This window comes from Azolla caroliniana, unplaced genomic scaffold, assembly GCF_043228905.1.
Source record: "Azolla caroliniana isolate FFs.n. ecotype wild unplaced genomic scaffold, voAzoCaro1.0.p SCAF_1, whole genome shotgun sequence".
Classification (NCBI taxonomy): domain Eukaryota; kingdom Viridiplantae; phylum Streptophyta; class Polypodiopsida; order Salviniales; family Salviniaceae; genus Azolla; species Azolla caroliniana.
Genome location: NW_028230436.1, coordinates 23,525,143 through 23,597,231, shown reverse-complemented (window position 1 = coordinate 23,597,231; position 72,089 = coordinate 23,525,143). Strand labels below are relative to the sequence as shown.

General features: G+C 42.6%; 2 protein-coding genes across 3 annotated transcripts in view; both read left to right on the top strand.

The window, feature by feature from the left end:
• LOC147869193 (vacuolar protein sorting-associated protein 26B-like) overlaps positions 1–5,416 on the top strand; it is an 8,313-nt gene extending 2,897 nt beyond the window's left edge. For both annotated transcript variants that reach the window (XM_087327215.1, XM_087327207.1), the window contains exons 6-12: positions 595–639; positions 1,680–1,791; positions 2,377–2,443; positions 2,521–2,565; positions 4,367–4,422; positions 4,510–4,685; positions 5,144–5,416. In XM_087327215.1, the coding sequence (XP_087183341.1) occupies positions 595–639; positions 1,680–1,791; positions 2,377–2,443; positions 2,521–2,565; positions 4,367–4,422; positions 4,510–4,685; positions 5,144–5,313 (671 nt within the window). In that variant the 3' untranslated portion in view covers positions 5,314–5,416. The remainder of the gene's footprint in view (positions 1–594; positions 640–1,679; positions 1,792–2,376; positions 2,444–2,520; positions 2,566–4,366; positions 4,423–4,509; positions 4,686–5,143) is intronic.
• A 29,917-nt stretch (positions 5,417–35,333) lies between these two features.
• LOC147869192 (RNA helicase family protein) lies at positions 35,334–61,533 on the top strand. The gene is made up of 23 exons (XM_087327197.1): positions 35,334–35,515; positions 35,801–35,948; positions 49,318–49,392; positions 49,475–49,564; positions 52,010–52,089; positions 52,591–52,660; positions 52,740–52,825; positions 53,852–53,921; positions 54,007–54,102; positions 57,381–57,477; positions 57,557–57,603; positions 57,683–57,766; positions 57,846–57,899; positions 57,986–58,086; positions 58,399–58,489; positions 58,565–58,729; positions 59,767–59,856; positions 59,921–59,992; positions 60,384–60,482; positions 60,560–60,646; positions 60,729–60,782; positions 60,866–60,948; positions 61,028–61,533. The coding sequence occupies exons 1-23, from the start codon at positions 35,421–35,423 to the stop codon at positions 61,167–61,169; spliced, it is 2,076 nt and encodes a 691-aa protein (XP_087183323.1). The 5' UTR covers positions 35,334–35,420; the 3' UTR covers positions 61,170–61,533.
• Positions 61,534–72,089: the final 10,556 nt, after the last annotated feature.

Here is a 72,089-nt window from a genome sequence, read left to right as displayed (position 1 = left end):
ATGTCTTTCTACCATGGTTTTTGGAAATGTGGATATATACAATCGGTTCAGATTGAGTGAATGAGAGTATCATCTCTAGGCACTCTAGATATCTTCCCACAGTTGTTTTCCATTGATTAAAAGATACAGTATCGTTAATGAGAAAAATATTAAGAACAAAACATCTGAAAATACACAAGTCATGTATATTATATGATAGATGGAAAACATGAATGACGGATCCTTAATTTTGATCATGCAAGATATAGCAACATGCAAGGATAATGGTATATTGTTCAGAAGATGCTGAACAAGTAAAGCTGTTGTGATTTGCCGCTTGTTGTATTGATTTCAGTTTCTTTTTTGTGAAAAGGTGTCCTTTACTTGGATGCTTAACTTTGAACTTGCTGCATTAAATTGATGTTATGAAATTTCATCATTTTGATAACTGTTGTTATAATATAGAGTACTGTGGTGCTGTATCCTTTTTGAGATTTCACTAGATCATATGAGGCATTATGGAGGAGAGAATGTCTATATGCGGATAGATTAAATTAATTCTAAACATCATAGAACTTTGTAAAAATATTAATTTACTTCATTTTTTTCCCACAGAGTTTCCTCTGGATAAAAGCCATGCCTATGATTTTACATCTCTTGGTAAGTAGTTCAAACAATCCATGAGATTTCTGGTCATGTTATTTGATGTGAAATTATGTACAGGTTCATGGAGTTACAGCAATTCCGTAGATGCTATATTTCTAGTGTGAAGTTCATTTGAGTTGACTTCCAAATATCCCATATGCACTGCCTGCAGTTTTTTTAGATTTTTAAATTTGGCTATTCTGCAGCCTTTCATGATGTAAGGGTTATACGTTTTGATATAGATGGGAAAACATTAAGTCATCGAACAGAAGAGAATATTCAAGTGTCTAAATGTTTTCTCACCAGTCTGTAATGCTAATATGCAAACATTCCTTCACATATAGATTGGATAACCATATGTAGTTTGCATGATTTCAAAATAATTGGATTATGAAGAAAGTCCAGAATATATTGAATCATGTTAAAGTTTCTTTATAGAATTACAGTTGGATTGCTCAAAATCATAGATAAGTTCTATAAGAGTAGGGAGTACTGTTTTGATTAATTTGATTTAGAATTTTTAAAATTATTCACACACTTACAAATACAACGTTCAGGCTTAGTCTGTAAGCCCATGTAATTCCAATTGTATATATATTTATGCATGAGTAAAATAAATATACATGATTCTCCTGGAAAGAATATCACATGGTACAATATTCTTAACCATAAGGTAGAAGCTGGTTTGCTGGTTCCAAGTTACATGCAGCAGCTAGCTATCATGAACCTCTTCAAATTGCAGCCCTCTAGATGACTAATATGAATTTCCCTCGATTAATTAACAATTGCTTGTGGTTTTAATGAATCAATATGACTAGCAGTGTTGTAGCCTAAAGGTCAAATGCATTTCAGAGAGTGCAAGAACAAAGAAAATAGACCTTCAATAGGGAATGCCAAATAATTATAGGCTGAATCCCTACTTTCATGATCTGAATGACAAGTAACTATGCAAACCATTGGTAAAGATCTATTTGAAATTTTGAATTGACAGAAGGGTGTTCACCCTATGGTTATGTTGGCTTCATACATCGTGAAGTTTTTCATGTTGGCTGTAGTCAGAGAACTGGACGTTCCTGGAGAAATTGTCGAACGTAGACTCTACCCTTTTGAGTTCCAAGCTGTTGAAATGCCGTACGAATCGTATTATGGAGCTCATGTCAAATTAAGGTATGAATTAACAACCTGAAATCATTGCTTGTTCTGTTTTTTTTATACTTCAGATTAAGTCAGATGAGCTTTCAGTAGCAGCATTATCTTTATTGCAGCCAGGTTGTAGATAGAATTATAAATGTGAATGTATTTTTAGCATCCATAGAGACGCCAATATTGACCAATGGAACAAGTTTCCTTGATCTGCGTTTCCTCCCTAAGAAGGGATATTCATACTTCGAAGCACAAAGTCTCTGTGCGAATAAGGCATACACATATGAGGTCAACCTTGTAGGTGGTGTCTCAAGTATGCCACTCAAGTTATCATCCCTTCATAATATAGCACCATAGCTTTCATAAATTGCACTATATGCTGAGCATGCAAAAAGAAAGCGATTTCATCCTCTACAAGGTCTTCATCACATACCTTACATACCTTTATATTTGACGCATTTGATGCCATAATGTTATTGGTGGTGGGGTTCATAAAAATAATCTGGTATAACATGGGTATAAAAATGAGCCACACTATAACTGACACTAATCATTTATAGCATTTTATTTGAAATACTTTTATTGCAATACTTTTCAATGTTTTGATAGGTATATATTAAGGGTAACTGTGGGCCGCAACTTTCCAGCCAACGTGGTAGTTATCAATGATTTTTTGGTAAGTTATTCACGTTTTTATGGGTGCCCTTGGTCAATCTATGATAATAAACTCTTATTCTTCCTTCATGAATTCAGGTGCGGAACATTTCACCACCTCCAGAATTTAGCAACAACATTAAGGCAAGCATTACTTTTTTACATGTATTGTTAACACCTAAACAGATAAGGCCAATTATAACCCTTCATGCAAAGAATGATACAGCCCTCAAGCTGAAATCAGAGGGGATAAAGTACAACTTGTGGAATCAAGAGAATGAAAACCCATATCCAAAAGTTGTACTGAATATTGTCTGGGCGAAATTTGGTTTCTTTGTGTAATCAAAAGTTGGGACCTTCTCCTTATTAGAATGTATTGAGAAGGCTGTTTGAGAAGGCTGCCACCCATTTTGTACCTTCAGGCAGTATTTTAGCAGTTCCATATTATTTTCCAAGTTTCACACATTTGACCATCCACTAAGTTAACCTGCGTTGGTAGTGTATACACAGAAACCTCCATTTCCTTGATACTCATGTCCTCTGTCCTTTGTTGTATAAAATAAGTTGATTTTTTCCACTCTATTTCAAGTGGAGAAATGCAATAATACGTTATATTAATGCAAAAGTTGTTCCTTGAGGTGCTGGTGGGTAGAAGAGGGCATCTCAAACGGCACGGAGTAGGACAGCGCTGTCTAATAAATTAGTACATATCTAGGTGGTATAACTTCAGCGGATCAACCCATGAACGCTTTCAGAGGATGGTGCTGTATGATGTCAATGTCCTTTGCAGTGAGCCACCTGTGGGGATCATGTTCAATCTCACACAATGATATTACATAAAAAGGAAGTATAACTTCAGTGGATCAACCCATGAACCATTTCAGAGGATGGTGCTGTATGGTGTCAATATACTTTGCAGTCATATACAGCATTCTGTAGAAGTCATAACATCAACTTATCTGCAGGCCCTGCTGGCTGTCTACTCCTTTGTAAAGACTCTAAATCTACAGATATCTAGTAGGAACAGCCCCAAACATCTCTGATCATAGACGCTCATGCCCCAAATCTCTCAGTAAAGAGGCAGTGGACACTTCCTCAGATCTCATTGTGCCCCTCGGATCATGCTCTGTATACAGACATGTCCTCTGATTGGGAAATACACCCCAATATGTACCTATCTCATCTCTATGATGTAATGAGGTGCACATCTGTCCAATAGTGCATCTCTATCCATGAACGATGGGTATACATACTCTTAGTGCAAATATGTGATCCAAAGTAGAGAATCTCCTTCACATTTGTCCCCGTCCCCATTCCCTGACTCTAAAGCCCTCATACTCTGCCCATCTGCTCAGCTCATGATCAAATATGAATGCATACAACTTGGCTATAGAGTGATCAATCATGGATAGTGCGGTAGCAAGTAATGAAGGCAGTGTTTCCTGACAAGTCACAATTGCAGTGATACTTCCAAGTCTCAGGAAAGCCCTCACACGTTGCTCTATTGAACATCGAGGCCAATAGCTCTACAATTATGTCTCTGTCATGTAAATAAATTTCTACATCTAGACCATCATGATCTTATATATTTCTTAGTGTACAATATGTCAGTAGCTTCCTTCTATACCGACAGTGAAGAAAGTAGAAATGGAAGGGAGCGACACTAATGGATTTGGTAGAGATTTCTACTCTGTACATCCTTCAAAGTTGTTCACTCCGCAGAGTGGCTTATTCTGGATGGCTTGCATAAGTATTGACTGATGAAGATACTCTAGTGTTATATATTTGTCTGTACTATTGTGAAATCCTTATAATCAGGTTCCTTGGAATTCTGATGATTTTTTCCGCACAATTATTATACAGCCATGTTTTTCTAAAATGAAAAAATGAAAAAATGAAAAAATGAAAAAAGAAAAAAGGAGAGAGAAAGAGAGTTTAACGACAGATGGAAGTTGGCATTGAAGATTGCTTACACATCGAGTTCGAATACAGCAAGAACAAGTATGGTAAAGAATTTTTTATGTCAATTTTCTGTGGATATATTACTATGCACTTTGTTATAGTCTTTGCCTCATTTTAATTTTTTAGGTACCACCTCAGTGACGTGGTCATTGGAAAGATTTATTTCATGCTGGTTCGTATAAAGATTAAGCACATGGAGCTTGAGATTAGACGTCGTGAATCTACTGGTTCAGGTTCGAATACAGTTGTTGAGACAGAGACGCTAGTGAAATATGAGTTAATGGATGGTGCACCTGTTCGAGGTGAGTACATGAAACTAAGTAATAAATGTGCATGCATTACATTTTTATATACATATACAGATACAGATACAGATACAGATACATACAAGTACAGGTACAGGTACAGATGCACATCCACCTTCACCTGCATCTCCAGCTCCACATGCACGTGCATCATGTACATGTCCATTTCCACGTCCATATCCATCCATATCGATATCCGCATCTGTATCCCTATATCTAGATCCGGATCCATACACACATATAGATACATTGTTTTATTGTGGCAACTGAGGGTGGGCAGGAGTTCAATTCTTGAATAAGCCTTTGGCCAACCCCCTCACCCCAATGTATATAGAAAGAATATATATCTATATATACGTGCATGTATATATGTATATAAATATTACATTCTTAGTATTGTATTTTGGTTTTTGATATCAAAAACTATTAACACCGAACACCTTTTTATGAAACAGGGGAAGCAATACCTATCAGATTGTTCTTGAATGAATATGATCTGACACCTACATATAATAACGTGAACAACAAATTCAGTGTAAAATATTTTTTCAATCTTGTGCTAGTTGACGAAGAGGATAGGAGGTACTTCAAGCAGCAAGAGATTACATTGTACCGGTTGGATTGAACATGGCACCTGAATAGGGGCATATCACTAGTGTTGAAACAAATGCTTGGAAATATGCTACGTCTATTTTGAACAATAAAATTGTAGCTTCTCCTCTCTTCTACCCACGCTCTAACTATGATTCTGCCCAATGCACTATGATTCCTGCTTAGATGGATGGATGATGATTTTTAGATGTAAGGCGCTACTTCATTGCATCTAGATTGAGAAAGCAAATGAATAGCCCAATGTACTATGATTCCACTTGCATGGATGATAGCTTTTAGAACCTATGCGCTATATGATAGTATATTCTGCTTGCATGGATGATAGCTTTTAGAACCTAGGCACTATATGATAGCATATACATTGGAAAAACTTTCCATAATGATAGTTTTTAGTTGTAAGGCAGTGTAATTATAGCTTTAGTTGTAAGACAGCATAATTGTAGCTTTTAGAAGAAAGCGTAAGTATAGCTTTTAGAAGCAAGATACCACATAGTAACATATACATCCATAAATCATTGTGTAATGATCGGTATTAGTAGTCAAGCAGTGTAATGATGGTTTTTGATGTAAGGTGCTATGTCATAGCATAAATGTCAAGAAAGCAAATAAACAGCTCAATGTTCTATGATTCTGCTTGTTTGGATGATAGTTTTTAGAAGCGAGGCATGTACATCAAGAAAACATTGGGTAATGATGATTTCTAGAAGCAAGGTACTACTCTCTAGATCATAGTATATGCATCAAGAAATAATAGCTTTTGGCTGCAAAGCGTTGCATTATAGCATGTCAATCGAGAAAACGAATAAGTGCCCCGATATGCTATGATTGCTTGAGTAATAGTTTTTTGAAATAAGGCATTACATCTTAGTATATTGAGCAGCTTGGAGTTGAGTTTTATAATATGAAATCTCAAGGTTTCAGATGAAATACTAAAGATAAATCTTCCTATGCCGAAGGAAGTGAACCGGGCATGTGTGCCCACCTTTTGTAGTTCATGAAAAGTTTGTGGAGGTGGGGAAGGTGCTCATCTTTTAAGTTTATGAATTGGTGGTATTGCCTCTTCCAAAAGGGATACATCTAAATGATGATAACATTAATTTCCCATCAGTTTTTCATGTTTCTATCGGACGTTGGCTATAGAATCTGATTTATTTCCCGTTATAGATGCCTATTTTTAGAAGTTTACATACAAACCAGCGGGTAACTTTCTTTCTGTCTTTGAAACAGAATTACCATGGGTTATGTGTTGTTGCAAATTGTCACAAGGCCTCAAATGCTAATCTAGTTTAGGTCAGCCTTGTGGCACAGGATATTTGAGAAATTGAATAAATTAGTACTCATGTTGCTTAGGGAGGGTTAAAGAGAGGAAAAGTCATATTTATAACAAATTGGCTTGAAGACACTATGGACCAAATGTTTGTAGTATTTGTAACACTATAGCACCTTGTTCCTTACAAGAAAGAAGATATATGTAGGTATTGAAACAAAAATAAAAGGTTCGGGTTCCCTAAATATCTGTGTTAAGGATTTTAGCTCATGGGCTATAATGATTTTGGAGATGCATTACAAACATGAAGTGCATGACTATTATATATCCCAGTGCAATGGGGGTATGTAGACATCCATGTTATCAACACATGTTCTTCATACAATATCAAAAGTGTGGCAATTTCTCCATGTTGAGGCCATTGTTGTTGAACCACTTCATCGCTTGTGAGTATGATGATCCTCTATATTCTTGTTGTAATTTCTTTCACACCTACTTCAAACTCCATACGTGATGACATTGTTTGAATTTGGTTGATCTTGTTGGGGATCAAACCATCGAGGACATTGAAAAGGTAAATGGGTCAAATACTCAAATTGATGATGACTTGATTGATTTTGACCAATTCCTACAACCACATATGCTACACATGGAGATGCTTCCCAACAAGACTAAGAAAGTGAGGATGTTGACGAGCCGTGTATTATGGATCACAGTACGTAAAATTTGTGTTCGTCTAGTATAACATTCATTTTCCTACGTTGAAAAACGAATGCGAATGTTATCCAAACATTCTTGTGTTTTTTTTTGTTTTTTCCCCATTTTTTAATGTTTTTTTTTGTTTTGTTTTCATTTTTAGGCTTATCTACCTCATAATAAATAGTTAATCCAAAAGTATGGTATTTATCATTCTTTGAGGGTGTTTTTCTTTCGCGAATGATTGAACCATTCGCAAATGTGAATGCACGTATGGTACATATGGTTTATACTATGTTATGGATTATTGAGTTGAAGCTAAACATGATGCTATTTACCACAAACAAGCATTGAGCAAGGGGAGCACACTTCCTATGAGAGGCGGATAATCAAAAAACTAGAAGGTCTATTAGAGAATAACAATAGTCTATGACGTATCCTAGCTCAAATTATGTCTTGATCTCTGAAGAGGGGAAGCCAAAGAGTTTTTATGATTATTACCGGTCATTACTGGTCAATACCGCATTAACTTCTAACAAACTTCTAGCTAAATTAACAAGAGCTTCAGCTCTACTACACAAGATTATCAAGACCAGAAGCGATGAAGCTCACGAAAAGCGACAGAGAACAAAACGAGGACTAATAGCCTTACAACGACTCCAACAGAGATGCCCGGCATGTAGTTGGATTGCGGGACAAGTTGTCATGGCCAAACATGAACTCATCATGGGGGAAAAGACAATCTATGACATGGAGTTTCATGGAAACATGGCTCGATGGATTCGAGTAGGGGACAAATCCATGAGGGATTTCTTCCGATCCAAGGGACTGAGGCACGCTAGAACAATGATGCATAGCCTCAACCGAGAGGATGGAAGGATCACTGAGGATGGCGACGAAATGAGGATTATTGCCACAAGTTACTACAAGCGACTACTTACCAAAGATCATATGGCCACAGGGGACAACACACGAGAAGATATTATCCTCCAGAGCATACTCGCGAAAGTCACGATGGAAATGAATACATGGCTCGTGCACCCCTTATCAACCATCGAGATATGGGAGGCCCTCTCCGATTTGGATGCAGATAGTTGCCCCGGAATCGATGGCCTCACTCCTCACTTTTTCACGTGCCTTTGGGACACTATTAAAGAAGACCTCCGCAAGGCATATGAGGAGATCATCACCTCTGGAAACATGCCAGAGGAATTTGGACAGGGGATGATACATCTCATTCCTAAAAGTGGTGGGAGTGCCAACTACATTAGTAAGTGGCGACCCATAACTCTTCTCAATATTGTCTATAAGTTGCTTGCAATAACCGTGGCACGCCGTGTAGCACCACTTCTCCCTCAACTCATTCACCCGTCCCAGACATGTTTCGTTAGAAATTGGAGCATCCTAGACAACGTTTTCTCGTTTTGGGAAGCAGTAGCCCTTGCCAAGCATACCAACAACAAGGTGGTTGTGGTGCTCCTAGATTTTGAGAAAGCATATGACAGGGTGTGTTAGAACTTTCTAGAAAGTGTGATGGGGAAACTTGGCTTTCAAGAGTCATGGATTCAAGGCATTGCAGGACTTTATAGGAACGCCAACAGTTGTGTTTCATTACTAGGTGAAAGGGGCCCCTTCTTCCGACTATCACGGTCTGTACGACAGGGATGCCCACTGGCTCCATCCTTATTTTTATTATATGCCGAAGAACTCTCTAGCTTTCTCAACTCGCGACAACTAAACCTATGTGGTCTTTGTGTGCCGCATTCTCACCAAAGCCTCCTGGATATAGAATTTGCAAATGACACCGCAGTATACCTACAAGGGGACTTGGAAAATCTACAAATGCTAGAAAGTGGTTTAGACGTATTTTGCAAGAGATCCAATGCCATGATCAATTGGCACAAATCTTGTGCAATATGGCTCTCTCATGAAGCACATACTGTGTGGCACCCTCATCCCGCTTTCAACTGGATCAATCAAGGAGCGAGCACCAAATATTTGGATTTCCAAATTGGGTTCTACATACGTCCGGAGACTATGATTGCACCAATTATTCACTCCATTCAACAAAAGTTGATACATTGGAGTTAGAAGAAACTCTCGCTAGCGGGGCATATCATAGTGGCAAATCAGGTATTACTCGCAACAATGTGGTACAACCTATCATGTTGGACAATCTCCAAGGAAAGTATACACCATATTCAACGATTGGTACGCAACTACATTTGGTCTGGTAAGGAAGATCATGCAATTCGGGCCAAGGTGGTGTGGCCTATACTCACTACACCTAAGTCGAGAGGAGGATTGGGTCTTATTGATCCCCTCTCACAATCAAAAGCCCTACTCACCAAATTTGTGGTGCGAGGACTCCAACCAGGGAATGATTGCTGGAAAATGTTGTTGCTGTTACAATTTGCGTACTTTAAGCCAAAAAACGGGGCCAATTGGGACCCCCAAACTGGACAGATTCTAAACATGGAGCTCAAACCTAGTTTCACTCGCCAATTGGAGGATAGATTCAGTGCATCCATGTGGAAAGCGTGGTGTGACATTAGACGAGGGCTCAAGTGCGCTCAACCTAATTCTGAACCTGCTTGGCTTAGTCAACGTATCCTATGGAACCCATGTATCAAAGATGAATCTAATCAATTAATTGGGTCAAGTAAGGGGATGTCATGGTGATACATTACAAATGGTCCAGAAAAAAGTATAGAATGTTGGCCACAGTTTATGTCATTGCCAATACAAGACCAAGCCAACATACTCCATGGAAGGGTTATGAGATCTAAAATCATCAATGCTTTACTGATTAGGGAAGCTACCCATGAAAGGACGACAACAGAGAAATGGATAGGCTATGAGGAGGAGGGTTCATTGATCCCAAGAGGTAGGGAAACACTAGACAGGATTGTAAGCTCTGAATTGCAAGACAATGAGACACCAACACAGAATAAGGCAATTCAAGTACTCACGTATACTGGGCATAAATGGATTGTGGATCCTGATCCTATCAAAGTACAACTAGATTGGCACATATGTACTCACGAAAACACATGGCTACGTAAGGTTAGTTGGGACCCTTTGCAATGGACATGGCATGATCCTTACGCGGGGCAAGGAAGCAAACCCATCCCTTTCTTTCAATTCACAACTAGATTGGGTCGCCATATTCTAGTTGCTCAAACCGCCCGAGACCAGGCTGTTGCAAAGGTTTGGCACACATATCAGGTTCCTCACACAATTATCACCAAGTTTTGCAAAAAAACTGGAAACAACATGCATGGAAAATCACCACTTTCCAATGGTTGTTAATACATAGGTCACTACCGGTTTGTGCATGGCAACGTGGGAACCTTAGCTCTCCTAATTGTGTAGTGTGCCCCAATGTAATAGAATCAAGCCGACACACTTTGTGGGATTGCCCAGAGACTCATCGAATATGGCAAGGGGTTGGCCAATTATTGCAATTATGCCAGGTGCAAGGCTCAATCATGTGGGGAAATGTATGTTGGCTATCATGGCAAGCCCCAATTGACAGATACAAGCATCAGGAGGGGATGACTTTCGTGATAAAAGCACAAGAGGTTTTTTTTCTCCACCATCGACAATGTCCACTCAACTCCTATCAACGTCAAATCTCAAGTTGTGTTGGAATTGGTCAGCCCAATAACTTTTTGGACTCTATGGAAACAACAATGTCGACGAGTCTTCTCCAACCAAACTGATGTTGTGAAGAAAACCGGCCCTAAGAGGAATCAAGGAATTAAAGGCGTGAACCCGCCCTTGCACGAGTGTGCACGAATTGATACATTGTACATAACTAGGAATAGGACGACTGATGTAAATATGCTAGGTATGGGATATTTATTAGTTAGGAAATTGATGCGTATCTCTGTCCAAAGGGATAGAGAATAAAGTTGACGTGTTTTGATGTAAGGGTCTCCTCAATGACCTATAAAAGGGAGGGGAGAAGAAGAAGAAGGTATCACGTTTAGGGTTTCGAGCTCTGTCCTCCTCTATTGTTGCTCTCCACTCTGTTTGAGGGTCGGTTGCCTCTGTTGCGTGTAAGCCCGCGTGCTTCCAGTAGAGGCTCCATCGTGCGTTCTCTCTGTCGCGCGCGTGTGTGTGGGTTCTCTGTGTTGGGTCTGTTGTCGGCTTGCCGGTTGTAATCTTGCATACATTGTAACCTTGCTAGTTATTGAGTTCAAACTTCTGTTTTCTCTCTCTTGTGTTCTCGTGAGTTCCCTCTTCCGTGTCCGGTGAGCGTGTATCAGGTCCGAAGACTATACGTGTTCAGGTCTTATTCGGCCAGTAACACTGTCGGCAATGAGCAGGCCTAGCCGGCGATACGCTCACGTATCTCTCTCTCTCTCTCTCTCTCTCTCTCTCTCTCTCTCTCTCTCTCTCTCTCTCTCTCTCTCTCTCTCTTGATCTCTTAAACCCCTCAGTCCAAGACCATCGTGGTCTCGCCTTAGTTTCTCCCGTGTGAACGGAACTGCACGACATTAATTTGGTGAACCCGACGTGAAGCAAGGCGGCAGAGGAGTGAAGATGAGGGGATCAGAGCTTGTCGAAGCCATGGCGGCAGCAGTTGATCGAATAGTAAGCGCTCGAGAGGGCACTTGCGCCCTTGACAGGGCCATTGAAGCGATTGTCGCGCGATAGGCCGGTTCAATGGTAAGAACGCCACGAGTCATCTGGAGCCCTACCGGGCCGAAATGGTGATGAGGGACATTCTGGAAGATAGGCGCCGGTTTCCCTCGAGTGGCGACGCCAGGCATTCATGCAGAGGTGCTCGAGGTACAAGCTGGATGTTGGACCTGGGGAGAGTTTCAAGGTCAGATCCTCGAGAAATACGGGCTCGATGACTACTCACTTCGGCTTTCAAAGCGAGAGTTCATGGAGTGGGTGGAGACCCCCGGAAAGGTGAGGAACACGTCTGCGCTCCTCTAGGAATTTGAAAAACGGTTCGCTTGGTTGTCGTCGCTGGACCAGATTGTGCTCGACACAAGGCGGGTCCTGTTGTTCGTCAAAGCGGTGGACGCGTTGGACCGGGAGAAAGTGGGTCTCCTATTGGAGACGGACGAAGGGCTCATGATAGACTGGGCTGTGGTAAAACAAGTCTGTAGTCGTTTCGACAAACGGCGTGAATGGAGCGACGAGGGATCGCCAGCAGCAAGGCCGGTCCCGACAAGGGAGTTCGAGGAGTCGACATCAGTAAGGAAAGACGAGACTCGGACTTGGCTGGAGTTGGGTGCAGGTCCGTCCGACGCAGTCAAGGGTCTCTCCGGGGGATCAGCTTTAGAAGAGTTGACACAAATGGTGCGGGATCTCCAGATCGCGTAGGCCCGGAGAGACAACGGCGAATAGCCTCGTGACCGGAGGCTGCCGGCAGGGCAACGATGCATGTAGTGGGATGCGGTCGGTCACATCCAGAAGGAGTGCGCGGATTTTGCAGAAGCACTCAGGACTAACGCAGTGTACCTCTGGAATGGGCGGGTACATGCGAGCGAGACTTAGAAAGCCCTGGTGTTGAATATCGGGTGCGGCAAAATGAAGCGGTTGATGGAGGAAGCCGCGACACGACACGTAGAGGTCATCCACTACTTTGCGTTGCCGGGTATTCGGGTCGGGGGTGACGAGGGCCGGAAGGCGAAAGACTCCGGATTCTGGCCGTTAGTGCTAGAAGGCCTCTCAGGGGTTCGGCTGAGGAAATAGGAAGCGGACCGCGTGGAACAAAGGATTCGGGAGGTCACCGGATGGGACGATCCGGTTGAAGAAAAGACCGGCTTCGTGGAAGCCGCATGCCAGAACTACGAGGTTCTGGTAGAAGACAAGCGCGCGGGGAAGGCTGGAGGGGCCGATCCCTCACAACGGTACGAGACCCGGTTCAGACCGAAGCCGAACGATGCCGCCAACACCGGCGCGCCAAATAGAAAGAAGTAGGCCGGTTTCCGACTAAACACCGAAATAGAGCGAACGACGAACCTATGAAAGGTCGTTGAGGAATGGATCCTCGATAGCAAGGTAGAGTTGTCGTTACGGGAGGTACTCGGGATTGCCAAGAAGGAGTTCCACGACTCCATTGTAGACTTGGTAAAGCATAAGCGGCTAGTCGGAGCCGGAGAAGCCTGTGGAGGTGCGGACGACACGCCTAGAAGACACGACCCTAGAAGACGAGTTGGCGGACAATCACTATTCGAAGTTGCATTGGGCCAAAGCCACTACGGAGACCCCTTTTCGGATCGGGGACGTTCCAGAGCCGGTGGTAGCATTGATAGACCATGGATCCGAAATCAACCTGATGTCCATGGACTTCTATAAAAAAGGGAAATGGCCGATCAACACCAAGCACGGGTGGAAGATACGCGCTACGGAGGAGCTGCATAGTGCGTGCCCGAATGTACGCATAAAGGTTGGCGACGTCTAGTTAGATCAACATTTTTTGTGCATGAGACATCCTTGCACCCGGTGATACTCAGCGAACCGTACATTACGGCGGCACGCATGGAAACGAAGGTGCTTGACAACGGTTCGGTATACGCGCGCGTGAAGAGCCAGGACGGGCAGCACTCCGTTCAATTTCTGACGGCAAGGCCGAATCATGAGCGTAACCGCGAGACCCTCGGCGGTGATAGCCGAGGGGATTTTTAGAGAGGGCTATCAAGGCGTGGGGCCGCGGTAGTCCGGACACCCCGGGGAAACCCCACACATGTACCATAGATAGGAAATTCTGGTTCTCCGATAACGGAGGTTGTACTATAGCCGGCATCAACGGCCGGGAAAAGAAGCGGGCGGAGGAAAGATTAAGGGTGTGCAGTGTCCTCGGCCCTGGCGAAGAGATTGGCGGCGACATGGACCATGGAGGCGGTCTCCTTCGATGACACCTTGGGGGGATTACGCGGTGTGGTGGAAGAAGGGCTTAGTGAAGACCAGACGATTTCGGTTAGCTCGGTGGAGATGTATGAAGTCATTGCTAACTTCGGAGAAAGGGTTGAGTCGGACCGAACGGCTCGCGTGGATACAAGGTACAAGACTGTGGACCGGAAGGTGAGGCCAGTCGCGGCTCCCTTGTCGGAGGGCAGCAAGGAGCGGATAAAAGGGGTCACGCCCGACCCAAGTTTGCGGAATCCGGCCGGCATAGGACACCGGTTCACCGACGTAACGCTGTCGTGAAGATTTTCGGCAATGGTATGAAAATCACATAAAATGTACAAAATCGAGTATGAATCATAGAAAACAACCGGCGACCGGACTGGGCCAAACCAAACGGATGCAAATCGGACGAATCGGTCGGGTCGGTTGATCGCGGTGCATGGTGTCTTAAAGATGTTTGGTCCAAAAGCCTAATAGTATTTTGTGCATAAAAGAAAAAGATGTAAGCAAGACTTGAACTTAACACCTCCAAGATAGGAAGCAATAGGCTTACCATTAAGCCGAACCATTTCTTTAGAAATTATATTTCTATCATTATAACTTTACATGTAAATTCTCATACATGAGGCAAACATGCATTTTATGCATGTCTTGTACCCTCAAATGCATGAGGGCATCTATAAAATAGGAGGGGAAAAAGATGAAAAAAAAAATGTAAAATTCTTATCAAGAGCTTTATACCAAAATTAAAATTAAGAAGAAAATTCGTTATCCAATTGATGTATCAATCTTGTTCTTCAAATCTAAAGTCACGCGTTTTATCTTATCTCAATCTCTCTCTTTCAATCTATCTTAAATACTTTCTCGCTAAAGCTTGTGCAAACTTCGAATCCTTCCGGTCCAGAACCCTAGCGGTTCCGCCTCACGATCCGCACGTAGTGACAGATCTTCACGACAACGCTACGGGAGCTCAAGGTTGGTACGGGTGACTTTCTATTGCCGGCGGAGGAGGACCGGTTTCGGAGGATGCTCGGAAGGCACGAGAAGGTCTTCGCATTCTCATCGGAGGAGATCGGGTGCGTAGACCCATCGATCGTAGAACCGATGGTAATATTCACGGTACTGCATGTGCCGTGGAATCTCAAACTGATTCCGGTACCTAGAGCTCACGTCCCGAAGTTGGTGGAGCTGCTAAAACAGAAACTAGAGATGGGCATCCTCGACCCGTCGAGTGCCCCGTATTCGAATCGGTGGTTCACCGTGCCGAAAAAGAATGACACGTTGCACTTCATACAAGACCTACAGTCGGTCAACAAGGTGACCATTCGAAACGCAGGTATAGGACCGACAATCGACGAGTTCGCGGAGGCCTTCCCCGGAAGGTCAATCTATTCGGTCGGTGATCTATATTCAAGGTATGACCAGTTCCAACCAGCCGTAGAGAGCAGGGATATCACAACGATGCGGACTCATCTCGGCCTAGTGTGGATGTGTACCCTGCCGTAGGGAGGGACCAACTCGGTGGCGCACATGGTGAATGCGATGAACAAGGTGCTGAGGGACTGCATCCCGGACATCACCATGTCATTCTTGGACAACATCCCGATCAAGGGATGTCTGGTGGGGAATAAGGACAAATCGGTCGGGCCGCACGGATGCCAGAAATTCGTCGCGGACCACATCAACGACTGCGAGAAGGTGCTACAGAGACTTGAGAGCACACAACTCACCTTCTCCGGAGAGAAGTCAACTTTCGGGCAGTCGGATATACTGGTAGTCAGGCACTTGTGCGGGCCTTACGGCCGGAAACCGTCTCTGGCAAAGGTGGCGGCCATCTCCGCGATGAAGGACGATTGCAGGTCAGTTACGGAGGTCCGAAGGTTCTTGGGGGCGTGTGCATTCTATCACATCTAGATTCCACACTATGCACACGTCGTGAAACCACTCTACGGGGTGCTGAAGAAGGGGCGTAAATTCGAATGGGGCAAGGAGCATACAGAGTCGATCTGGAGACTGAAGGAGGCGCTTATTGTGGCACCAGCTCTCCGGAAAGCGGTTTACGGCAAGGAGGTCCCAATCTACGTAACCGTAGATACGAGCCCGACCGGGATAAGATGGGTGATCAATCAGGAGGACGAGAGCAATACGCGGTTCCCGATTTGGTTCGGGGCGAAGGTTCTTAGTGAGCGACATCGAGGATACGCCCAAGTTAAACGCGAACTGTGGGGTATCGTTTCGGCGGTCAAGACCGATAAAGACTACAAGATCGGGACAGAAGTAATCATCGAGATGGACTGCATGCCGATCCTCGGTATGGTTTCCCGATGCGCGACTCCAGACCTAGCAATGCTCAGGTGGATCACGTACATTAAGTCCCTGGACCCGGAGATACGACACATCTCCGGAAAGGACAACACCATGGCCGATATGCTTTCTAGAGCGCATTTCGACGACTAGAACGGCATGGTTTCGGAGGACGAAGAAGTCAGCGTAGACTTCTTCGAGTCGGCTCACGTAGCGACAAGGGCAGGGAGCACTCCGGCACTTAACGAGTTCAACGAGAGCGAGTACGATGGGGAGTGGCTCCAAATTGGAAGATTCCTGAGGACAATGATGGCGGACGCGACGTGGAGCCGAGAGGAGGCTAACCGGATCCAAAAGAAAGCATACCGATTCTTCCTACGGGACGGAAGTATATGGAAGCTCCCAAAGAAGCGAGGCGACGTTCCACTCCACGTAGTGGCGAGAAAGGACAAGTAGGACAAGTTGTTAACGGCGTACCACGAGAGTCCTTCGGCCAGACACAACGGGAAATGGGCCACGTTCGAGAAACTGAGAGAGAAATATTGGTGGTCGGGGCTGTACCGGGATGTGTACCAATTCGTGACGACGCGCGAAAGCTGTCAGCTACATTCCACAGTCCGACATCGGGACAAGCTACACCCGACTTACCCGCCGACCATCCACTTCAAGTGGATGGTGGATCTGGTAACGATGTCAATGAGGGTAGGGCAGATGCGGTACCTAGTGCTAGCTCGAGAAGATCTAACGAACCAGGTGGAGGGCCGAGCATTACCGAACAAGACGACCGCGGCCTTATGCCGGTTCCTAATCGAGGAGGTGGTGTTTTGGTATGGGTGAGTAGGAAAGATCGTAGCGGACCATGGGGAACTGGATGCATAGGAGGCTGAAGAGTTGTTTGAACGGTTAGGGGTTAAACTCTCGCTCACTACGGCTGTTACGGGCATGACCATTTAATATCCCGTGGTGAGAATTTACCGTTGTCGTGAAGAAAACCGCCCATAAGCGGAATCGGCGCACCAAGGCGTGGGAACCGGTTCTTCACGCGCGCACGCTCCAAGTTGTACATAGAAGCGAATTAGGAGGATAATCGGCAGGAACGGGCCCTAACACAAGTGGAGACAAAGACCGCGCGAACAGTCTTTTCGGTCGCGCGCGCGAGCTAAGGAACTGTACGAGTCGGCGGCGTAACTACGCGGATGCGTGAAGAACGGAGCGGATCCCTGTTTGAAAGGGACAGGGAATAAAGCTGACATGACGGCCTGCTCGTCGGCCTATATAAGGAGCAGGAAAGAGCTGTTGCAGGCATCTCGCGCAGAGAGGACGAAGTGTTGTCGGACCGTTTCTGGACGCTTCTCTCTCTGTTTCCTTCCTTCTTGAGCTCCATAGCTTTCTGTGCAGGGTCCCGAGGAGGCTCGCGCTGTTTCGAGGAACGCCTGAGTGCTTCCGGCAGCACCTCCGACCTGCTGCCACTTTGTGCGTCGAAGCGAACAAGCATCGGCATCTGTTCGCCGGCCTGTTCGGTTGTAACCAACCTGTGCCCCATCGAGGGTTGTAGTCGTGTTAGCCATTTTTGTTAATATACATATTTAGTCATTCGCATCTGTTTGTGTCGGTGTCTGTTCGCGTTCTCCGTGCTGAAGGGCCGTGTCCCTGTGTATCCCCGGTCCTGCGTAGCCGGTTCTCTCTCTTCCTCCTCCCTCGCTTGCTCTTTGGTTCGAGACCCCCGCGGTCCCGCCTCGTTTCCACACGCACTTGCGTAATATCTCGACATCTTTGGTGAACTCGACGTGAAAGAGGCGGCAGAAGAGCAGAAGATGAGGGGGTCGGATCTTGCAGAGGCCATGGCTTCGGCCGTGGATCGGATTGTAAACGCGCGCGAGGGCACCGGTGCCCTCGACAGAGCTATTGAGGCGGTCGTCGGCACGATCGGCCGGTTCGATGGGAAGGATGCCACGAAGTATTTGGCGTCCTACGGTGCAGAGATGCTGATGCGGGACATTTCGGAAGAAAGGCGTCTTGCCGGATTTCCCCGAGTGGCGATGCCGAGCATCCATGCGGAGGTGCTCGAGGTGCGGGCGGAGAGCCGTACCTGGGAGGAGTTCGAAGGTCGGCTCCTAGAGAAATACGGGCTGGACGACGCGCTCCGGCTTTCGAAGCGAAGGTTCATGGAATGGGTGGAGTCCCCGGGGAAGGGAAGAAACGCGTCGGCACTCCTCCGGGAGTTCGAGGAAAACTTTGCGCGCCTTTCGGCGCTCGACCGAACCATCCTGGACACAAGCCGAGTCTTGCTGTTTGTCAAGTCGGTCGACGAGCGGGATCGGGAGCAAGTGGGCCTCTTGCTGGAAACCGAAGACGGGCTCACTACCGACTGGGCGGCTGTCAAGAAAGTCTGTGGCCGTTTCGACAAACGACGAGAATGGGCGGATAACGGGGCAACCGGGTCGGGCTCGGTCGCAGCAAGGAAGCTCGAACCAGCGCCACAGGTGCGAAAGGAAGAGACCCGAGAGTGGTTGGAAACCGGTTCGGCTTCGACCGGCGTAGTCAGAGGCTCAACCGGAGGAGCGGCGCTGGAGGAATTGACGAGGGCGATAAAGGACCTCCAAATCGCGCAAGCCCGAAGGGAAGGTGGCGAACTGGCTCGTGACCGACGGCCGGCGGCAGGAAACAGGTGCATGTGGTGCAATGAAGTCGGCCACATTCGGGAACAGGGTGGTGTACCTGTGGGAAGGACGGGTGCATGCCAGCGACACCCGAAGGGCCCTGAGCCGAAACGACGGGCGAGGTGGTATGAAAAGGTTGATGGAAGAGGCGGCGGCCCGACACGCGGAAACCGTCCACTACTCGGCGTCGGCCGACATTCGAGTCGGGGGCGGCGAGGCCCGAAGGGAAAGCAAAGCCGGATTCTGGCCGACGATGCTGGAAGGCCTTGCCGGTGCAAGGCTTAAAAGGGAAGAATCGGACCGTGCGGAGAAACGGGTACGGGAGATGACCGGGTGGAGCGACCCGGTCGAGGAAAAGACGGGCTTCGTGGAAGCCGCTTGCCAGAACTACGAGGCTCTGGTAGAAGAGAAGCGGGTGGGGAAACCCGGGACGACCGGGCCCTCACAACGATACGAGACCCGGTCCGGACCACGACGGGACGAAGCCGGCGGGGCCGGTACGCAAGATAAACCCCAGAAGGGCGGGTACCGTCTGGGGACGGAGATAGAAAGGACCACGGACTTACGAAAGGTCCTGGAGGAACGGATCCTCGACAGCAAGGTGGAGCTGTCGTTACGAGAGGTGCTGGGAATCGCCAAGAAGGAGTTCCACGACTCCATCGTGGACTTGGTGAAACGGAAGAGGCTGTCAACGGAGACAGAACCGGAAAGACCGGTGGAAGTGCGGACGACGCACCTAGACGACATGGCGCTGGGAGACGAGTGGGCGGAAAGCCACTATTCGAGACCACACTGGGCCCGAGCGACCACGGAAACCCCGGTGAAGATCGGCGATGTCCAGGAACCGGTGATAGCTTTGGTGGACCACGGATCGGAGATCAATTTGATGTCCATGGACTTCTATAAGAAGGGCAAATGGCCGATCAACACCAAGCACGGGTGGAAAATAAGGGCAGCAACGCGCGCCACCGAGGAACTGCACGGGGCCTGTCCGAATGTGCGAGTCAAGATCGGCGACGTCGAGATTGACCAGCACTTCTTCGTGCAGGAGACGTCTTCGCATCCGGTCATACTGGGAGAGCCGTACATCACGGCGGCACGAATGGAGACCAAGGTGCAGGACAATGGTTCGGCCTACGCGAGGGTCAAAAGCCAAGACGGGCGCCATTCGGTCCAGTTTCTGACGGTACGGCCGAACCACGAACGTAACCGCAACTCCCTCGGTTCCGAAAACCGAGAGGATTTTTAGAGAGGACTGCCAAGGCGTGGGGCCGCGACAGTCCGGATGCTCCGGGAAAACCCCACATCTGTACGATAAAACCGTGTACAATAGGTAGGAAATTTTGCTTCTCCGACAGCGGAGCATGTACGATGGTCGGCATCGCCGGCCGAGAGAAAACAAAGACAGAGGGGAGACTTCGGGCGTGCGGAGTTCTCGGCCCTGACGAAGAAATCGACGGAGCCGTGGAGGCAGTCTCCTTCGACGACACCTTGGGAATGCTGGGGAAGGTAGTCGAAGAAGACCTTAACGAAGACCGGACGATACCGGTATGTTCCGAAGAAATGTACGAATTCATCGCGGACTTCGGTCGAGGGCTCGAGTCGGAACGGACGGCCCGAGTTAGCACCAAGTACAAGACTGTGGACCGGAAGGTGAGGCCAGTTGCGGCGCCCTTACCGGAGGGCAGCGAATCCCGAATCAAAGGGGTTGCATCGGACCCCAGCTTACGAGATCCGACCTGCATAGGACACACCTTCACCAACGAGACGCTCCGCGAGCTGAAGATCGGTGGGGGCGGGTTCCTACTGCCGGTGGAGGAAGACCGGTTTCGGAGAATGCTCGGAAGGCACGGGAAAGCCTTCGCATTCTCACCGGAGGAAATCGGGTGCGTAGACCCGACGATCGTAGAGCCAATGGTGATATTCACGGTACCGCATGTACCGTGGAATCTCAAGCCAATTCCGGTTCCGAGAGCTCACATCCCGAAGTTGATGGAGCTGTTGAAGCAGAAAGTTGATATGGGCATTCTCGAGCCGTCGAGCGCCCCATATTCAAACCGATGGTTTACCGTACCAAAGAAAAACGGATCGTTGCGCTTCATTCAGGACCTGCAGCCGGTCAACAGAGTGACCATTCGGAACGCAGGGATCGGACCGACCATAGACGAGTTCGCGGAGGCCTTCGCCGGAAGGTCGATTTACTCGGTCGGTGATCTATACTCAGGGTACGACCAGTTCCAGCTAGCCGTGGAGAGCAGAGACATTACGACGATGCGAACTCCCCTCGGCCTAGTGCGGATGTGTACGTTGCCGCAAGGAGGGACCAACTCGGTGGCCCACATGGTGAATGCAATGAACAAGGTGCTGAGGGACTGCATCCCGGACATCACCATGCCGTTTCTAGACGACATCCCGATCAAGGGATGCCCGGTAGAAGAGAAGGACGAGACGATCGGGCCGGACGGATGCCGGCGATTCGTGATGACGCACATCGACGACTGCGAGAAGGTGCTGCAAAGGCTAGAGGATGCGAGGCTCACCTTCTCGGGGGAGAAGTCAGCCTTCGGGCAGTCGGAAATCATGGTGGTCGGACATTTATGTGGTCCATATGGCCGGAAACCGTCTCCGGCAAAGGTAGAAGCCATCTCCGCGATGAAGCCTGATTGCAGCTCGGTCACGGAAGTACGAAGATTCTTGGGAGCATGCGCCTTCTACCACATATGGATCCCGCATTACGCACACGTCGCGGAGCCGCTGTACGGATTATTGAAGAAAGGGCGAAGATTCGAATGGCTAGACAAGCACACGGAGTCGGTCCGGAAGCTGAAGGAGGCTCTTTCGGCAGCACCGGCGCTCCGAAAGGCCGTCTACAGGAAGGGCATCCCAGTGTACATAACGGTTGACACGAGTCCGACCGGAATCGGGTGGGTCGTCAACCAAGAAGACGAGGACGGCAATCGGTTTCCGATCCGATTCGGCGCGAAGGTCCTCAGTGAGCGGCAGCGAGGATACGCCCAGGTTAAACGCGAACTCTGGGGTATCGTTTCGGCGGTGAAGGCCGACAAGGACTATCTGATCGGGACAGAGGTAATCATAGAGACGGATTGCATGCCGATTCTCGGCATGGTTTCCGGATGCGCGACGCCGGACCTGGCAATGCTCAGGTGGATAGCGTACATCAAGTCCCTGGACCCGGAAATACGACACATTTCCGGGAAAGACAACGCCATGGCCGACATGCTTTCAAGGGCGAGATTCGATGACGAGGGCGGCATGGTTTCGGAGGACGAAGAGGTCGGCGTGGACTTCTTCGAGACTGCGTATGTAACAACCGACGGAACAAGCACTCCGGCGCTTAACGACTTCGACGCGAGCAAGTACGACGGGGAGTGGCTGCAGATCGGTGGGTTTTTGAAGACAATAACGCCCGATGCGTCATGGACGAAGGACGAGGCCAACCGGATCCGGAAGAAAGCGTACCGGTTCTTTCTCCGGGATGGATACTTGTGGAAGCACCCGAAGAAGAGGAACGGCGTCCCGCTCCGGGTGGTGGCAATGAAGGAAGATCAGGAGGAGCTGCTAGCGGCCTACCACGACAGCCCTTGGGCTGGACACCGTGGAACATGGGCTACGTTTGAGAAACTGAAGGGGAAGTATTGGTGGCCGGGGCAGTACCGGGACGTGCATCGATTCGTGACAACTTGCGAGAGCTGTCAGATGCACTCCGTGGTCCGACACCGGGACGAGCTTCACCCTACGTACCCTCCGACCATCCACTTCAAATGGATGGTAGATCTGGTGACGATGCCAATGGGGGTAGGACAGATGCGGTACCTGGTCCTAGCGCGGGAGGATCTGACGAACCAGGTGGAAGGTCGGGCCCTTCCGAACAAAACGACCGCGGCCGTATGTCGGTTCCTAATCGAGGACGTGATATGCCGGTACGGGTGCGTCGGGAAGATCGTGGCTGACCGAGGGGAGTTGGACGCCGAAGAAGCCGCAGAGCTGTTCGACCGGCTGGGAGTCAAGCTCTCGCTCACCACTGCGTACAATCCGGAGGCGAATGGAAAGGTGGAGCGCGGACACGGGCCGATCGTCAAGGCGTTGGTTCGGGCATGCGGAGGCCGAGTCGGTAACTGGCCGCGGCTGCTACCTTATGCTTTGTGGGCAGACCGGACCACGCACAGTTCGGTAACCGGGTACATGCCGACGGAGCTCATGTTCGGCCAGAAGCCGATCATGCCGATGGAACGGACGATCTCCTCGTGGGCAACGGTCGACTGGAGGGACGAGATGAGCCGGGAGGAGTTGTTGGCCGCGCGTATACGACAGCTCGAGCGGAGACCGGAGGACGTGGAACTGGCTGCGGAGAAGCTCCGGGTGGCGAGGACAAAGAACAAAGCCAGGTTCGACCGAACGCACCGGCTCCGACCGAAGAAAATCGAAGAAGGTGACTGGGTGCTCGTCTACGACAGCAGCCTCGACAACCAGCACCGAGCTACACGGAAGTTCGCACGAAGGTGGTTCGGGCCTTACGTGGTACGGAGCGCCAATGACAACGGGACATATCACCTGGCGGAACTCGACGGCACGAGAATGGCGATACCAGTTGCAGGGAAGCGGATCAAAGCGTTCAAGAAGCGACACGACGACGAGCCAGACCCGGCTCTCCTAGTCAGCAGTGACGAACGATCCGGAAACGAGGAAGAACCGACGGGCGAGGAATGAAGACGGGCCGGTTTTCTCCGTCCCAACTCTCTTGGCGCATACCGGAGGATGCGCGGTTAGGTGAGGGCGGATGTCGTGAAGAAAACCGCCCATAAGCGGAATCGGCGCACCAAGGCGTGGGAACCGGTTCTTCACGCGCGCACGCTCCAAGTTGTACATAGAAGCGAATTAGGAGGATAATCGGCAGGAACGGGCCCTAACACAAGTGGAGACAAAGACCGCGCGAACAGTCTTTTCGGTCGCGCGCGCGAGCTAAGGAACTGTACGAGTCGGCGGCGTAACTACGCGGATGCGTGAAGAACGGAGCGGATCCCTGTTCGAAAGGGACAGGGAATAAAGCTGACATGACGGCCTGTCGTCGGCCTATATAAGGAGCAGGAAAGAGCTGTTGCAGGCATCTCGCGCAGAGAGGACGAAGTGCTGTCGGACCGTTTCTGGACGCTTCTCTCTCTGTTTCCTTCCTTCTTGAGCTCCATAGCTTTCTGTGCAGGGTCCCGAGGAGGCTCGCGCTGTTTCGAGGAACGCCTGAGTGCTTCCGGCAGCACCTCCGACCTGCTGCCCCTTTGTGCGTCGAAGCGAACAAGCATCGACATCTGTTCGCCGGCCTGTTCGGTTGTAACCAACCTGTGCCCCATCGAGGGTTGTAGTCGTGTTAGCCATTTTTGTTAATATACATATTTAGTCATTCGCATCTGTCTGTGTCGGTGTCTGTTCGCGTTCTCCGTGCTGAAGGGCCGTGTCCCTGTGTATCCCCGGTCCTGCGTAGCCGGTTCTCTCTCTTCCTCCTCCCTCGCTTGCTCTTTGGTTCGAGACCCCCGCGGTCCCGCCTCGTTTCCACACGCACTTGCGTAATATCTCGACACCATAGTATTCTATAAACGTGGATAAGTGTGAGGGTTAAATGAGAGTGTAAAGAAGGGCAGGATTACTTTTAATCCTCAGGATTGAGACAACCCATTAGGTCAAGTGTGAACTTGCCTGGGGGCCTTGGGTATCGCTATAAATAAGAGGCCTAACTACCCTCATTTGATCATCTTTTGACTACATCGAGACTCTGCTCTTGTGGTGGGTCAACTCTTGTAGGGAGCGCGCCAACACCAGGTCCGACTCGATGCCACGGCGGTGGTATGGGATGCTGATCGAGGCTCGAGTCCGTCTCGATCCCTTCGCTCGGGGGTGGTCGGGTGGATCGGCACCCTTCTTTCTTTTTCTCCTTTCTATCTATCATTACTTTATCCTTATCTTAAGCTTACTTTAGTACCTAGATCTCTAATATTTGATATTAGATTTATGTACTAATGTTTCTTTGTTTTTCATTTGTCTTTTGATTGATGGTGATCGATCGATGTGCGGTCGGTCTTGATCTAGACAACGATCAACAAAGAACTTCGGTAACTCTTTCCATAATTTTTTTTTCTATTCTCTCTTCTCCCATCTAATCATGTGTTTAGTTTATATGTCATTTTTTTCATTAAGTTAATGATGTTGTAGTGGTCTTTAATTGATTATCTAAAACGTTTACTTATGTGCACGAGGTCAATACCTCGTTTGACATATTAATAATATGTGATGAGTGTCGTATGCGTACGAGGTCAATACCTCAATTTCGTATTACGTTCAGGAACAGATGTTACGTTTGCGTATGAGTTTAATACCTTGATTTGTTGTAAACGATATGCGGTTGGTCTCGTATGCGTAAGAGGTCAATACCTCAATTGCGTATTATGATGATCTCTTATTTGTGGATGTTTCGTGTGCGTAGAGGTATATACCTCGATTAAGTATCTCGATCACATCATTTGTGGCTATTTAATATAACGATATGTTTAATATAGGCATATGTGGTCACGTATATATGTATTTGATCGTATATATGTGATAAGTAAACATATGTGTATATTCGTTATTACGTGATTATATCGAAAGTTGTCCTTGTCAGGAAAAGGATGTTGGTGGCCGTCCTCACATTTTTGTGAGAATGGCGTTGTCACCATCCCTTTTTCAACAATTTTTGATTGTTGACAACCCCATTGATGACCTCGATTTCGTTACGTAAAGAAACGCCTATAGCCATAATGATGTTGAGTACGTAGGGCTTGACCCACTTCAAGTGAGGTCGCTCCAATGACACATGTATCCAACATCCCTCCCTCGTTACATGGATACCATGCCACCATGAGCTCGTTCTTACGAGAGGCATTCGTAATGACGTGACCATGTGATGGGCCACGTGGGCCTACTATGAAACGAAGGCTCATTTGGCTTGACCATTAGGTTGCAATTTGGCGTATGCCATCGTAATTACGAAACTTGAGGTTAGGTAACGTACCAACATAGTTTTGGTAAATGAGGGCGAAATAAGGACCCTTGAAATATATGTTCTTTTAAAAAAAACATATATGATCAATTGCCTCACATATCTCTTATACGCATCAAACATTAAGCATTCGAGAAGAGCAACTTACTTGGTTGGCTCAAGTGTTTAATGTATTTGTTCTCGAGGTCTCGAGTTCAAATATGACCAAGATTATACAACATCCTTGATACATATGACTATAACACATGTTTAGACTTAAGGTCTAAGTGCACCTCGGGGTCCTCGTAATAGGACTTAAAGAGCCGAAACCACATATGTGGGCACCGAAACATAGTTTATTGTTAACATTTTTTTCGTGTATAAACTATTCATGACGCGAACATACATGGTTGAGCCTCGAGGAGCCGCCATGAAAAAATCGATATAGAGATCAGGGAAAGACATTAAATTGTCACCCCCATGGTTTTTAAAACACCTTTGTGTTACCATAGTCACCTGATCTTGAACCTCATCTCATACGTCTAGAGGGGTATTGACGTGAGATCATGATATCGATTAATGTTTGCCCATGATATGTTTACATCACAACATGATGTTATGACTATCTCTCTGACCTAATCCTATTTCTTTTCCAAAAATAATCTTTAATGGCTCAAATTAACGACCCGATGTCATCCGCTCAAGCGGAAGGAACTCAACGAAATCCTCCTAGACAAATGTCCACTGAGATGTATTTGGCACAAATAACCCAATACCTTAATTTCACCGCTCAACAGATGACCGAACTTCGGCAATCTCAAAGTGCTCTCGAGGCACGTGTCATTAGTCTACAACGTGAGACTAATAGACCTGATGAGCAACAAGGTGAACCATCATTTGTCGTTAAGCCATTTACGGGAGACAAAAAGGAAAGAACCAAAGAAGTAATCTGCACATGGCTGGGACGATGGGAGTCTCATTTTGAGCTCTATCCCACGCCAGATAGTACGAAGATTGCATATGTCGGCCGAGAACTCGGGGGTAAGGCCGCCGCCTGGTGGCGTGGGCTCCGTACTATGGGGAAATTGCCCGATACCTGGACAGATTTTGTCACGGTTTTTCAGGGCCAATTTCTGCAACCTCCCTCTTGAACCGAGGCAGCACAAGCTTTAATGAACCTCTCTAGCAGGAAATTTTCCTCGCTAGAAGACTATGTTCACCATGCTAGAACCCAAATCCAAAAATCGGGTCTAGAAGGGGACAATTGGTTCATAGCTTGTTTTGTCAATGGCATCCCCAATTCGGACTATCACTGGATAGTGCACGATAAGGATCCAAAATCCTTCGAAGAGGCCGTTGAAATAGTTTTTCGCTATCAACGCACTTCGAAGAAGGACCACAACAAACCCAACGAAGCGCCCGGGACTAAGCAGTCGCAATTTGTTGGGAAACGCAAGACACCCAACGAATTCCTGGATCGTGATTGTAAGCGACAACATCCTTTTTGCGTATTCTGCAAAAAGAAGGGTCATACAAAAGATCAATGTCGAAAGCTCCAACGGAAAGAGCACGACAACAAAGCTAAAGCTGCAGACCATAAAGGTCGGATTCCTAATGTCCTTCAGGTCTATACACATCATTTAAGTAATTGTCAATGTTCTTTCCCTCACTATGTATTGGGTCCCAATGATTTACTACGTGCAAACGGGTATATCAACGGATCTCTCGTACAATTTTTATTTGATTCGGGAAGCTCATACAATTTTGTGAATGATCGTTTGGTTCAGATATGGGGAATCCAACCCACCGTAAGTGATCACACCTACACGGTGCACTTGGCTGATGGAAGAGTACAATACATCAACGGGGCGATTCATTTATTAGGAATTTCTATTGATACTTATATAGAGGAAGTAGACTTCCATGTAATGAATCTTTGTACCACCGATGTAATACTAGGTTATCCCTGGTTTTATAATAAAAACTCTTCTTTATCTATTGAATGGGTTCATCATTCAATTACATTTGTATTGAACGATTGTACTCATTTTATTCAATGTGTAAAAAAACAATCCCTCTCGATTGTTTCCTCGTGTCCATCAATATTCGACTTGTCTTGTTCTACTCTATTTTATTGTGTACTTGATCCGGACATTCACGTTTATAATATCGATAATGTCTCGGTTCAATTAACATATTTTGAACAACAACAACTTGATGAAATCTTAAATGATTTTCGTGATGTTTTTCCGAGTGAACTACTAGATGGCTTACCTCCTAAATGTAATATAGACCATCGTATAGATATTGTACCTGGTGTTGCACCAATAAGTATACCTCCTTATCGCTTAAGTCGATCCGAAGAGGATGAGGTATCTAAGCAACTCAAGGACTATTTACGAATGGGTTATATACGTTATAGTAAATCTCCATGGGGTGCACCATTTCTCTTGGTTAAAAAGAAAGAGGGCACATGGCGTATGTGTATTAATTACTGACGCTTGAATAAAGTGACGATCAAAAATTCGTATCCATTGCCCCGGGCTGACGATCTAATTGACTGTCTCCAGGGAGCTCGGTATTTTATGAAACTTGATCTCCGTACTGGCTACCATCAAATACGAATAAGTGAGGACGATGTTCCTAAAACGGCATTTCGTACACGCTATGGCCATTACGAGTTTTTGGTTATGCCTTTTGGTTTGACCAATGCTCCGGCTACTTTTCAACAAGAAATGAATGACATTTTCCGAGAACAACTTGGAAAATTTGTCGTTATTTTCTTGGATGATATTTTAGTTTATAGTCGTACATTAAAAGAACATGTTAAACATGCCCGCTTTGTTTTACAAACATTGCGTGACAAACAGTTTTATGCGAAGATCTCAAAATGTGAGTTCTTCAAGAAATCAATTACTTATCTTGGACATCTCATAACCGAACGAGGAGTTGAAATTGATCCTTCTCGCATCGAGAAAATCAAGCTTTGGCTCACTCTTCGGAATATTCGAGAAGTTCGATCATTCCTTGGTTTTGTCGGGTTTTTGTGAAAATCTCTTCGTAATTACTCCCAATTGACGACGTCGTTTACTGATCTTTTAAAAGGTCAAACACGTAAGTCTACAAAACCTATTGTGTGGAATGCTACACTAGACCTCGCCTTTAACGAACTCAAGGACCTGGTTTGCAAGGCTCCTTCACTTCTTTTACCTAATCCTTCAAAACCTTTTGAGGTTCAAACCGATGCAAGCGATTATGCTATAGGTGTTGTCTTGTATCAAGATGGTAAACCAATAGCATTCGAGAGTAAGAAACTTGATTCTGCTCAATGTCGGTATACCGTTCAAGAAAAGGAATTATTTGCAGTTATACATGCGCTCAAAACATGGCGCCATTATCTTTATGGGAATCACTTTGTGGTAACTACGGACCACGAGTCCTTGAAATATTTTTGTGACCAACAAGACCTGAAAGGTCGTAAGGTACGATGGGCTGATCTCATCCAGGACTTTGATTTCTCCATACGATATCGTAAAGGTTCCATGAACATTGTCGCTGATGCACTAAGTCGCATCCGTGACGTTAACATGACTAGCTTCACTGAAATAACATTAGATCTTTATGATCACCTTCGAGGAAAGTATCCTGATGACAGTTATTTTGCAAAATACTGGGCAAGAGTTGAGTCTGGAACAGACACCATCACATCCTCGAAGGAATACTTCCACATTGCTAACGGTTTGCTCTACCATAATGGGAAGGTTTGTGTTCCAGATTTACCCGAGGTCAAACAGAGGATTCTTTTTTAATGCCATGATGCACCCTCAACAGGGCACCCTGGAATACATCGTACACTCGTTCTCATCTCCACTCATTTTTATTGGCCTAAGATGTGTCCTGACATACATAACTATGTGACTAAATGTCACCAGTGTCAGGTTAACAAAGTCGAGCGACTTAAAGCTGCAGGACTTTTACATCCCTTGGACATTCCCAATAATAAGTGGGAAAGTATATCCATGGATTTTATTGTTAGCCTTCCTCGCACCCAAAAAGGTGATGATGCCATCTGGGTTGTCGTTGATCGACTAACTAAAATGGCCAGATTTATTGCTACTAAAACGACGGTAACAGCTCCTGAATTGGCTTACCAATTCGTTGACGAATTATTTCGTTTTTATGGGTTACCGATGGATATTGTGAGTGATCGAGATCCAAAGTTTACTAGTGACTTCTGGACGCAAGTCTTTAAGAAGTTAGAAACTACGTTGAGCATGAGCTCCACGGATCATCCTCAATCCGATGGACAGACAAAACGAGTAAATCAAATTATTGAGGACATGCTTCGAGCATACGTTGGTGCAAAACCAACAAAATGGGAACGTTATCTCCCAAATTTGGAGTTTGCTTATAATAGTTCCAAGCATACGTCGACAGGATATAGTCCTTTTATGTTGATGTATGGTTTTCAGCCACGAGCCCCGATTGATGTTAATATACATCATGATGAGTTGCGAAGTACGCAAAACTTTCTTTGGGATATGCAAGATATGTTGCATATTGCACGAGATAATATAAAAACAGCTCAAGATAGAGCACGTTTTTATGCTGATCATCATAGGCAACCTCGTGTATTCAACCCTGAATAGAAGGTATTTTTACATGTACCTCACAATTCTATGACATCGTCTACGGGTAAGTGCGCTAAGTTAGCCCCACGGTTTTGTGGACCTTTTACAGTTCTCAAACGCATTGGGTCATCAGCCTATCGTCTCACTCTTCCCAATGGTGTTGGAATTCATCCAGTCTTTCATGTGAGTCATCTAAAAGAACTTCTAGGTTCTTGCGACAATACAGTTACAACTGAAACTCTGGTTACTTCTAAAGAATTATCTTCTAAACCACATGTACCAGAAAGAATTCTCGATGTTAAAACAAAAAAAATACGTACTAAAGAAATCCGAGAATTTAAAATAAAATGGATGGATAAATCAATAAAAGATGCCACATGGGAACGCGAAAATACTCTCAGAACTAACTTCCCTAACTTTCCATTGCAAGAGTGCAATGTTTTAAAGAGGGGGAGTATGTTACGGGCATGACCATTTAATATCCCGTGGTGAGAATTTACCGTAGTATTCTATACACGTGGATAAGTGTGAGGGTTAAATGAGAGTGTAAAGAAGGGGAGGATTACTTTTAATCCTCGGGATTGAGACAACCCATTAGGTCAAGTGTGAACTTGCCTGGGGGCCTTGGGTATCGCTATAAATAAGAGGCCTAGCTACCCTCATTTGATCATCTTTTGACTACATCGAGACTCTGCTCTTGTGGTTGGTCAACTCTTGTAGCGAGCGCACCAACACCAGGTACGACTCGACGCCACGACGGTGGTATGGGACGCCGATCGAGGCTCGAGTCCGTCTCGATCCCTTCGCTCGGGGGTGGTCGGGTGGATCGACACCCTTCTTTCTCTTTCTCCTTTCTATCTATCATTAGTTTATCCTTATCTTAAGCTTACTTTAGTACCAAGATCTCTAATACTCCATGTCTTTAGAAATCATCCATAGAGGATTACTAGTTCTTCGTGCATAAACCTTAGTTACACAATCACATAGTTTTCATACTTTGTCCACTTCCATAACCCACTCCCTTGCTTGTCCATCATAATACAAACTAGCCAAGAATGTAAAAAATAGGTTTATTAGCTTTATTTATTAAAGGTGCTTTGTATTATGGCTTGCTACATGGCGAGGTTCATGCCTCCATTGTGTATTACATATGCTATTACTTTATTCAAAATTCATAATATACACACTTGATATGTGATGTTTGTTTTGTATACATAGGAGGTCAATACCTCGTTGTGTATTATGCACACTATTATGGGTTATTTGTGTGTAGGGGTTGGAGACCTCAATTATATGTCAGGATTATATCGTCTATGGTTTACATCATTGTTTAGGATTCACCTATGTGTACATATGCCATCCCATGTGTACATATGTGATCTTAGAAGAGTTACATACATATAAGATACACTTGATGATTCCATCACAGGAGATTGGTATGTGGAATATTGTCTTTTTGGGGTGTTTAGGATCATGGTGTTTGTCCTCATGTTTCAAAGGTGAAGGCATTGTTCCTATCATTCCATAACAAATTTTTGTTCGTACCCTTGGTTGCCTCGATTGTGCCATATGTAACAATTAAACAACCATGACCATGATAATGTGCATGCAAAATGCCTTAAACATGATCATGCACCAATTCCTCATCAAATTAAGGGGGCACGGGCCTGAAACACTTTACACTTGGTCGCACTTACGAAAGTTGCATCCAACATCTTGCACTCATTACCTAATTACAAGGCCTCCACGAGACTATCACTGTCTTGAAAAACAATCATGGAACATGCTACATGGGGAGGGCCACTATGGAATAGAGGGATGGTGTCAACTTGGCCATTAGGTGTCATGATATAGCCTCGAGTAAGATTTGAACCCGTGGCATTATGGTACATGCGTTAAGACTTTACCACTATAATAAATATTGTAATACATAAAATATTTCATTTAATATTTCACTAGATTCTAGAACTCTTCGGAATAATCTACAAAATTCAAGAACAATCTAAAGTACTCTGGAACTTTTTAGAAACTCTAGGAATACTCCTTAAGACCCTATAAATAGAGACATCTTGTACAATCTACAACCAATTCTGTTCAACGCCAACACGACCTAAACTGGAAGGGTTAGTATCAAAGTTTTTTGACGGGCATTTTTCAAAGACGTATGTCATACGACATAAGATTGCAAAAACTAACATGTCATTTGACATACATATAAATTTAGAAAATGAAAAGATCTATATGTATAGGAATGCGCTATTTGCCCCCCCTAAATCCGCCCCCTCGTTTTGGCTAACCCCCCCCCCCCCCCCCCCCCCCCCAAATAAAAATAAAAAATAAAATTGTGATAGTTCTCACCTCAGCCAAATTTTTTTTGTGATATGTATCAACTATTACACTTTACAACCTCATAAAAAGGTTTATCAACTATTACATAAAAAGGAATCGTTGTCAATAACTTTCTTGGTACTACGGGGGCAAATAGCCAAAATGGGGGGGCAAATGCATATCGCAAGTGCGTGTGTTGTGACCAGCTTGACCACATTTGGAACATTTGCGACCGGTAGAGTACTCAAATAGTGACTTCTCCCTTTGGTTGGCCTTTTTGTTCTTTGACCTTGCAGGGCGACCTCGCTTCCTAGTCACCACCACTGGATTGGAGAGAGACTGCAGTGGTACCTAACTTGCTTCATCCAATCGTGTCATGAGAACAACAACCTGGCCATCGTCAGTTTCATACAATCTTTGCCCGATGTTCCTCATCAAACGCTTTCTGGGAGACAAACATGGCTCAGCTATAACGGTGGGTTGAACCACTGAACACGCAATTAAGTGCCATTGACGGTGAATATCTTCAATATGGAATCTTTCATTTCTTTGGATGCATCTCAAAATGTCATGACAACATGGAACATCAAAACTTGATCGAAACAACCCCGTACATTCATCATCATAATCGTTGTCAATAACTTTCTTATACTGCTCTAGTAACTTGTCTAATGTGTGTTTGGATATCTTCTTTACTAGCGGCCTCATGAACTCGAGTGCATGTTGATGTGCCTGTGTAGACTTGTCAGACTCCATTTTGGTGTTCAATTCTGTCAGCTGTGTGTCCAGTAGTAAACAAATTTTCTTGAATACAGTGAGCAAATCGTTATTTACAATGCCTAAAACCCTCTTGACGACATAATGGTTGCCTTCACTACGAGAGGTGCTGGTCATTCCAAAGTGGGGGAAGCGACTAGTCCAATAACGTACAATCTTGTCTTTGTGAATCAACCAAGTCTCGTATACATACAACACCAGCGCATCATGACTTGGTCGCCATTTCGTTTGAAACGTGGCCCAGTTAGCCTCAAAATCTAGCTTGTTGGAAGAGTATAGAAGCCGGTTCCAGTCGTCCATATAGGCGTTTGTGTCGTCGGTGCTTGCAAACTTCATCGTTGCATAGGCCAGAACGTTTTTGTTGACATGCCAGATGCAAAACAAATTCTTTGTAGAAGGGAACACGATAGCAATTGCAGTCATCAAGGCAAGTTCTCGATCAGTTACAACTACTGATGGCTTTGTCACAAATTCAAATAATTGTAATGCCCAAACATACATGGGTTCCGTCTCGTTGCATATGAACGCAAATCCAACATTGAACGTGCTATTTGTGGCCGTAATTCCAACGATGTTGAGCAACGACATGCCAAATCTATTCGTTTTGAAGGTGCAGTCCATGACAAATACCACATTGAACCATCTGGCAAGATCTGCCGACTTCTGATGACAAAAGAAAAGGCCATTGATTGAGCTGTTCGAGTTCACCTTGACATTGAAGATAAAGTCGCCAGTGGAGATCTCATCGTACAACGCTTGAATTGGCAAGCGCTCGTCAAGAAACTCGGCTCTTGCAACCACTTTTTCGTTGTAGATTTCTTTCCTGGTGGTCCATTGATTTCCGGTTTTTTCTCTCAAGTAGACCAGAGTTGAAGCCGCACTAGTTCCAACATTTGCCATGTCTCGAACAATGGCTTTTTCTGTTTCAGTTAGTCTATGAGCCATTGATATACCACCGAGATAGGATGGTTGTGCGTAATAGCAGCCTTTTTAATAGTCCACTATCCCATTTTCTTCGAGAAGTTTGCTCTAACGAAGAATGGGCAATCCATTAGACGAGTCCCTGTTTGTCTTTTGCGAGTATCTTTATTTGGGGGAGGGGGCGCTATTTGGGGGGGGCAAATAGTGCATTCCTATGTATAATGTTACATTGTTATACATGTCGTTACTATAAAAGGTACATAAAAATACACAAATTAACATAACTACCTCACAAAGATAATGAAATACATAAAATAAATATTGTATTAATGTTTTTACAAATAAGTGCAGGGAAAAGGTTTTTTGTTTCGAAAAAAGGTTATTTGTTTGTCAAAAAAAGGTTAGTAAAAAATTTAGTTTTAACTTAAAAAGTTAAAACATTAAAATCAAACCTAGAGTTTAGAGTTTACACACTTAAAAGAGTATTTTTAATAAAGGTTATTGTTTGGAAGGTTTTTTTTTAACTAAAAAAAGAAGAACAGTCCGAAAGAAGAAGAAGAAGAAGAAGAAGAAGAAGAAGTCTGAATTCTTCTTCGAGCCAATTGTTCAAGCTGCGTTTGTTCTGTTTCTTTGGCTATGGCGCAGTTCTGGAAACCAGGCTCAGAGAAGCCTGCCCCGCTATTAACAGATGAAGACGATGTATTTTCGTTCTTCACTCCCTCCTCAAACTAGTAAGTACCTACCTCCTTTCGTCTTGTTTATGTATACATGTTGTATATGCAAGTACTTTTACATGTATGTTTGTATATATCTGTAGGTTTATGCATACATGCATACCTTTCAAGTACAGGGATAATGTGTAAAATAATACAGTTTACGTACATATACATATACGTATACACGCGTGCATACGTGCACACACACATCCCTATTTCTTTTTTCAGGTTATATTATATCCAAAACACCCACAGTATTTGAAAATGTTTTTGCTTTTCCTCTTTCCTTTTTTCCTTCAGCTCCTCTGGTTATATGGCTATGGAGAAGCAGAGACAACGCCTTCCTGCTTACAAGCATCGTTCGTCTCTTCTTTACTTGGTGGAAAACCATGCCACCACCATTATCATGGGAGAAACCGGAAGTGGTAAAACCACTCAGATTCCTCAAGTAAGTACTAAGTTTTGTTGCTTGTTTTATATACTTTATGAATCTAGACTAACAAAGTTTAATATTTATTATAATTATAAATGAAGGAAGCCCTTTTATAATTTAAATAGAATAGCTTTAAGTTTTTCACTTTTTATGATTTAATTAACAGAATTTAAATATTTTTATGATATAACCTCTAAACAAACGAAGTTTAATTATTTTTATGATTTTAACTAACAAAGCTTGATTATTTTAAAGGGGAAAACCCTGAAATATCCAGATTGTTTCTCCCCAAATGACCTTAGATAAATCCCAAAAGAGAGATAAAGGTGATGAATTAACCATATACATAATTGCTCAAATAGCGCATAAAACAGAGAAAAAGTGTCTAATCAACCATATAATTCCTCTTTCAGAGTTGATCAAGGGTATTTGGGGAAAACACAAAAACTTAAGTGGCATTTGTTGAAATAAAGAAAAACGTGGGGGTAGAGTTTTTCCTCTTTTTAATGATTTTACCTAACAAAGCTTGAATTAAAGTAAATAGGTTAAACTTTTTATATTGTTAATTTATCAAGGTGTAGTCCTGCCTAGAAGTTTGCTATTATCACCATCACTTTTATATTGATATGTGAAAGCGATGTTTTGTTTACAAGTTCTATTATATGATACCTATAGAGATTATTATGTCTTCATATGTTTGATATGCATCAATAAACTCGAAAGAGTAATTAACAAGGCCGCAAAAGAAGAAAGGTTGGATGGCCCAAAACTCATGTAGCAGCCTATTTTTTTTACTCCTATATTTTGATGATGTTATTTTATTGTCATATACTTTGGATGATATGCAATACTTGGTGTACTTGAAACATTCTATCACATCAGCGGGCTAATTGTTAATGTGGACAAAACAAAAATGATGGCAATAAAGGCATTAGAACCAAGACTCTATCCCACTTTAACATACAAGGGAGAACCAATACAATCGTAAAGCTTCAAATATCTTGGTATGATGTCCCATAGACAGATAAGTGGAATGTATGCTTTGAATCTAGACCTCAAGTGGGTTGGAATAGTTATATGTTTGAGAATCAATGCAACCAAAGTGATACTCAAGGATGTGAAGTGAGATTGATGTTATTCAATGTTATGGTGGTCTTAAGTGTTGCTTTATTGAGTGGAGGCATGGGGCGATACTATTTCACTTAGTGCATGACATGAAATAGAGAGAAGTCTTTTGTAGACAATTGGGGGTAAAATCCTCAACATCCGACCTTTGTCATGCTATTAAAAACAAGTGCTCAGCCCATAGAGGTACTAGCCATGCCAAGAGTATACAAGTATATAACAAAAAGCGAAGAATATGCTTAAACACATCGTCAAAACATGCATGGATAATAGGATGCAAGATACAAAAGGCTAATTTGAGCTACATTCATAATCGTGATGCATGTTATTGGTTGGTTAAAGTGTCCTGACACCCAATTGTTCAAGTGATTCTCTCTCTTTGGATTTCATTTCGGAACTTCCATCTTTCAAAGGTTTTGATGCCATTCTCACTATTGTGGATCGGTTCACTTAGATGACACATTTCCTTCTGTGCGCAAAGACTATCAATAGTCAAGAGACTACAAATTTGGATATGCTATTTAATTGATAACATCTGCCAATCGCTAGTCCGCATTGTTTATAGTTGACACAAGGACGGTATTTGATTGTCTTTCATAAATCGAAGAATTTGACTAGCAAAAATATTCACTCATTATGGGATCTTGAGCGTCAAGGTGTGGATTCTGTATTCCAAACGTTTTCACAGAACAATAAGAAACTCAATTCGGATGCTACATTTGAAATGTACAAAGTTTTGGAAATGTCAAAAGGACAAATGTAAAAGATACAGAAAGGACGACACATGATTTAATTTCAACTTCTGCAATTTTTTTTACAACTAAGTCAACTACCACAAACATTCTAGTTGATAGAGACAAAGAGGAACCATAGCAAGGAAACTAAACTATCCATGACATAATTACAAAAGCATGACAAGAAGTAATGAGCATGAGTTTGGATGACTTATAATTTATAGGATAGGCAATGCGCCAAGTACTACCCGATCCTAATGCTGTAGGATGTAATTAGAAACGACTGTTGGTGTTCCCATTTGTTTAAATCCAAGAAATGTTGATAGTGCGGACAACAAATTTGAGCTTCGGTGGTGTAGTCTTGGGGACAGTTACTATGAACACACCATTCTCCATAACTACCTTCACATTTGAGACATTATGAAATGGTTTAAAAGATGGGGAGTAAAATATCTATTGGAGTTCTCAAGTGATGCTATGAAGTATGTGATCTTCATTAGAGGCACTCAAGATAAAGTAGCAAGATGCTGAAATGTCAAAATTGGACTATTACATTGCAAACATAAACCCCTATTTGGCGCCAATACAAGGTAAAAATGTTAGAACATATCCAACCACATCTTACTACCCCCATGAGCCTCGACTCTTGGAGAGCCTCAACACAGAACTTAGGTGTTGAGGTAGCATTAGGGCATCATCACCTTAATGTGAAGAGTATGCAAGGTATGCAATTAAAATCTAGTGGAGGATGTCTATCTCTTATTTCTCGCATGCTCAACATATAAGGTAATGCGCTAGAAATATGATGACTTGTTAGGAGGGCATGATAATTTAGGTTTCATACTCAAATCCCCCAAAAAAAGCTTGAGCACAAATGTGCGTCCATTATTTACATAATGAGTTTTTACTACAGATTATTAAGTCTCCCGTCTTAGGGAGTCACAAAAAAGAGCATATGTTTATTTGGTCCTGTAGGTCAAAATTGGCCTCCTTGTGAATGATAAAAAATATTTTGTAGACTATTCTATTCTATTCGATATATATAGTTATAGAGTTATTAAGCCTTAATGTGTTTGATATCTATATTGAATAGGTTTTGTTGAGAATCAAACTCAACTTCCCACAGAGACAATGTTCACACTAGCTAGTGGACATCATAGTAGGCTAGATTTGTCATTAGTAGAAACGGCACTTGCCCTAGATCGGTTGGTATTTAAACCAACCTTTTGTAACTTAGTTACTGTTGGATGTAATATACAGTTTCTTGTCTAGAGCTCTCTCTATGCATTTGAGAACATATGCAATCTTGGAGATATTAAGTGTTGGGTCCTCAAGAAATATCTTTTCGACACTTTGGTGACACCGTTTCTTCTCTAGGGGGTGGAAGTATGGGGCGGTAATATCCCTAAATCTATGTGGAAAGAGTTTGAAAATGTTCAAAAACATTTTCTTACAAAGTTTCTACAAGTTAAGAAACAAACACCCTACACCCTCCTCCTTGAGATGGGATCGCTTCCCATTGAGATCATGGCCATGGAAAGGGTTGTTGAATACATGCTTAAGGTTCAACAAAGTCCCTTACATCGACTTCCTAGAATTGCATGGGAAGCAAGCAAAAAGATCCAAAAGACACATAAAAGCAAAATTTTGTGTTCCGGTTGGATGCAAGATATAGAAAAATGGTTTGGTAGATGGGATGTGAGACACTTGCTTCATGATGCATCATTAATTCCTTCGTAAATGAGGCCTTTTTGCAACGCCAATGTATAATGACATGGGACAAATGTGGAGGCTCACGCTTCACACATTATACTACAGATGTTGCACCTAGCCACAAAACCATATTCTTTGCTGAACGGGGAAATCGTACACATCGATACATGTTAGAGCCCATATTGTTATTTGCCATTCGAACCATTGTTTCCATGCGCCTTAGCTCACATGCATTGCGATGTGAGACATGGCGTTGGGGCACAAGTTATGAGAGTGGTCGGTTATGCACACTTTGCCCTAAACAAGTTCGCCAATTTGAGTATCACACTTTGATATAATGCTCTCTCTGCCTTTGATCATATTTGACCATGCTTTCCACATCTCTTCGATCGATCCCAATCCTTGCATGAATTCCTCTCACAGCCACAATGTGCACTCTCGATTGCAACATTCATTGGTAAAGTTCTTGAACATCTCGAGTCCCTACTCAATTTCACACGTATCACGTGAAATGTAATATTTTTGGTCTCATAGGTCATATTTGACCTCCGAAGACGATAATATAATCTATCTATCTATCTATCTATCTCTCATTCTCTCTCTTGTCTCACGTGCACATACACACACAATCCTTCCGCTGCACAAAATCACTCTTGATTCTTTACATGGTATCACGCGTGTGTGGTAGCTTGATCCAAGCCCATCGCCTTTACGTGTGTTGTGCTCAAGCTCTCATCAAGGGTAGAAGAAGTTCGACAATGAACAGCCAGATGGGAAGCACTCTTCCCACCGAGAAGCTCGATAGAACAAACTTCACATCTTGTGAGTACAAGATGCATCAGTACCTTGTTGGACAAGGTTACTGGAGCTACATCGAGGGAACTCACGCAACCCAACCCGACACACGTCGACTACCTAGCATGGGAGTAGGCCATGAGCCGTGTGTTGTACTGCCTTGTGTCATGCATTCCTGACCACATGCTCGACTATATTCGAGAGTCGAAAACGCCGAAAGAAGCTTGGGGAAATCTCAAGAAGATTTTTGCTGACAAACGAAAGCTCCAACTTTGACAGGAGCTAAACAACGTGCAACAGAGGGATATGTCAATCACTGGCTAAGCCTTGAAGATCAAGGAACTGTGCGATGCCTTCGGTTTGATTAACGTCATCATCGATGATGACGAAATGGTGCAAATATGGCTCGGCGGCTTGGCACCTCGATTCGATTAATGTCGTCATTGATGACGAAATGGTGCAAATATGGCTCGGCGGCTTGGCACCTTGATTCGGCACGATTAGATTGGCCATTCTTCCAAGGGAGAACCCTCCCTCCTTTTTCGACCTTCAATTGATTTTGTTGGTTGAAGAAAATCACGTTTGACAAAGGAACAATGTGCTTGATGGTCAGATGCTCTACTCACAATCGGATGATAGAAGAGGATTTGGCTGTGATTCGATTCATGTCGTCATTGATGACGACGAAATGGTGCAAATATGGCTCGGCGGCTTGGCACCTCGATTCGGCACGATCAGATCGGCCATTCTTCCAAGGGAGAACCCTCCCTCCTTTTTTGACCTTCAATCGATTCTGTTGGTTGAAGAAAATCACGTTTGACAAAGGAACAATGTGCTTGATGGTCAGATGCTCTACTCACAGTCGGATGATAGAAGAGGATTTGGCCGTGGAAATAGAGGTCGGTTCGGACGAGGCCGACACGGTCGTCCGACCCAAGAGCGTAACTCCCACCAATGGCAACAGGACAGGAACCACCCCACCAATGGCAGCCACCCCGCCGGACCGAGCAATCGTAACAACCCAATCGAATGCGGGTACTGTGGAAAACACGGCCACTATGAAGAAAAAAGATACGAGACTCAGCTTTGACTAGTTGACAACTCACAAACTACGCTTCGAATTCCGATTACGATGATCGTGGCGGGATGTTCGTAATGAGGCATGAAGCACATTCGATGTCGGCACAGGCCCCAACTAGCACCTCTTCTTCAGATAGCATATGGTTTGTCGACTTGGGAGCATCCAATCCCATGACGTCCCATGAAGATTGGTTTCGAGAATTACGAAAGCTCGATCAACCTGGCTATGTTGAAACCGGAGATGATACGACTCACCCAATTCTGCATGTCGGAAATGTTCCATTCGGAAATGGCGGCAAACAAACCTACCTCAAGAACGTCTTGCATGTCCCAACTATCACGAAAAACCTGGTCTCGGTCGGCCAAATTGTCGAACAAGCTATGCAAGTACGATTCAATAATGAAGGGTGCTTCATCGAAAAGGACGATCAAGTCATAGCGCATGGTCGCCAAGAAGGCCGAATGTTCATCCTCGAATCAGAGGAGGTGAAATCGGCTATGTTCACAAAAGGCCTCAAAGTCGAAACAGACTTGAAACTGTGGCACAAGAGAATCAACCACATCAATCTCCAAAAGCTCCAGAACATGCAATCGAAAGGAGTCGTAATCGGTCTCCCGACATTTGCTGAGAAAGAGATTACGGGCATATGCGAGGCGTGCCAATTCGGAAAACAACACCGACATCCGTTCCCCAAAAAGAGGAATATGAGTAAAGGGATCCTGGATGTAGTACATTCAGATGTGTGGGGACCAACCCAGATCGCAACATTCGGAGGTTGCCACTACTATGTCACGTTCATTGACGACTTCTCCAGGCACATCTGGATCTACCCTATGCGGTAGAAGAGCGAAGTGGTCGAACACTTCCAAAAGTTTAAAAATGGAGTCGAAAAAGCCTCGGGTCGGCACGTACGAGCCTTCGAACAGATGGAGGAAAGGAGTATTTCTCGGACGAATTTACGACGTATCTCCGAAAGGAAGAAATTTGATGAGAACTCTCGTGTCGACATACACCTCAGCAAAATGGTGTAGCCGAACGGAAGAATCGGCACATAGTAGAGGTTGCATGGGCAATGATGAATGAGAAGAACCTGCCGAAATTGTACTGGGCATAAGCGGCGAACACGGCCGTATATCTCATGAACAAGTGTACAACCTCTGGGGTACACGACGTAACCCCTCACGAGAGGGTTTTGGAAAGAAGCCGGATTTATCACATGTTTGGATTTGTATGTACTTTGACAAGCTCAATGTTCTTGTTGTCAAGTACATCTCTAATGAAGTGATGCTTCACATGTATGTGCTTCGTCTTTGCATGAAAGACGGGATTCCGTCCTAGCATGATAGCACTCTGGCTATCACAATGAAGAATAGGTAACTCTGTAATGCCAAGATCTATCACTAGATATGAAAGCCATAAAGCCTCTTTGCATGCCTCAGTGGCAGCAACATACTCCGCCTTTGTAGTAGAGAATGCAACACACTTTTGTAGTTTGGAGATCCAAGAGACTACTCCTCCTGTGAAAGTAAACACATACCCAGAAGTAGAATTCCTGCAGTTTGCGTGACCAGCATAGTCCGCATCCGTAAAACCAACGACAGATGCCTTTTGCTTTCCAAAGCAAATGCACAAGTCCTTTGTGCCTTTGAGGTATCTCATAATACCTTTCACTGCTTCCCAATGCTTTTTGCCGGGATTTGCCATGTACCTACTAACCACTCCCACTGCAAAAGCAATATCAGGGTGTGTAGCAACCATCACATATATCAAACTGCCAACGACTGAAGCATATGGAACCTTAGCCATTTCAGCCTTCTCATCATCAGATGTAGGGCTGTCTTTTGCACTGAGTTTCAAATATGGAGGCAATGGAACCCCAATTGTTTTCCCCCCACCATATTGAAACGCTGCAAAACCTTAGAGATATACTCCTGCTGAGATAGAAAGAGTACCCCTTTCAACCGGTTTTGGAGTATTCACATGCCAAGGATGTGATTTGCATCACCAAGATCCTTCATATCAAAGCTGCCATGAAGGCTTTGCTTCAATGAATTCAAGGCATGAACATCCTTGCCAGCAATCAACATATCATCAACATACAAAACCAAGATAATCAGGCTGCCATCTCTTGCCTTCTTGGTTTACAAGCAGTGGTCCACTTGACTTCTACGAAAACCTCAAGACTGCATAAATGCATCAAATTTATGATACCATTCTCTTGGTGCTTGTTTCAACCCATACAAACTCCTTTTGAGCTTACAAACCATCTTCTCTGTCTTTAGCCAGAAAACCTTAAGGCTGCTGCATATATATGTCTTCATGCAGATCGCGATGTAAAAAGGCAGTCTTCACATCCATCTGTATGAGCTCCATATCTTCAGCTGCAACTAAGCCCAAAATGATTCTTAATGTAGTCATCTAGACTACAGGCGAGAAGATCTCATCAAAATCAACTCCATATTCCTGCTTGTATCCTTTTGCAACCAATCTTGCGTTGTACTTTGGCGAGGAATCAGAAATGACCTTCATTCTATAAACCCATTTGCATGGAAGTGTTTTCTGCCCTTTAGGCAACTGCACCAAATCCCAAGTGTCATTTTCCTCAAGAGATTCCATCTCTGACAACATGGCTTTATACCATTTCTTATTGTCCTGTTTGTCCATTGCTTCCTTGAAGCAAGACGGTTCGCCACAATCAGTCACCATGACATAATCAGCCACAGTGTTTGCATCAGGAACAAATCTGTCAGGCTGTCTAGTAACTCTAGACGATCTCCTAACCCAATGCTCATTGTTCGGTAGCTGTTGAGCCTGCAAATCATCATTTTCAACTTGCTGTCCAGGCATTTCAGCCAGCAAATCAGCATTAACAGCTTGCTGTTCTAGCCGTTCCTGCACATTTGGTGGCTCATCATTATTGGCAAAGGCTGGCTGATCATTTCCAACCTCATTTTCTGCATTTGCTGGTAAGTTTACAGCAGGTGTTTGCTGCTGTACAGCGGGCACATTTCCCTGTCTAAAAGGTATTTCTTCTCGGAATACAACCCTACATACTTCCTCAGTCTTTTCGGGTTGATTATGCATGCGATTTTCCCGGAAGATGACATCATTGCTACGTACTATTTTTCTTTTCTCGGGATCCCACAATCTATACCCCATTTCACCCTCGTCACCATATCCTAGGAAAATACATTTGCAGGACTTTGGCTCAAGTTTGTTGCGTTCTTCTTTAAGAATGTGCACAAAGGCCTCACAGCCAAACACTCTCAAGTGAGCATATGAAGGTGGCTTGCCCGACCGCGCTTCTTGGGGTATTCCCCCTCCCAAAGACTTGTTAGGTGACCAATTAATCAAGTGAACAGCTGTCATAACAGCCTCTGCCCAAAAACCATGGCATAACGCAGCATGAGACAACATAGTACGGACCCTATCTTGAATAGTCCGATTCATACGCTCTGCAACTCCATTTTGGGGTGGATTATAAGGGGCAGTGAGTTCCCTCTTTATCCCTTTGCCATCACAAAATGCTTGAAAAGCCTTGGACACATATTCCCCACCATTGTCAGAGCGAAGAAACTTAAGTGTCTTATCAATTTGATTCTCAACTAATGCCAAGAATGTTCGAAACTTGACGAGCACTTCATCCTTGGTACGAATAGGGTAAACCCATACCTTCCGTATAGCATCATCGACAAAAGTGACTAATTATTTCTTTCCCCCTAATGATAGCCCTGGCATTTGACATACATCTGAATGTACTAACTCAAGCTGGGAAGACTTCTGCAAAAGAGACTTTTTATGAGATGTTTTTACATGTTTATCATAAATGCAATGATCACAATGTTCAAAATCAGCATAACGAAGACATGGCAAGTAACCCAAATGAGAAAGTATTTTCATACCAGTTTCACTCATATGTCCCAACCGACCATGCCACAAAGAAACACTTGGCTGCTCGGTTATAGCAACAACATGGTCACTCACACTAGATACATGGAGAGGATACAAAGTATCACTTTTACTACCCTTGGCAATAACTCTAGATCCCTTACAAATCTTCCATTTCCCATCACCAAAGGTGGTGTGAAATCCATTGTCATATAGCTGTCCTGTGCTAATCAAGCTCTTCTTGCGCTGAGGTACTGCCGTACATGCTGAAGTGTGAAAACAGAACCATGCTGAAACTGTAATTGCATAGTGCCAATACCTGCAATTTCACATGCATAGTTGTCCCCAAGATGGACAACACCATGTCGACCCCCAGTGTAATCTGAAAACCACTCACGATGAGGGGTGAGGTGAAAAGAAGCACCGGAATCGAGTATCCAAGTGTGCATGACACCATCCGTATCTGCAAGTAAAACATGTTCTCTATGGCATGATGAGACAAAGAGTACATCATTTCCACTGTCACTATCATGAGTGACTACATTCACCTCTTCAATTTTAGTATTGCCTTTCCTCGGTTGAATGTCTCTTTTCTTCAATGCAATCATTTATCTTCTTGCCCTTTCCTTTCTCTTTCTTCCATTTGAAACAATCACGTTTAAAGTGACCCTTTTGCGACAGTGATGGCATTCTACATCTCTACCACGTGATTTACTACGGCCGTAACTATCAGATTTGCCTCTCAGTTGTGACCTACCCCTCATATGCAACGTACTAGAGGACTTATTGGATGCATTGTTTTGCTGACTCATCTCTTCCATAAGTAGAGAACTCTCTACATCGGCATAAAGAAGCATCGCATTTGAACTGCTTATAGTCCTGAAAGTATCCCAACTTTTTGGCAAGGTGCAAAGTAAAAACGTGGCCTTAAACTCATCATCAATGATGAATTTCAAGGCAACCAGCTGGTTGAAAATGGAATTGAACTCACTCAGGTGAGTTGACATGGGTGTGCCTATCATGCTCAAATCCATAAGTTTCTTAAGCCAGTAAACTTTGCTAGCTACCGTCTTTTGGGCATACAGTTCCTCTAGTCAGGTCCATATAGAATAGGCACAATCTAAACCTTCAATATTAAACAACAAGGCATTAGAAATCGACAACTCAATAGTTGAGTGTACAAGCTCGTTCAACTCTTGCCAATCATCTTGGTCCATATCTGTAGGCTTTATCTCTTTGACTTTAATAGGCTTTGCATGCTTCTTTTGCAGTAGGATGTTGTAGCACTGCTTTTTCCAAAGTTATGTGCATAAGGTGGCTACTATCACTGTTGCTAGTCATGATTTCTTAGCCCAAACGGAGGACCAAACCTGCTCTGTAGAAAAGGGACTTGCTTTGCAGAAAACGTGACTTGCTCTGAAGAAAAAAAAAGATCTGTTCTGCAGAAAAACGTGATCTACTCTGCAAAAAAAAAGACTTGTTCTGTAGAAAAACGTGATCTACTTTGCAGAAAAAAAGACTTGTTTTGCAGAAAAACGTGATCTGTTATACAAAAAACCCTAAACCTTGCTCTGATACCAGTTTGAAGGCAACACGAGGATGAGGGTTTAGGTCAAAAACAAAGGGAGAATGTTTGAGTGAGAGACAAAGGGGGAGAGAGAGAGAGAGATGCACACTGTCTTGGGTACAAAGAGTGTACCACTTTTTTGGTTTTTAGATATTATGTATATATAAGTCAAAAATGTGCGTTCACACTCATGCACTAATAAAAGGCACGATGGCCCTTTATTCCCAACAAAAAGAACCCCGTAAGACGATTCGGCTACGATGAGTACATGACGTATCATTACGCCTTTATAATGAAGGTAGCAACTGTCCGAGAGCCGGAAACATTTTCCAAAGCGTTGAAGGACCCGCGATGAATGAAGAAATGTTGGCCTTGTGCAAAAACGAGACATGGGATCTTGTTCCCCATTCACCTCACAGGAAAGCAATTGGTTGTAGATGGATCTATCAGGTCAAATACAATGCTGACGGCTCAGTAAGTCGCTTCAAAGCACGACTCGTCGCAAAACGATACGCAATAACGCACGGAGTCGATTATGAGGAGACCTTTGCCCTGGTGGCAAAGATGACGATTGTGCGGACCGTAATTACACTCGCAGCTGCGAAAGGGTGGCATCTCCACCAAATGGACGTCAAGAACGCCTTTCTTCAGGGCGAATTAGAAGAGGAGGTGTTCCTGATTCAACCCCCTGGTTTCGAATAAAAAAAACATTCGAAAGCAGTATGTAGACTAAAGAAGCCACTCTACGGCCTTAAGCAAGCACCGCATGCTTGACATTCGAAGATCACTCAGTATCTTCATCAAATTGGCTTTCGAATGTCGAAATCGGACAACTCCCTGTACATCCGAAATGAGTCGAACAACCCAATTGTCATCATCTTGTACGTGGATGATCTAGTCATCGGAGGAAAGGATCTCGTTGAGATTAATAAGGTAAAATCACTCCTATCTGGCAGATTCGAAATGAAAGATATGCACGAGCTCCATTACTTCCTTGGTATCGAAGTAATTCGGACACCAGTCGGGATATTGATCACTCAACGGCACTATGTTCTCAACTTACTCTACAAGTTCGGAATGACCGAGTGCAAACCTGTGTCTACCCCTCTTGACCGAAATCTCAAGGTTGATGTCAATTCGGGCACAGCCGAGTGCGAGCCGACTCACTATTGACAACTGATCGGCAGCCTAATCTATCTAACCATCACATGACCTGATCTCAACTATTTGGTCGGCATACTTAGCCAATTCATGCAGAACCCACGGAATGATCATCTTGATTGCGCTAAGAGGATACTTTGGTTTGTCAGTACGACGATGGATTACGACATCATGTATAAGTCGAATACGCTTATTCGACTTGAAGGGTACACGAACGCAGATTGGACGGTTATAAGGCTGATAGACGATCCACTTCTGGATTTGTCTTCTCCCTCGGCAGCGGAGCGATTTCTTGGAGCAGCAAGAAACAACCGACAGTCGCACTGTCGAGCACGGAGGCCAAATACAGGGGCGCGGCAGTATCTTGCCGCGTGTGAAGCAGTTTGGCTCAAACGCATCATGAAGGATCTGGGCGTTCCCATCACGGATCCAATTCGCCTCTTCTGCGACAACGTGAGCAGCATCTACCTCGCTCGGAACCCGGTATTCCACGCGCGGACTAAACGCATTGAAGTGCACTATCACTTTATTCTCAAACATGTTCAGGTTGGTGATATCGATTTACAACATATCAGCATGAACCTCCAGGTTGTTGACATCTTCACAAAAGCCCTCAGGATCGATAAGCGGCGGCAGTTCGCAACGAACCTTGGTCTCTCAATCACCGACCAACCGTGCTTGAGGGGGAGTACAATAGCAACCGATGCTGAATTGTAACCGATCAGTTGATCAAAGCCGTGCCAAAAACTGATTGAGGGGGAGAATCGACAATCGAAATGGTAAGCCGTGTCGAAAACCGAAATCAAAACCAATTCAACCGAATTGAAGTATTTCGAAGACTGAACCAAAACAATCTTTTGACATCCGAAAGTTGTGTTCGAAGGGGCGTGTTGAGAATCGAACTCAACATCCCACAGAGACAATGTTCACACTAGCTAGTGGACATCATAGTAGGCTGGATTTGTCATTAGTAGAAAAGGCACTTGCCCTAGATCAGTTGGTATTTAAACCAACCTTTTGTAACTTTGTTACTGTTGGATGTAATATACAGTTTCTTGTCTAGAGCTCTCTCCCTCCCTCCATCTCTCATTCTCTCTCTTGTCTCATGTGCATATACACATGCACAGTCCTTCTGCTGCACAGAATCACTCTGGATTCTTTACAGGTTTTAAGTAATTTGAGATGCTTGTTCACAAACAATGTGAAACTAATTCTCTTTTCTGCCTGTTACAGTTTCTACTGAAATTTGAAAATTTCTTTTAGTGGTGCTTAATTTGTGAACTAGTTGTGACTACATAATCATGCCATTCATATGGGCAGTATTTAGTAGATGCTGGATGGGCTGAAGGAGGGAGATTAATTGCGTGCACCCAGCCAAGGCGGATAGCAGTCCAGGTATATCTTTGAATTCAAGAGTAGTCTGGTTTGTTGTCTCCTTATTCTGATTATGTGGGCTATTGTTGGAAATTTAATCCAGACGGTTGCAGCTCGAGTGGCAGAGGAAATGAATACGAAACTGGGGCAAGAAGTAGGCTATTCAATTCGCTTTGAGGATGTGACTACATTGGTATGTCTCACCCTCTTTTGTTTGTGTCATCATACTGAAATTGTGTTGAATATCTCGTGCCTTATTTTATTGTTCTCCCTTTTACTTCTCCAAAAATTAATTTTCTTTTCCCTCTTTGCACATTCCTCTTGTCACGATCATGAACGAGTGAAGGATTGTAATGCTATAAATTGTAAGGTTGCATTGCAAAGTCCCTAATGAGGTTATAGTGTCCAGGCATATGTTTGCTTGAGGTTGCTATCTTGAGTAGATCAATGCTAGTGTCTAAAAAAGGGGTTCTAGTCCAACCTGAAAGCATACACCGTAGATGCAGAGGTGCATGGGAAAATTGAGTCTGAAAGCTACTGTGTCAATTTACTCCGTGATTCAGAAATGGTCCAATCACTTGTAACTCAACTTGGCACAAGGGTGGGTTGTTGTGACATAGAAGCCAAACCTTATCTTCAACCTTGATAATTGAGGAGATGATCCGGCAGTGCTCGGCTTTGCCCTTGTGTCATGCTTGGTTTTGATGGTTTGTCACAACCATGATGTGGTGTTAGGCTCCAGCTAAGTAAGGATGCCATGCTTGAACACAAATTATAGTGGCCAGCTCCTTACCATACATTGGTTAACTGATCTCTGGAGGGGTGAATTTCTGAGAGTAGACGTGATGGGTGTTAGATACCATGATCGTCATCCTGGGATAGGATCGGGCCAAGGGTAGAGTGTGATGCATCTTCTTCCACAACAAAGGGTTTTGATGGTTCAAGATGAAGGAAGATAGGAACTGAGGTGGAAGTTCTCTTGAGAGTCTCAAATGCAAGTGTGGTTCAAAACCTCAAAGAAAGGGGTGATTCTTGCAGATAAAGTGGGTGTTACAATGGTTGAGTAGTCCCTGATGAACATTAGATAGAATTTTGTGAAGTCCAAGAAGGATCAGACAAACGTCATGTGGATCGAAGCTTCTGAGGCCCAAATTGTAGTGACCTTGTTCTTGTCCTTGGTGATGCTGTAAGATAGACCACATACCTGAAATTCTGTTGAAGTTTGATCAAAATCACAGTTCTAGTTTGGTGTAGGGTTCGTGCTTGTGGTGTTTGGAGAGGATGAGGTGGCTATGTTAATTGTGACTTCTTGAGTTCGTGAACAAATTAGGATGTGTAGATAAACCACAATGAACTGATCCATGCTTTCTCAAAAAGTAGCTTTAATCATTATGTGAGTTAAACGACATTATTGCATACTCAAAATGCCCAGAACGTATGCATAAAGTGGTCTTCCACTTATCTCCAGGCTTGATGCAAATGAGATTGTAGATGCCTTGAAGGTTGATCTTAAAAAGTTCTCAAGGCTTCAAACAGAGCCATCACTATATAGGTAAACTGTAGAAATTCGGATGTTAAGAGATCAACCAGTTTTTTACCATAAGATGGTAGGGTTAGGCCTACTTATCCAGGAATATTTGGAAAAGCTTGATTTTGATATTAGGAAGCTGTTATGCATTGATGTTATTCTTGGGAAAATTTAGACGCGATGAGCAAAGCTGACTGTATGCGCTATGTTAGAGTGGAATCTGGAGTATAAATGACCCTATATGTAAAAACGTTTGATCAATGTTACAACACATGTATATTAGTTCAATCATGGAGGCAACCATGCATGGTTGTAGGTTATAGGGTTTGGTTACTAAAGTCCAACGTTTATTGGACTCATCCAAACTTAAAATTCTGGTGAAGCGATGAGGAATCAATGAGGAAATCTCTGCCCACATGGTAAACAATCATGAGCTGGGCCTGTAAAGAGAGTGCTGAGGAGACTGACCTGCCTGGGATAACGTTGAGGATAAATTTTGATGATTAAGCGGATGTGGTTCATGAATCCATGAAATTCCAATGAGTGGTTTGTTGGACCAAGATTCTACACCGTTTGTGGGGCAGAACAGATCGCGTGGAAGGAATCTTAGAGCATTGTATTTTCAAGTGATGATGTTTCCAAGGATTTCCTTCTATACATTAGGTGTGTACAGCTATGCATGTGACTTCTCACGACTTTTTACAAACCACACATTCTCACAATTTATGACCATCAAGCCTTTCCTATAACCCTACAATTCTCAACTACTTGGAGGCTTTGACATCATTTCCTCTTCTATCCAATTTCTTTTTGATATTGTTAGTGTATCTTTTTAATTTAAACAATTTCACAATCTTCTATAGGCGCCATGAGTTTTGTTGTGTATTTTGCTGTTGTAAATATCTGATTTTTTGATAATTTTTAACATCTCAAGAGCTTAGAAGCTTGGACCTAAAGTTTAAAGCATATGTCTTTTTAATGAGGAATTTTAATTTTTGGGACCTTATTATATATGAGCTTCCTGTTGAAGCATTTCCTCTTGTTCTTTGTCAGAATTTCTGTATTTATTGAATGGACTTCTCTAAGTTGATATATGTTTTTGCTGCTAAGGGTGTTACGAAGATAAAATACTTGACAGATGGTGTACTGCTGCGAGAAATGATGGAGGATCCTTTATTGATGAAATACAGGTATAATTTTTCTGAATATGCATAAAAGATTCCTGGAAATCTTATTAATAACACAACTAAGAAATACAAGTTTTAAGCATGGAAAAGTCATTAAAAGGGTGCCAAGATACATTGGTGTTTTTCTTTCTTTCCTCATCTACTATGTCTTCAATACTTTCCGTAAATGCCCCAAGAGAACCATAAATCTGGCCTTTATGTAATCTTACTGCGGGATATGCTTATTTTACACGACTTTAGCACTAGGATGCTATAGTCCAGTCTTTTACTGATCACCTCAAGCGAGTGCTGAGTTCTTAATTAATCCATCTAGACATGCATGTTTCTAAATTCAGCTATGCTTAGTGAGGTTGGATGTTTCTAAGGTTGCATTTTAGCTTTGAGGGATAATAAGGGTAGCAGTAACTTTTTTGAGCTGTCGTATTCAACTTTATTGCAATGTGATTCAATTTCAATGCTGTGCAAATTTTGAATTTGTGTATGGAAGTCTGTCTTTATTTGTAGTGTTATTATGGTAGATGAAGCTCATGAAAGAAGCATCAGTACAGACATACTTTTAGGTCTCCTAAAAAAGGTTAGTTGGCTATCTCTCTCTATCGTCCAGTTTTCATTCATGTGCGTGATTGTAACTTTTGGGAATTATGTTACAACAGGTCCAACGACGTCGTCCTGAACTTCGTATTATTGTTGCTTCAGCCACTTTAGAGGCAAGATCAATAGCATCCTTTTTTGACACAAGGTGAGTTTTGTAAAGGCCTAGATTGTGCATGAACAAAAATTACATTATTGTAAGTTGTTTACAGGAGAAGACAACTATGCTTTGTGTTGAAGGCCTTGAATTTTATCTGTGTCAATCTAAGCATGGACTATGAGAATCTAGCAATGCAACCTATTTACTCACAAATGCACCTACTGCCCAGTATGAGTTATCAACTTCACTGTGGAACACATTCCAGCTAAAATGGAAAATGTGAAAAGAAACAAATTGTTTGACGAGTTCTTTTGTTGCAAGTCTATTCTGCTGTTGTAAATTCACATTTCTTTGAGTAGTCAGATTAAATGGTCTCATACTACTAATTTTCCTTTGAAGTAATTTCATATCATTAAATCTGATAAAGATTCATTAAATCTGATGAAGATTCTTTTGGGGGGTTTATGCAATAAGTACAAGCAATAATTAATTTTTGTGGTAAATGTATATAGTTAAATGTCATAAAGATTGATGTTGGTGGGTTTATGGAATAAAGTATAAGCTATGTCTGCAAATTATAAAAAGTTAAAAATAAATTTGTTATAGATTGAAAACTATAAGTAATGATTGCAGTTCCCACTAGTTTGGAGTTTCAAATTATTGTCTATCTAATCCTTACACAGGATTTAGGGTTTTGGGGTGTGACACATCGCCTTTATCTTAATCTAGTATATAGCAATAATTAATTTTTTGTGGTAAATGTATATAATAGTTAAATTTTATAAAGATTGATATTGGTGGGTTTATGGAATAAAGTATAAGCCATGTCTGCAAATTATAAAAAGTTAAAAATAAATTTGTTATAGATTGAAAACTATAAGTAATGATTGCAGTTCCTACTAGTTTGGAGTTTCAAATTATTGTCTATCTAATCTTTACACAGGTTTAGGGTTTTGGTGTGTGACACATCTCCTTTATCTTAATCTAGAATATAGCTTGTTATAATCAAAATAATTAAAATTCACTTATTTTGTTTTGGGAGAGTTAACTCATGCCTTAAATCATGTTTTGTAGCTCTGAAAAGAGATCACAGACAGACACAGAGAGTTTCCCAAGCAAGAGACCTGCAATAATGTCAATTGAGGTAAGGAATAGTGGCATTCTTAACGTTTTCAAGGTAACTTCAAGGATACTCATAATCTGTTTGTTCTTGTGGAATCTCCTTTTAGGGAAAAAGCTTTACAGTGCAGATATTTTATATGGATGAACCAGTTAGTGATTATGTGAGGGCAGCAGTATCAACAGTCCTCTCCATACATAAACTGGTAGGACACATGGAGTATGCTATCTTGATTTTCCAGAAAAAGGATAGACTACAATGTTTATCGTAAATAATCTATAATGTAGATTATTAGGAGAAACATCATGCAGATTGGTGTTGTTTTCATGAGACATTTTTCTCTCTAAAGAAATTTCCCTTAAGATATTTTTAGCGTCCATAGAGAGGCCAATATTGATCCATGGGAGCTAAGTACAAAAGTTATCTTGATGTGTGTCTCCTTCCTAAGGAGGGAAATTCATACTCTGAAGCACCTAGTCTCAATGTGTGAATAAGGCATACACATAATCTTCTAGGTGTTCTCTTTAGTGTGACACTCAAGTCTTCATCCCCTCTTAATATATCATCATAGTTTAAAGAGGCAATGGTATCTCCCTCTGATTTCATAAAAGACACTACAGTGACAAACATAGTGTTCTTCAGATTCCACTCCTTTGATGACACAATTGGCAAATTCTCTCTTGTAGAGGTAGTCGTGTATATCTGCCTACCTCAATTTGTAACTCATGTGATGACGCTCGCGGCTGCCCTATCACACTACGCAGCGCATAGGATAGATGTATGCCCATATAAGGTGGCCTGATGATGAATCCATCCTCCGATGTGTGTAAGAAGTGTGTCTTATAGCAGTCCATCTTTGTACCAAGTGGTATTTTGGGGTTGATACATAAACCGCTCAATAGGTAGTATTGAAAAATCAAGATTGCTTATATTAATAGCTATATAAGTACAATATAGAGTTGTGAAACCCTATTCCTAAATATTGAAAAGCTCAAATACAACTTGCAATAGTAAAGTCTATAGCGCTTCTTAAACCCGGTGATTAATTTCCCAGTTTTCTCCTCCCTTTTCAATTGTCTTGAGAGTTTATATATATTTCTCAAAAGATTCTTTGCATGTAATTCACATGCTGGCACATATATTGCCAGATGGTCGGCATGCATTTAATTTTTGTGTCTATTGAGTCTTTCAATAGACTTTAGAAGGTTTCAATGTGGACATAACATACACATTCAATATGCAATGTTTGTATCACATATTGGAGATTCAAACCGTTGCACCTATAGAGCTAAAGTATCTTAGTCAAATATTTCTTCTTTTAATTAGACTTTCCATTTGTGAAATAAATACTTCACGGAATCCACTCCCTCTAAACTTGCAGACTGGTGCAAAGTTCATTCCTTGGATTTCAATACTCATATATCCTCATCCTAGTTATCCGAATCTTCTGCCTCTTCTTCCTCCTCTAATTCTGTCTCTATAGATTCCCTTTGCTTGAATAGATTTATCCTTTTCCATGTGATTAGGATTCAAACTTCTGTCCTGTTGAGTTCGTTGAAGTAGTAGGCTGCTTTATCTGTGCCTTTCCTAACCTTATATGGCCTAAACCATCTCTTGGCAAATTTTTGTTGGTGCTATGTTGGTTATGAATCTATTTTCCCTTGTTTAGAAATACATTATGGCTTTATATAACCTTGATAACAAAAATGTGACTAACTCTAAATACTTTTCACATGAGTGTCCCTATCTAGGGTGTTCACACACGTCTACCTTATATTTGTAAAATCCATTACCAACACCAGTCTCCTTTGTGGATTTTCCTTGGACTTATCCTCTTAATCCTGTCAAACCTGAGTTTATTATGGATCTGCGTTTTCTTTAGCTTTTCTATTCATTTCTCTATGTCTGTTTTTCCTGTTTTTCTTTAGCTTCTGTTGCCATTACCGGCTTTTGGCCTGTCATCAGCTCTATTGGCATGTATCCTGTCACTGAGCTGTGGGTTGTCCTGTCTGCCCAGCAGAGCATAAAGTAGAACCTTCGGCCAATCCTTTGGTTGCCCTTTGCATGCTTGGAATGCTGTTGGAATTTAACTTTTGCGCCTCATTGGAATTTAACTTTCCCCTATCACAATCTTTTCACAATCTCTGATGTGATCTCTTTTTTCGACACCTGCTCATCTAGTTCTTCATCTTTTACTCTTCCCTAACATCCGTTTATAGAATATCATCCCAGAAAAGCATAGTGATCTGAGGAATGAAATCACAGAGTATGTTATGCATCCCTTCATCATGTGTGCAACGGAGTTGGTTGCTCCCTGTCGTAATGTACACATCTGAACCAATCCAATAGGGGTTCTTATAGATGTAATGTCTCTACTTCTGATTGCGAGCTGAAACAGGTCATAGCCTGAGTAAAGATCTGCCATAGAGTAGATTGTTTTTCCTGCAAACATCTCCATGAACTCCAATGGATCAACTCCAGAATTCCAAATAGTTACTTGATTCACCGATTGCATGTCTTGGATGAAACGAAGTTGACCATCTTCTTCTGAACTGTAAACCATCTGCTTGAGTATGGAGCACTAGATGATGGCTCCATACTGAAACCCAACTATGGCATAAACATAAATGCATACTGCCCCTCCAATATAAACATGACCAAAGCGGAAAAGAAGAGAGTGATCTGAACTGATATAATCAAGTTGGAAAACAAAATAACATGGATAGCCCCACAACATTTCTGGGTAGAAAATGGGCTGCTATAAGGGTTTTGGGTTTAGGGTGCTTCACTCACTTCAGGGGCGTCTATCGACCTATGCTAGAGATCTTTTTAAAACATGTATAAATTACGAGATTCTTAGTCATGTTCTAATTCTAATTCTATTTACTTTTTTACTTAAATATGTTTATTTTGGTTTGCTATTCTCAAAGGTGTAATCTCATGTTTGGTCTTATGGGCAATTTGGGCTCTTAAAAGATGTTAATACATCTTTCTTTCTACCAAGAGCGGTGGTGGTGTTGATCCATGTTCTTTCACTACTGATTTAATGATATCAGTGTGAACCACCTTATTCTTTTCCTCTTGGTAGAGGTTATTCCAAATGTAAGCATAAGACAAGGAAATATAAGGTAGATAGATAAGAAAAGAGAGAGAAAGAAGGGTGCTGATCCAAACGACTCATATTTATAGCCATGCAAATTCACACTTAGCCCTTATGGGTTGTCTCAATCCCTAGGATTAAAAGCAATCCTCCCTTCTTTACACTCTCAGTTAAGCCTCACAATTTATCCTCGTGTGTAGAATACTACGGTACAAACTACCACGGGACTAATTAAGGTCATGCCATAACAACCCAAACCATATGGGAACCAGGGTGGTGTATTTATATTTATTCCATGTGAATTGCAACCATTCTTGTATTTTAGCATACCAACACTGTTTGTCTCCATTTTCAGCGTGTTAACATTTCATTTGTTTGGGTAGGAATCCCAAGGTGACATATTAGTTTTTCTGACGGGACAAGATGAGGTTGATGAGGCTATTGAGTTGATGCAATACGAAAATGAAAGTCTTTCGGATGGTAAATATTCAACTTATTCTAACAAAGGTAAGGAAAATCTCTTGGTACTGAAGATTAGCATCCTGAAAAATCACTGCAGGTCTTTTGGTTGTTCCTCTTTATGCAGGCTTGTCTCGATCAGACCAGGTACTACACACTGTGATGCTTGTTGTCTGATCTTATTGGAATTGTATTTGATCTTAGGTTTTTTCTGATTACATTCTAGGAACTTGCTGTCAGTCCCACTCCAAGGGGCAAGAGAAAGGTAATTGTTGCCACAAACATTGCTGAGACGTCACTAACTCTTGAGGTAAGATACTACTCCTACAGCGACTTCACTAGGAGAGAGTACTGGGAACATATCTCATGGTTAGACTTCTTTTTCTCAGGGAATCGTTTATGTGATTGATAGTGGTTTTTCCAAGCAGCGCTTTTATAATCCAGTAAGAGAAACACAGCATATTTTCCAACAATTATTTTGAATTTTAAACATCAGAATTTTTTAGCATGATTGCAATTCTGCCTACAGATCAAAGACGTTGAGGCATTAATAACAGCACCTATATCAAAAGCATCTGCAAAGCAGCGAGCAGGAAGAGCAGGACGTATTCGGCCTGGAACATGCTTCAGGCATGTATTTTGTTGGTGTTTTGCACTAAAGCATTCTTTGTTTGGATTAAAATTTTCTGTAAAGTAAATAATATCGATTTGAATGCTTACTTGTTAAGTATTTTTCTTTGAGCGCAGATCACAATTTCTGCGCTACAATTTAAACATACTTTCTTTCATGTTTTCTTTAGACAAAACAGGATTAGCTCATAGAAAGAGTAGCATGTGCATATATTTTTAGATGGATTTAACATAGATGTGTAAATCAATGCCTCACCAGTACACCACAGCCAATGAGGTTCCAATAATTGGTAATCTACTATTACATGATAGGCTGTATACAGAAGAGGCATTTAACAATGTAATGAGAGCAGAAAGTGTCCCAGAGATTCAGAGATCAAGTTTGACATCAACTATTTTGCAGGTAAATATACAATTTTTTTAACTATTAGAAATATATGTTGAAGAATATCCTTATAATTGGTGGCCTTTCTTTCAGCTAAAGGCATTAGGTATAGACAACATCATGCGCTTTGATTGGTTATCATCTCCACCACCAGAGGCAATGATTCGAGCTCTCGAAACTTTGTATGCTGTTGGTGCTATTGATTCAGATGCCAAACTGACATCACCAATTGGATTCCATACAGCAGAAATACCCTTAGTAAGAATACGATTCTGGAATACAATCAAAACCTAGCTGCAAGTGGAACTATGCATCGTGATACTTATTTATTCAAGCATAGATATGAGAATTACCATTTTCTGAGTATGGGGCTGATGAGGCAGCCAAATGGGTTTGGCCTTTCCATGACCAATAATTTGGGAGTGCTCCATTTTCAACTTGAATAAGAAGTAGAAGCAACTGAAAATTGTGCAGTGGGGTCTTTCTAGTGTATTCATGCTGAAGATTGTCTCTGCTTTGAAAGGAATTGGCCTATGATGTATTAGGGTATTGCTTTTATCTGTTAGCCACTCTCCTGGTACAAAGAATTCACTTTTCTTATGCTAATAATGAACACAAGTGTCCTCTTTGGTTATAAAGCCACGATTATAAATACATGAATACAGAATGTCATCTCTGCCTTGAAATGAATTGTCTACGACATAGTAGGGTATTGTTTGTATCCATTAGCCACTCTCCCCATATAAGGTATTTACTTTTCTTATGCTAGTAGTGAACACATATGTGGTCCTGTTGGTTTATAAAGCCATGATTTATTTTAATTAAATGCATACAAAAACTTTGATTTCTTGAAATTCCCATGAACTTTTTTTAGATGAAGGATTTTCTAGTATTTTCTATTCTCTTGTCATCATTACTCTGTTCTGAACACAACATTACAGATGCAGCTACAATCGGCATTGATACATCAGTACCAAGGTAGTTCTATGGAAAGGTAAAAGATGCATCACTACCAGGATAGTTTTATGGAAAGGTAAAGGATGCAACAGTACCAGGATAGTTTTATGGAAAGGTAAGGGTTGCCATAACTAGATGGCAGAGGGAGGATACGCTTTCAAAAGGTTTTCCTACTGATACATATCGGATAGAACTATTCAAGAAATTTCTTCCATGCAATATCACGATCCTCACACTAATTTTGACTATAAGATTTTGGATGTTTGATTTTTATATTGCATGCTTTCAATATTGTAATCATTGGATCAGATGTTTGGGTTTCTATAATTTGAATGCAGCATCCAATGCTGGGAAGGACACTGGTTGCATCTTGTGCACTTGGTTGCTCTTCAGAGATGATCACAATTGCTGCAACACTCTCAGTTCAGGTAATACCATATCTTGGGTTTACTTCCAAAAAATATTTTTTCTCAATTATGAACTTGAATGCAGTCCATCTGGGTTCCTAGTAGAGGTCGACAGAAAGAGTTGGATGAATGTAGATTCCGGTTTGCCGCATCAGAGGTATGTTCATTTTCACTAGCAATGCCAAACTATTAAATGTTACAGAAAATCTCAGGAAAGTTTTTCTTCATTTTCCAAATGCACCCAAGTTTTCTTTATTTCAAGCAATTACACTTGTGATTTGAACAGTTACATGGTTAGACCATCTCCTGTTTCCAAATCATGTGTTATTTGAGTGGTATATGGTCAAATTACAGGGATTGGACATGGGGGTTTAGGGGAAATAATACAAATTTAAGGGCGTCTCAGAAAATAAAGAAAAACTGATTTGTTATTGCTCAACATTTGGGTATTTCTGCGTTTCACCACTGATTTGTTATTGCTCAACATTTGGGTTATGCAATTAGGTCGAATTGTGGTTTGTGTCTCATTGTCAGGTCTTATGTTTCAGGGTGACCATATCTCCTACCTGAACATATTTGAGGCATATCTACGAGCTCAGAAGTCTCCCCAGTGGTGCCATAAGAATCTCATAAATTATCAGGCTATTGTAAGTACATCTTTTGTAGCTGTTTGCACAGATTATTCTCGTTTTAGTTATTCCCCAGTTAATTACAATTTCAACAGAAAAAAGTGGAAGACATTAGATCGCAACTTAGCAGATTACTCCAACGGCTTGGACTTAATGTGAAGTCATGCGACAAAGACATTGAGGTGGTCAAAAGTCACCTCTATATACATTAATAAAGTTTTCGATATTTAAAAAAAATTTAAGATGTATAGTTGTTCTTAATAGGTGATTCGGAAAGCTATCACCACCGGATTTTTTTCACATGCATGTCGCTTGAAGGTAGTTGCATGACTGAATTCTGTAACCTTCAACTTTATTGTTACCTACTATAATTTAAAGTCTTTTCATATATCATCTGTTAGGCAATGACAGCTGAACAGGGATGTTATCAAAGAGTTAGAGATGGTGAAGAGGTTTTCATTCATCCTTCCTCTGTTCTGTTCAGGTGATTCTTTGTCAATATATACCTGTCCATGCCTATGGTAAAGATGATGTTGATAAATTGCATTATTCTTAATATGCAGAACCCAACCAAAGTGGATAGTATACCACTCAAATCTTGTTACAGAGCGCCACTATGTGCGTGATATCACTGTAATTGAATCTTCATGGCTTATGGAAGTTGCTCCACATTTTTATCACCACAAACAGAACCTGAGCCACTAGCATCAGCTTAAAAATGCCTATAATTCAATGGGTCCATATTTTCGAGGTCTTGGTGCCTAGATAAAGCTATCACCTTTTGGCATACAGCCTTTTATCTTGTACTTGGTAAAATGCTGTAATTGCTCTTGCCATGAGTATCATGTCATGTTCAAATTCCATTGACTTCTGGTCCGAAATGTTATCAAGCCACGCAGTTCCAAGTATGACTCATCTCCCTGTATGATATCTTCCCCATGATCTCTGCCAGCACTGTCAGTGTCAATTGCTCCTGTAATCAGGACAATGTATACTGTTCAGATTCTATCAGCTTCTGATCCAGAATCTTCAAGCCATTGTTGTAAATATGATTTCATTTCTTTCTACATGAGCTTTGCAAGCAGCTATCTCCTCACTTTGCACATCCCCATGAATGAAATGTTGAGATTCTATGAACTTTTGATCTGAAGTCTCTTCAAGTCATTATAACATCTGTAAATGATATCTTTCTACATGAGCTTGCAGCCCCTAGTAAGCTTCTAAATCAGCCAATATTAGTTGCTCGTCACACCCACTCATGTACATGCACACTTTTTCTTTTTTTCTCAGTTGCTTTGTGTTTTCAGGTTTGTTGTGGCGTTTTAGGGTTTTTACATTTACCTTACTTTGTTTCTCAGTTTCATTTTTGTGTTTTAAGGTTTGTTGTGGCGGTTTAGGGTTTCTTGCATGAATGTGTACAATTCTTTCTAGTTGAGTTTTGCAAGCAGCCGATACTGATTGCTTCTCTCACACATGCCTGACAAACACATGCGTGTGCACATATACACAGATTTGCATGTTCATCACACACACATAGGCACATTAACACTTAGTTATGAGACAAGAATAACAAAATTATGCAGGATACACCACCAAGTTTTTAACGTGTAAAACCCTTTGGATGAAAAATTATGTGACCAAGTACAGTAACAATGCACCTTCAATGTATACAATTTGTATGTCGAAGGTTTACTCTAAATATATTAGAGCACTAATGAAAGTAAAATTTCCTTAGTACTCTAAACATAGTGTGAAGTTTGAACCAAACGTACCATATGTGCATTTGCATTTGAAAATAGTAAACACCCTCGAAGTATTAAATAGTAAATACTATACTTTTGTATTCATTATTTATTATAATGTAAAACATAATTTAGGGTAAGAAAGTTAAGGTGATAAGAATGTTTTGATAACATACTCATTTGTTTGCATTCGTATGAAAAAGAATGTTTGCTAATGCATTTGAGTATATTGTGAAATGCACATAAGAGGTCAAAACTAGTCTAGCTAGCTTCATACTTATCATTCAATATATAGAAGATACAAAGAACCCATTTTGGGACGGCCTAGCTACACGTGTCCCAAAATGGTGTGCTAAAAGGGTGGGCTAAAATGGGTGATGTGCTAAACGGGAGTGGCTAAAAGAGTGGTGTGTTCAAATGCATGCTCTTGCATGAAAGGGACACCACAATATTATGTACTATGACTCTAAAGGTGGGATATCCAAAAATGTGGACGTTTAGTTGATGTACTTGGAAGCACTAATGGAGAAGGGACCAAGAAGAGTATGAGCTCTCCAAAATTCTATTCTATTCTCTTCTGGTTCCCCCCCCCCCCCCCCCCCTTTCTCACTTTGGAAAAGTAGTTGTATATATGTAGCAAGAGGGGCAATTGTTTCTATACAATTTGAAATGACTAGCAAGAGGGGTACTTATTAGTTTTGCTTGTTGCATATTAAACTCTCTAGTACTCGTTTTATGTACTTTTCTAGAGAAAACCACAACTTTCCACATTCTATATTGTGAGTAATTTTCATGCTTAAAATCATAGTGTGAACCATACGTACCATAAATGCATTCGCATTCGAGAATGTTTCAATCATTTGAGTAGGTAAGTACCATATTTTTGTATTCATTATTTATTATAAGGTAAGAAAGTCAAGGTAAAAAGTGTAAAAAAAACATAAGAATGTTTTGATAACATATGCATTCGTTTGGATTCGTATGAAAAAGAATGTTTGCCAATGCATTCGAGTATATTACGTACTATGCCTAAAATATATTTAGCATGCCCAAAATCTATCATCTCAAAGGATGTAGATAGGTCCACTTTTTACTTGTGGATCATGTCAATATATTGTCCAACAATTAGAATATCATCAACACACATTAAGAGAATAATAAAGTTAACTTAAAAAATTGCCTTAACATACACACTATGAACTCCATTAGTCTTGGAGTAGTTTAACTTTAGACTCATCATGAAGGAAGCAAACTTTTTGTATCATTGGTGCTTCTTTTAGGCGGTAAAGACTATTTTTCATATTATATACTAGATGCTCTTTTCCTTTCTCTTCACAATAATAAAATTGTTCCATGTTGATCTCTTCTACCAAATCTTCATGCAAGAATGTAGTCTTCACATCAAGTTGCTCAATCTCAAGATTTAAACTAGTTGCCAAACCAAAAACTACTTGAATAGAAATCATTTTCACTACTGGTGAAAAATTCCATCAAAATGAATACCTTTATATTGGCAGAAACCCTTCACAAACAAATGAGGCTTATGTTTTACAAGGTTACCCGTATATTTTTTAAGTTTTTCTTCCCTTTGGAAGTTCCACTAAATCAAATATATTACTTTCCCTCAGAGTTCATTTCATCATGCATGGCTTTTATCCACTTAATACTTATCCTTACGGTTTAGAACATCATAAAAGCTCTTTTTTTTTTTCCCCCAGAAAAAACTCCTTCCATTAGGTATAGAATTTTACATATGAGATTAATATATACAAATCCTTGGAGGGATGCGATAGGTCCACCTTATGTGGATGCCCACCGACTCAATAAAGGGGGTGGTCGACCATTGTTGGATGAAGGTTAGTCGTTGTCTTTGAACTCCATCGGAGTTGCCCTTGAGGTCATCATGTTGGCTTTTTAGAACTCCATATCTCTTGCATTAATATTGTTGGATGCGCGGTGTCGTGTAATTCCGCTCATGCGGGAGAAACTAAGGGGGGATCGCGGGTGTCTTGGACCGAGGGGTTTAAGAGATCAAAAGAGAGAGAGAGAGAGAGATACACGAGCGTATCGCCGACTAGGCCTGCTCGTTGCCGATAGTGTTACTAGCCGAATAAGACCTGAACGCATATAGTCTCTGAACCTGATACACGCTCACCAGACAAGGAAGAGGAAACTCAAGAGAACACAAGAGAGAGAAAATAGAAGTTTGAATTCAATAACTAGCAAGGTTACAATGTATGCAAGATTACAACCGGCAAGAGACCCAACACAGAGAACCCATGCACACACACGCGACACAGAGAACGCACGATGGAGCCTCTGTTGGAAGCATGCGGGCTTACATGCAGCAGAGGCAAACTACCCTCAAACAGAGTGGAGAGCAACGTTAGAGGAGGAGAGAGCTCGAAACCCAGTCTGACAGCACCTCGTCCTCGCCAAAACGTGATAACCTTCTTCTTCTTCTCCCCTCCCTTTTATAGGTCGCCGAGGAGGCCGTTACATCAAAACATGTCAACTTTATTCTCTGTCCCTTCGGACAGAGATACGCATCGATTTCCTAGCTAATAAATATGTCATACCTAGTATATTTACATCAGCCGTCCTATTCCTAGTTATGTACAATGTATCAATTCGCGCACACTCGTGCAAGGGCAGGTTCACCCCTTTAATTCCTTGATTCCTCTTAGGGTCAGTTTTCTTCACAACATCCACCCCCACCAAACTGCGCATCCACTGGTATGCGCTAGACACTAACAATCGCCGGAGAAGACCGGCCCGTAATCATCCGTCACTTCCCGAATCCTCATCTGCTCCGAACTGGTCGTCGTCGGTCACGCTTCCCGGGTCTGGCTCGTCCTCATGCCGCTTCTTGAACGCCTTGATCTGCTTCCCGGCTACCAGCACTATTAATCGTGTCCTGTCGAGCTCCGCAAGATGATACGTCCCGTTGTCATTCACCCTCATTACGACGTAGGGCTCGAACCACCTCCTCATGAATTTGCACGTTGCCTTGTGTTGGTTGTCGAGGCTGCTGTTGTACACCAACACCCAGTCGCCTTCCTCGATCTTCTTTGGCTGCAGCCGGTGTGTCCGGTCAAACCGGCCTTTGTTCCTCTCCCTCGCCGTTTGCAGATTTGTCTTTGCCCGCTCCACGTCCTCCGGTCTTTGCTAAAGCTGTCGAATCCGCGCCACCAACAGTTCTTCCCGGCTCATCTCGTTCCTCCAATCTATCACCGCCCACGGGGAAATCTTCTGTTCCACCGGCATGACCGGTTTCTGCCCGTACATCAGCTCTGCCGGCATGTACCCGGTCACTGAACTATGCGTCGTCTGGTCAACCCATAGTGCGTAGGGTAGGAGCCGTGGCCAATTCCCGACCTGGCCTTCGCAAGCCCGTACCAACGCCTTTACGATTGGGCCGTGTCCGTGCTCCACCTTCCCGTTTGCCTCCGGATTGTACGCCGTTATTAGAGATCTAGGTACTAAAGTAAGCTTAAGATAAGGATAAAGTAATGATAGATAGAAAGGAGAAAGAGAAAGAAGGGTGCCGATCCACCCGACCACCCCCGAGCGAAGGGATTGAGACGGACTCGAGCCTCGATCGGCGTCCCATACCACCGCCGTGGCGTCGAGTCGTACCTAGTGCTGGCGTGCTCGCTACAAGAGTTGACCCACCACAAGAGCAGAGTCTCGATGTAGTCAAAAGATGATCAAATGAGGGTAGCTAGGCCTCTTATTTATAACGATACCCAAGGCCCCCAGGCAAGTTCACACTTGACCTAATGGGTTGTCTCAATCTCGAGGATTAAAAGTAATCCAGCCCTTCTTTACACTCTCGTTTAAGCCTCACACTTATCCACGTGTATAGAATACTACGGTAAATTCTCACCACGGGATATTAAATGGTCATGCCCGTAACATACTCCCCCTCTTTAAAACATTGCACTCTTGCAATGGAAAGTTAGGGAAGTTAGTTCTGAGAGTATTTTCGCGTTTCCATGTGGCATCTTTTATTGATTTATCCATCCATTTTATTTTAAATTCTCATATTTCTTTAGTACGTAATTTTTTTGTTTTAACATCAAGAATTCTTTCTGGTACATGTGGTTTCGAAGATAATTCTTCAAGAGTAACCAGAGTTTCAGTTGTAACTGTGTTGTCGCCAGAACCTAGAAGTTCTTTTAGACGACTCACATGGAAGACTGGATGAATTCCAACACCATTGGGAAGAGCAAGACGATAGGCTGATGACCCAATGCGTTTGAGAATTGTAAAAGGTCCACAAAACTGTGGGGCTAACTTAGTGCACTTACCCGTAGACAATCTCTTAGAATTGTGAGGTACACGTAAAAATACCTTCTGTCCAGGGTTGAATACACGAGGTTGCCTATGATGATCGGCATAAAAACGCGCTCTATCTTGAGCTATTTTTATATTATCTCGTGCAATATGCAACATATCTTGCATATCCCAAAGAAAGTTTTGCGTACTTCGCAACTCATCATGATGTATATTAACATCAATCGGGGCTCGTGGCTGAAAACCATACATCAATATAAAAGGACTATATCCCGTCGACGTATGCCTGGAACTATTATAAGCAAACTCCAAAATTGGGAGATAACGTTCCCATTTTGTTGGTTTTGCACCAACGTATGCTTGAAGCATGTCCTCAATAATTTGATTTACCGTGGTTTTAGTAGCAATAAATGTGGCCATTTTAGTTAGTCGATCAACGACAACCCAGATGGCATCATCACCTTTTTGGGTGCGAGGAAGGCTAACAATAAAATCCATGGATATACTTTCCCACTTATTATTGGGAATGTCCAAGGGATGTAAAAGTCCTGCAGCTTTAAGTCGCTCGACTTTGTTAACCTGACACTGGTGACATTTAGTCACATAGCTATGTATGGCAGGACGCATCTTAGGCCAATAAAATTGAGTGGAGATGAGAACGAGTGTACGATGTATTCCAGGGTGCCCTGCTGAGGGTGCATCATGGCATTAAAAAAGAATCCTCTGTTTGACCTCGGGTAAATCTGGAACACAAACCTTCCCATTACGGTAGAGCAAACCGTTAGCAATGTGGAAGTATTCCTTCGAGGATGTGATGGTGTCTGTTCCAGACTCAACTCTTGCCTAGTATTTTGCAAAATAATTGTCATCAGGATACTTTCCTCGAAGGTGATCATAAAGATCTAATGTTATTTCAGTGAAGCTAAGCATGTTAACGTCACGGATGCGACTTAGTGCATCAGCGACAATGTTCATGGAACCTTTACGATATCGTATGGAGAAATCAAAGTCCTGGATGAGATCAGCCCATCGTGCCTTACGACCTTTCAGGTCTTGTTGATCACAAAAATATTTCAAGGACTCGTGGTCCGTAGTTACCACAAAGCGATTTCCATAAAGATAATGGCGCCATGTTTTGAGCGCATGTATAACTGCAAATAATTCCTTTTCTTGAACGGTATACCGACATTGAGTAGAATCAAGTTTCTTACTCTCGAATGCTATTGGTTTGCCATCTTGATACAAGACAACACCTATAGCATAATCGCTTGCATCGGTTTGAACCTCAAAAGGTTTTGAAGGATCAGGTAAAAGAAGTGAAGGAGCCTTGCAAACCAGGTCCTTGAGTTCCCTAAAGGCGAGGTCTAGTGTAGCATTCCACACAATAGGTTTTGTAGACTTACGTGTTTGACCTTTTAAAAGATCAGTAAACGACGTCGTCAATTGGGAGTAATTACGAAGAGATTTTCGCAAAAACCCGACAAAACCAAGGAATGATCGAACTTCTCGAATATTCCGAAGAGTGGGCCAAAGCTTGATTTTCTCGATGCGAGAAGGATCAATTTCAACTCCTCGTTTGGTTATGAGATGTCCAAGATAAGTAATTGATTTCTTGAAGAACTCACATTTTGAGATCTTTACATAAAACTGTTTGTCACGCAATGTTTGTAAAACAAAGCGGGCATGTTTAGCATGTTCTTTTAATGTACGACTATAAACTAAAATATCATCCAAGAAAATAACGACAAATTTTCCAAGTTGTTCTTGGAAAATGTCATTCATTTCTTGTTGAAAAGTAGCCGGAGCATTGGTCAAACCAAAAGGCATAACCAAAAACTCGTAATGGCCATAGCGTGTACGAAATGCCGTTTTAGGAACATCGTCCTCACTTATTCGTATTTGATGGTAGCCAGTACGGAGATCAAGTTTCATAAAATACCGAGCTCCCTGGAGACGGTCAATTAGATCGTCAGCCCGGGGCAATGGATACGAATTCTTGATCGTCACTTTATTCAAGCGTCGGTAATTAATACACATACGTCATGTGCCCTCTTTCTTTTTAACCAAGAGAAATGGTGCACCCCATGGAGATTTACTATAACGTATATAACCCATTCGTAAATAGTCCTTGAGTTGCTTAGATACCTCATCCTCTTCGGATCGACTTAAGCGATAAGGAGGTATACTTATTGGTGCAACACCAGGTACAATATCTATACGATGGTCTATATTACATTTAGGAGGTAAGCCATCTAGTAGTTCACTCGGAAAAACATCACGAAAATCATTTAAGATTTCATCAAGTTGTTGTTCAAAATATGTTAATTGAACCGAGACATTATCGATATTATAAACGTGAATGTCCGGATCAAGTACACAATAAAATAGAGTAGAACAAGACAAGTCGGATATTGATGGACACGAGGAAACAATCGAGAGGGATTGTTTTTTTACACATTGAATAAAATGAGTACAATCGTTCAATACAAATGTAATTGAATGATGAACCCATTCAATAGATAAAGAAGAGTTTTTATTATAAAACCAGGGATAACCTAGTATTACATCGGTGGTACAAAGATTCATTACATGGAAGTCTACTTCCTTTATATAAGTATCAATAGAAATTCCTAATGAATGAATCGCTCCGTTGATGTATTGTACTCTTCCATCAGCCAAGTGCACCATGTAGGTGTGATCACTTACGGTGGGTTGGATTCCCCATATCTGAACCAAACGATCATTCACAAAATTGTATGAGCTTCCCGAATCAAATAAAAATTGTACGAGAGATCCGTTGATATACCCGTTTGCACGTAGTAAATCATTGGGACCCAATACATAGTGAGGGAAAGAACATTGACAATTACTTAAATGATGTGTATAGACCTGAAGGACATTAGGAATCCGACCTTTATGGTCTGCAGCTTTAGCTTTGTTGTCGTGCTCTTTCCGTTGGAGCTTTCGACATTGATCTTTTGTATGACCCTTCTTTTTGTAGAATACGCAAAAAGGATGTTGTCGCTTAAAATCGCGATCTAGGAATTCGTTGGGTGTCTTGCGTTTCCCAACAAATTGCGACTGCTTAGTCCCGAGCGCTTCGTTGGGTTTGTTGTGGTCCTTCTTCGAAGTGCGTTGATAGCGAAAAACTATTTCAACGGCCTCTTCGAAGGATTTTGGATCCTTATCGTGCACTGTCCAGTGATAGTCCGAATTGGGGATGCCATTGACAAAACAAGCTATCAACCAATTGTCCCCTTCTAGACCCGATTTTTGGATTTGGGTTCTAGCATGGTGAACATAGTCTTGTAGAGAGGAAAATTTCCTGCTAGAGAGGTTCATTAAAGCTTGTGCTGCCTCGGTTCAAGAGGGAGGTTGCAGAAATTGGCCCTTAAAAACCGTGACAAAATCTGTCCAGGTATCAGGCAATTTCCCCGTTGTACGGAGTCCCCGCCACCAGGCGGCGGTCTTACCCCCGAGTTCTCGGCCGACATATGCAATCTTCGTACTATCTAGTGTGGGATAGAGCTCAAAATGAGACTGGCATCGGCCCAACCACGTGCAGATTGCTTCTTCGGTTCTTTCCTTTTTGTCTCCCGTAAATGGCTTAATGACAAACGATGGTTCACCCTGTCGCTCATCAGGTCTATTAGTCTAACGTTGTAGACTAATGACACGTGCCTCGAGAGCACTTTGAGATTGCCGAAGTTCAGTCATCTGTTGAGCGGTGAAACTAAGGTATTGGGCTATTTGTGCAAAATACATCTCAGTGGACATTTGTCCAGGAGGATTCCCTTGAGTTCCTTCCGCTTGAGCGGATGACATCGGGTCGTTAATTTGAGCCATTAAAGATTATTTCTGGAAAAGAAATAGGATAAGGTCAGAGAGATAGTCATAACATCATGTCGTGATGTAAACATATCATGGGCAAACATTAATCGATATCATGATCTCACGTCAATACCCCTCTAGACGTATGAGATGAGGTTCAATATCAGGTTACTATGGTAACAGAAAGGTGGTTTAAAAACCATGGGGGTGACAAATAAATGTCTTTCCCTGATCTCTATATCGATTTTTTCATGGTGGCTCCCCGTGGCTCAACCATGTATGTTCGCGTTATGAATAGTTTATACACGAAAAAAATGTTAACAATAAACTATGTTTCGGTGCCCAAATATGTGGTTTTGGCTCTTTAAGTCCTATTACAAGGACCCCGAGGTGCACTTAGACCGTAAGTCTAAACATGTGTTATAGTCATATGTATCAAGAATGTTGCATGGTCTTGGTCATATTTGAACTCGAGACCTTGAGAACAAATACATTAAACACTTGAGCCAACCAAGTAAGTTGCTCTTCTCGAATGCTTAATGTTTGATGCGTATAAGAGATATGCGAGGCATTTGATCATATATGTTTTTTTTAAAAGAACATATATGTCAAGGGTCCTTATTTCGCCCTCATTTACCAGAACTATGTTGGTACGTTACCTAACCTCAAGTCTCGTAATTACGATGGCATACGCCAAAGTGCAACCTAATGGTCAAGCTAAATGAGCCCTCGTTTCGTAGTAGGCCCACGTGGCCCATCATATGGTCACGTCATTACGAATGCCTCTCGTAAGAACGAGCTCATGGTGGCATCGTATCCATGTAACGAGGGAGGGATGTTGGATACGTGAGTCATTGGAGCGACCTCACTTGAAGTGGGTCAAGCCCTACGTACTCAACATCATTATGGCTATAGGCGTTTCTTTACGTAACGAAATCGAGGTCATCAACGGGGTTGTCAACAATCAAAAATTGTTGAAAAAGGGATGGTGACAACGCCATTCTCACAAAAATGTGAGGACGGCCACCAACATCCTTTTCCCGACAAGGACAACTTTCGATATAATCACGTAATAACGAATATACACATATGTCTACTTATCACATATATACGATCAAATATGTATATACGTGACCACATATGCCTATATTAAACATATCGTTATATTAAATAGCCACAAAGGATGTGATCGAGATACGTAATCGAGGTATATACCTCTACGCACACGAAACATCCACAAATAAGAGATCATCGTAATACGCAATTGAGGTATTAACCTCTTACGCATACGAGACTAAACGCATATCCTTTACAACATATCAAGGTATTAAACTCATACGCAAACGTAACATATGTTCGTGAACGTAATACGTAATTGAGGTATTAACCTCGTACGCATACGACACTCATCACATATTATTTATATGTCAAACGAGGTATTGACCTCGTGCACATATGTAAACGTTTTAAATAATCAATTAAAGACCACTAAAACATCATTGACTTAATGAAAAAAAAAGACATATAAACTAAACACATGATTAGATGGGAGAAGAGAGAATAGAAAAAAAAATTACGGAAAGAGTTACCGAAGTTCTTCGTTGGTCGTTGTCTGGATCAAGGCCCCGCACATCGATCGATCACCATCAATCAAAAGACAAAAGACAAACAAAGAAACATTAGTACATAGCTTTGATACCAAATATTAGAGATCTTGGTACTAAAGTAAGCTTAAGATAAGGATAAATTAATG

Coding starts and splice junctions, on each gene's coding strand:
- LOC147869192 (XM_087327197.1), top strand. CDS start 35,421: ATGGCGCAGTTCTGGAAACCAGGCTCAGAGAAGCCTGCCCCGCTATTA. Junction 35,516..35,800: donor TTCACTCCCTCCTCAAACTA/GTAAGTACCTAC, acceptor TTTTTCCTTCAG/CTCCTCTGGTTATATGGCTA. Junction 57,604..57,682: donor GCTTGTCTCGATCAGACCAG/GTACTACACACT, acceptor ATTACATTCTAG/GAACTTGCTGTCAGTCCCAC.